Genomic DNA, 72,089 nt, shown 5'->3' with positions numbered 1-72,089 from the left:
CATGTTTTATTTTACACTTTTAGGACTAATAATACACTTTTGTTCGATGAAAGTTAAACATTTTAGAAGAGCATGAAAAAAGAATTTGGTACTAAAACGCATTCCGTTCATACGTCAATCTTCATTAAAGTCCTGAACAAGAATAATGACGGAGTCAGCTGTTTACAAACATATTTCGGCATGTTATGTCCTATTTTTTTTTTAAGTGCTGCATGTTTTATTTTACACTTTTAGGACTAATAATAAATAAAATAAAACTCTCTAGGACATTGAAGGTGTTCTGATGTCGGTGTTACATTGAAAAATAATGAGGTTATATTCAACAAACTTATGCAGGTTATAATGCTTAGTTAGCTAACACAATCCATATTAAAGTACTTTTGAACTGGATTGTGATTATCTGGTAAACAAATTTTCATGTATTCTGAGCGGTAATATCTAATAGTTATTATCCTTTTATCGCCTACACTGTTAAAAAATACTGTGTAAAATATGAAATTTAATTTTTCTTTTAAACGAAACAAAAGCATACATGTTTAACATACCGGCATTAAGGTATGTGAACACACATGGCTTTATAAAAGGTATTATTACCTTTGATTAGATAGGAAAAATATAAGATTAGACTAGTTGACTGTTTATAAACAATTTTAATATTGTTAAATTGTGTAAGATACATATTTGAAAAGTATAATCCATTTTTTTCACTTAAGTACATCTTAAAAACACAAGAAATTACTTAACATTTATTTTTTATGTATTAAAAAAAAATATTTATTCTAGTGCCAATCCCAAATAATGTACTCTTGAAATTTTGTTGCTTATAACCTACTACAATACAAATATTTTGTGTGAAATACATATAGCACAAAATAAAATAAAACCTCTAAATGAACTCATGCATCATAATAAATTAATAATAATACATTTTCAGAACAAATTTGTGAAACAGACCTCTTCAAAAGTTTTTACTACGAGTATAAAAATGTTTAACAAATTATAAAGCTACTAATGTCATGGATAGTGCACATACATACATACATGTGTTTATGTGTGTGTGTGTGTGTGTGTGTGTGTGTGTGTGTGTGTGTGTGTGTGTGTGTGTGTGTGTGTGTGTGTGTGTGTGTGTGTGTGTGTGTGTGTGTGTATACCTTTATACACTAACGTATTAATATGAATTTAACAGTGCTCAACACTCAAATAATAAATAACAAAATTAAAGTTTTGTTAACATGTTACAATATTTAATATAGACAATTGCTTCCTTGTGATTTCATATTATAAATTGAAATAGTAAAAATTGAATCTTATAATTCAAAAAGCCATTTTAAGTTGCTTTAAAATCAATTTCATTCTATGTAGCTTTTTAAATTTTAGGTGCCATATAGAAACGGCTATAGTCTCGCATTGTATTTACTTAAAGATTAATAATTCTTACTTCTTATAAAGAATATGTTTATGAGTTATATAAGTACATACATACTCCTTAAAATTTAAAATTTATAACGCAATATTAATGAAAACGTTGGTTCAGTCTTACTTTTTCTCTTAATGTTTCTTACTAAATGTTTAAAAGTAGTAATTAATGTCTTCAAATGTGTTTATATACGTATCCCCAATATAGTATCACGTTTTTTAATTGCTTTTGATTAAAAAAACATGTAGAATTCTTGTGAGGTCGATATATGACACATATTTAAAAAAAAAAAAAGATTCTAACTACAGTATTAAACTTTGCCCAATGTAACTCCGTGTATAACAATAACCCCAAGTATACTAGTGATTCCCCCTTTTCTTCTAACTCTCAATTCTCGTTACATTCTCTATTAGTACTTATAGAGTCGTAAAGTTAGTACATAATTTCATTTTTGACATGCATATTTCCACTCAAGGACAGAAGTATGCATTTAGTTTTTTCAGGATTTAATAGAATTTTGTTTTTTGTAAACCACCACCTAGAGGCCTTTAGGTCATGATTTATATTATCATAAATAGTTTCTTCTGTACATTCGACAAAGCATAAACAAGTATCATCACCAAACGATGTACCTATGTACACTACCATAAAACTTCCACCATATAAAATTGTATCAGATTTGCACCCAATATAGTCCCCTGAAGTACTCCATATTTTATTATTGCAAATTCACCTACGAACCCATTATCTTTAATACATTGGTTCCTTACTACTACATAAATGTTATATTATTAAAATAAATTATATTCCTCTTATTCCATAATCATATAACTTTTTCAAAGTTATTTGTGATCAACAGCATCGAAAGCTTTTGTAACGTCTAAAAGTAGTCCTAATACTTTATACATTATTCAATCTATTAGCTACTCTCTCCATGAAACTCCTCCACCAACGCCGGTTCGGTGCCAATTCTCTTCCTAAACCGATATTGATTTACACTAAAAAAGCTTGTACTGTCTAGTAACTACAAAACGTTTAGTTAAATAGTTCTCTCATATATATTAGTAAAAGAATATAGCAGTGATATTGGTCTTTAGTTACTACAAAACATCTTGTAACTTTTTTATGTATCGGTGTAACCATAGATTCTTTTAAATTTTCTGGAAATTCTCCTATTTCAAAATTTAAATTCATAAAAAAGTAAAGCACTATGTATTTGTACTATATATTTCTTTCAGCAATAAAGTGTCAAATCCATCGAGACCCGGCGAAGTACGCTCTTTAAGGAATTAATTGCTGTTTTGAGATCATCAAGTGTTGCAGGGGTCAAAAACATTTACCGACTAACACACTTTCGTTTAAAACATTTTAAAAATTTATTATCATCTACATTCCTTTTTCTTTTTATTTTTGCACTCATTTCTTCTGCAACACATAAAAATATTTATTAAATTCGTACGCCAATCTTTCAGTGTCACTTATTATATTACCGTATAGATCTACAGCTATTACATGATACAACATTCCAAGTATTTTTGGATTATAGTTGTGATTTTTATACTTTAGTAAAGAATTATATTTAAGATTTCATTCAACTTAACTTAACTTCAGAATTGTTACACAAGTAACAATTGTTCAATGGACTGACGACGTAGGGTACACAAACTTCCCTTTGTTCTAGAGAATATTACGGCGTCACTTGAATGCAGAAGTAAGTATCGCCTGAACTATCTCAAAGCCTTTAAGTGGATGCTAGCGCCGACGCTCACCCTTAAAGGGGTTAAATACTCGATAAAACACATTCAAGGAAACTGAACCATAGTTAACGTTCAAGTGCCTCTTATTTTACTCTTACTCGGTTAAAGTTTCAAACAACAAAGTCTACCCAAAAATTTAAACTTTTAGCGTTTTCTTTATTCCTCTTCATTTCCCTGATGTACAATATGATTAGTACTGTGTACAAGTCAGTATATGATGATCGTTCATAAATAATTACACGTTTATTTAATTTTTTTAGATATCCTTATATACTCATTTGGAGTTTTAACAGATATGAATTTAACAATTAGACCTATCGTTTTCTTAGAAAAATGTATCAAGACTAGTTTTTACTAATTTACAAAAACTGCGTTTCATACTTTTTTAATAAATGATAAGATTCCGTCTTCTAACAGATGTATCAAAGTACTTTTATCTTTTAGAGGTGTGTACATATAATTAATAAATACTCGAATTTCGTGTACTACATTTCTAATTTATGTATAAAAGAAATTAGTTGTATATCTAAAATATTTTTATATTTAACTTATACTGCACTAAAACATTCCATATTTTTTTTTTAGCTATCTTCGTGAAAAATTTTCGCAATAGACTTTGTAAATAAGTAAAGGTCATGAGTATCTTGACTATATTTAAATATTGTTTAAAATAATTTATTCATTTTGTTCTTAAAACGTTTTGTAACAAGTAATCTGATTGTGTTTTAGTCTATCGAAGAGCTTACTAATTTTGAGATAACATACATTTTACCCCTCAATGATACATTCCCATAGGTAAACTCTCTTCTCTTTATATATTAAATAAAAATGTAATATTTCTAATGCATTTAACTTATAAGCAACTTACCTTGACGAAGTTAACAGTTTTCATTAATATAATTGCAATTCCAAAAACTGAACACAATTTCATACTCATATAAACTGGCGGTTAAACTTTGTCAATTACAAGATCTAATGTCCTTTAAGGAAGTTAAAGTATAATTATATCAGAGTACTGTTATATTTTCTCCTCGCCAAACGCAATAAGTCTAGGTAACTGAATACTCCCAATATGCTATGATAGATTATAATAATTGTAACATGCAATTTTTTCACATCATAGAATATTCTTGATATATTATTTTGATTTATTAGCTAATGAAAAATAACTATAGAGTGTTTGATGACCTTATTACGAATCATTACACTACTGCACTTTGTCTTTAAATATCCAACATTGGGTTTAGTTTGCCAAAATTACGTTTAATTGTGATATATTTGTTACTGCCAAAGTAATTAATGCAGCTTTAAATATAATATGGGTCAATATACGTATATTAGCATGTGATTTTTCATGATGCGATTAGTAATTCTATGTTTTCCCTTTATCCAGCCATTATACATATTATCTGACTGAAGTTGGCTAAAGTGCATACAATTTCTTATTATTACTTTATCTCACCATTACGCATACTAATACCAACTATATGTTATCTAATCTATAAACCTAACCTAGCCTTTCTACCTAGTAGTATTACGTATAATAAGTGGTTACAGTCATTAATGTGCCTCCCTGACTTGTAATTTTACACGCCAAATGACCAGGTATTGTGAGTAATGATTGATTAATCACAATTACTGTAATATTAAGTTTTACTAAAGTTAATTGTTATTATTTCCTGGAGACTATGTTAAATTGAGCCAAGTTAGTTGTTCAAATATTGTTTCTTTACAAAAATATTAAGTAGCCTTATGTAATGATTAACTTATATGGAAATAATTGTTGTTATCTCGACGACATCTTGATGGGATATACATTTTCAATTATCAAAAATTACCATTGCTTGTCCTAAGTATCGATAAAAAGTACTTACTACGCGTTACTTGTAATTCTCCTAGTTTTTAGACTGCTGCCACTCTGGACCTTCGTTGTCTCAAACCAATGGGCGTATCTAGACGTTATTCTGGCCAGACGAACAACAGCCTAGAAGAACTTCATAAAACTCAATCTTGGATATATATTTCATAGCTCTATTCGTTCTCGAGGTATCTCCCTCAGTGGTATACTTTTCCAAAACTATGCCAAATCCCATAAATGTGCATGCTCTATCATCAAAATCAATTGTTGTCTGTAGAAAAAAGTTTCATCTATAACTAGCGCAAATAAATATCAAGAAAATCTCCCAAACTGTCACAGAACTTCACTAACGCTCATCCTAATACCATAGATGGATATTCACTATCACTGAATTTGATTTTTTCTACGTAAAAGTGAAGGTCCATGCAAAATGTCAAAACTCAACTCGTTCTCAAAATATCCTGGGGACAGTTAGGGATAGCTAATTTTCAGGAATTTTGCACGGAATGATATGTGGCATTATTTATTTCATTATCGTCTATGTAGACATGAAATGTTATGCAAAATTTCAAGTCTAAAGCTCCATTTATCACACAAACTGTTTAACTGAATCCCATGGAATGACATGTACCATACTCGAAGTCGGTGGTGTCTATAAATAGTCTAAATTCTTGTGGTTTTCTGCGGTAGATATGCAGACTGACAGGCAGCCAGAAAACAGACAGATGATAGATTTGCGAGCGACCGTGAATGAAGAGTACATTCACAAATTTAAGTCTGTAATTCCAACAGTTTTTAGAGAAATAGCCTGTAAACAGTTAAACTGGCACAGTTTAGCTAATTTCTGCCAAGCCTCCTAGAAAATCATGCAAAATCGTCGATCTTAATTTTACCTAAAAGTTAATGAAACTCAAAATTCAAGTCTTAGTTTCAATTAGATCTCAAGATATTCTGTGGACTGACGAATAAATAGAAGATATATTTTGCCATGTCCCCGAGTGATAGACCTGGCTAACGCACAGCCAATGACTAAGGGGGTATCTCGGTACCAACCTTTATTGAATATCTGTTATATAACGTATTTAACACTTACAGTAGTCTTCATTCCATGAAGCAAGTAACACACTGGTTTTATGTCCAAAATTAGTAAATGTTAGTCATAAATAATCAATGTAAGCTAAGTAAAACTAAGTAGTTTTCATATTCTAGGACTCTTTATCTCTTACAAAAGAAGCTTCATTTAAATTAAATGTAGGGTGAAAGCCTTTTAGAAAGACAAAATGTACGCTTATGACTAATGTTCCAGCTGCCATGTTCTGACAAAAATATCTTCTTTAAGTGTTCTAAAAATGTCCACAGCACTGCGAGAAAATGTAAAGACTAAATTGTATTGTAACTAACACTACTGTTATTTCATAATTTGGAAAAGTTTCGGAAATGCTATATTAATCTATGATTTCAGTTATGAATGTGTTGATGTTGCTGCAGTTTTTCAGCTGCATATGTGTTTGCTTTTATTTCATGCTGAGCCACTAATGCTGTAAAACCAGAGAGAAATACAGACTAGACAATGCAGTAACAGTAGTTACCAGGAGTTACGCTGTCGCGCGTGTTGCAGAGGCTTGCAGTGGGTTTTGTGTGATTTATAATATTTATGCTTATTTAGAACACTGTAACTACAACCGCCACAATTTGCAACTTATAGCCCTTTCCCGCGCATTTAGAAAATTTACTTTGAAAATATGTAATCATACATTTCTGTATAAAAACTTTCACAAAAATGATAAATTACAAATTAAGTAACGGTTTTTGTTCTTCTCTACATTTTTTGGCAGATAATAGTAAAATGTATACACCATTATATATATATATATATATATATATATATATATATATATATATATATATATATATATATAAATAATCCTTGATAAAAATACTCCAACGTTTCATAGTTATTAATACGTACGAAACTATTAATTTTTAAAGTATTACTGCAGTGATCACAAATCCATTAATAAAGCAGTGAACCTTTCACTAAACGGTGTAATCAATTATTCACAATTTTGTAGTCAGCAGTGACTGTACCACCCTCTGTTATCCTTCTTTATTAACCCCTGAATCAAAGTGAGATTAACGTCTGGGTTAAACACTGGTTCGTATTACAATACATTTGGAATATTCGTAGAAGTTTAATAAGCTTATAATCGGTGTACGAGTACATCTGAAATATTTCGAATCAGTGTTATCAAAATGCTTCTCAATGATTTCTTCATTGCCTAAAGTAAAATTACTTTAATATACGGAAAGCTATGGCAACTTTATTGTAACCACTGTATTACATATGTTCTGCTTATTCTTTACATTATGTTATGTATTACAATATAGAATTGTAAAATATTGAATTTGAAAAATTTCAGCTACCTCGGTTCTAGATAAATTCCTGCACGAATGACATAAACGTCAACCATTACTTTGCAATCAACTAGCGATTGATGAAATACTCCAGATTAAAATTTGTATACGGTTTTGAATACATGAAACACAGTGGTTGGAAATGTAAGAGATCGTATTTATACATGAAATTTCAAATTGTACATGCACGTTTAATGGTGAAAATAAAACTGATACGTATATAAAATATAATAAAAAATAATAAAATGTTATTATATTTTACGTACGTATATAATAAAATAAAAACGAACATGAATAGTATCAAGGGGTAGGCCTAATCATTCTAGTGTTTTTTAGAATGTTTTCTAAGAAAGTGAATTTTATTAAAAAAACATTAAATCTAATTCGGTAATGCATGGCAAACGTAACTCCACATTAAATTTAGACATCGGAGCTCAAAGATCTGTATTCCAAACTCGAAGTAAAGTGAAGAATGTAATAGAATTGGAGCGAAGAACAAAACTGAGCTAGAAAAAAATCTCGACAGATTAGCTGTTAATCGAGACAACTTACATTTACGACAACGTGGTCTTGTTCACCGTGGTCAGCACCACAAAACTTTGAAATTTGCGAAAAAGTCATAGCAGGTATTTGTTTTACTATGTACATATTTACTTTACAATACAAATAGCATTCTCGAATGAAAGCGTGAGTTTATGATACGAAAACTATTTATTTCCTTACGAACAAGGCTCGTGAGGTTCTTCCCGGTAGGCGGAGTCAGCTATGAAATAAGAAACAATTTCGATGTCAACTATAGGTAAGTTTGTTTTCCAGATATCCAGTGGACAGTCAGACGTAGAGAAAGATAGAAATTAACTTTTTCAGCTTCATGATTGACAGGCTTTGATATAGCTCATCTGTTATCATGACATGTGTTATAACGAAGAAAGTCTTGTCGAAATACATATACAGATTTTGTGAAGGAAACAGGATTTTTCAGGACATTTGCCATCGTTCAGTAAAACAAGAAATCAGTAACACTACGTTTCGAGATCTGCAATCTCTTCAGGTAAAAAACTAACATAATACGCATAATATTTTTTATGTTTACGCATGTTCCTGATTATTTATCTTTTCTTGCATGTCGCTAGTTATTTATTGTTACTTTTGCATGTGTCAAATTCTGTTATCACTTAGTTGTTATTTAATTCTTATCATACACTACACATTTATTATTGTTGCTTCGATTTTATATTTACCTATTTATTATTGTTTTTGTTTTTTTACCTTTTCATTGATTATTTGTTAACTTATATTTATTACTAATTCGCTGTTTTTTTATTACTTATTTTAACACTGTTTGTTATTTAATTATATATACATTATATTAGTGCTATTAATAATTTATACTCTTTTTAACTTATTTCATGTACAAGTGGTGTAATTCCGTTGGAAGGATAAATAAATAATTACAAACTAGGCTAAAATAAACAAATCATACCAAAGCGTTGTAGCACGCCGAAGTCAGGAATCACAACCACCATCTTGTTTGTAAACTTCACTAAATATAAAAACGTGCACTTAATAAAAAACTATACACAACACTAATCATTAAAACTGAACTATAGAATACATTTCACCATACGTCTGCATTCGTCTACTAACCTACGACTGACCAGAGGGCACTAGCCAATGGAAATCGTCACAGCAGACAAAAAAGATGGCAGAAATAAAAAGGAAGGGGGACAGGAATGAGCCCTTTTGTTATTATTGGTTCATGCTAGATGAACTTCTTAAAACCATATTGTGACTCCGCATTGGTTTATTACAAATATATGATCCGTTTGATACTTTTGGTTTACTTCTTAGTTCATTTTTTAGAACTGGTAACCAAAGCGGCCTAATCTCGACTGTTGGTTGACTGATTGGTTGGTCTGCCAATTTAATGTATGTTGCCTCAATTAATTTCTTTTTGAAGAAATGTGGTACCCGATGTATTATGTTGGCTTCATCCCAATTCATATGATGGTCTTTGGACCAACAATGGTGTACAATTTTTGACTTTTCTGTGAGACCCTTTCTTGTGTTTTCTGTTTGAACTGGTTTCTTGTTTCACTGAACAATGGCAAATGTCCGGAAAAAATCCTGTTTCCTTCACAATCCTTCTATCGTAAAAAATAACCTTCAAGCATACAGATTTTGATAAATTTAATTTTAAAAATAAATACAAAATATTCTACATTAGTAACTAAGACATAAAGATTAGAGAGAGAATAAAGGTGCTGTGGTGTAATAGTGAATGCAGCATTGAATGATAACACAATTTGTTGCTAATTTTGTGATTGATTATTAAGTAACAAGTAAATTAAATGGAATTACTCTAACATGGAGTAACAATGTGTACTTCAATGTCAGGTCGTCAATTCCAGGACACCTATTTCTCATTTTAAAATTAAGATAAGAATACTTATTAAATAGTATTTAGTAAGGAATGCCAATGTTTCCAGATAAAAATTAATTATTAAATCTTTGTAACTTAAAAGCACTCTTTAAACAAAAGTGTCATAACTATGATAAAATTAATATTTTGGGTTTAAATAATTGCTGTTATTGTGTAACGTTAATTAGTTAATTAGATTTTATATAATGTAAATTTCACAACTTAGTCAGCCAGTATAATTTAAGATTATTTTTTTTTATCCAATGTTCCGGAACTAAATTATTGGCGGAGTAACTACCTAATTGGCACTCGTATGAATATTTTATTCTAACCCTTGGTAGCAGCCCAGCTACGTGACCGATTAGACCTCGCGCGCCTTGTCCGCGAGCTCACGGATCTCACGTGTCTCACGTATCTCACGTATTATTTGAGTAGATGGCTACCAGTTTCGTAACTTCTACTCCTCTTCTAGTAACTACCGACTAGAAATAACCATACCCTTCTTAGACTACAGCTTCAATATCTCGTGCCAAGACGCCGACACCCGGGTTGTGAGTCTACACATTGCGAAGGGAAGTAAAATCTTAATGTTTTATAAAGTAAAACATCGTAGGCATAATTCCATAGAACATTGGATATTTTAGGCCCACCTATCAGATATATGTTTTTAGTTCTTGTACTCTAATTGGCAGCAACGTGGCAAGGCATACATTTAATTTACCATCTAGTGGTGCTTGTAAGTTTCACGGATGAAATTGAACTTATAAGTAAACTTTGCTATTCGAGTATTTATTACTACGACCTCAGAAGTCACCACCCCCATGTGTTATCTTCATTCGGTGCAATTGAGAAATATTGGTGTTTAAAAATTAATTTGAGTTAGACGCTATTCCAGTGTGTTATTTAAAATATTTACGTCACATTAGTGTACATGTACTTTACTGTGTAAATTGATATTTTTAATTGATTAGACATTGCTAATCTACTAATTAGTTGTATATCATATATATGGATTACTATCACTAACATCGATCGATCATGATTGATTGATTAGATTGGTATTGATTGGGTATTGATAGATTATCGATTATTGATTGGTTATTGGAAAATTTATTTTTATAGAAAAACTTTTGGGATTTTGAAGAACAAATATTATTATGCTATCATAAGTGATAAATTAAGTCGTATAGTCGAAATTGAACTTCGTAGAATTTTGTAGAGTTTCCTGAATTAAATCTTAGGTTATTAAGATTAGTATAATAGATGTCACATTAGCAGCACGTTCCAAAATTAACAATCATGAGTTCTACAGTAACATTCGAAGGAAAAACCGTTGAGTTCCAAGAAGCTTTTGATGCCATTTCAACTAAAGTCAGGTCTCTTCAGGACTGCCTAGATGAAACCATCGCGGGCAATTCTGTGCTAAACAGGACAGAGATGTCACCATCCGCTATGGATATGACAATTGGAGCAGCAAGTAGACCATCATTTGAGCTAGTGTCTAGCATTACTCCCTACGACGGAGAGAGAGCCGATCTACTCATGCCATTCTTCGACAGCATTCAAGGCATAGGAGAACTGAGCAACTGGAACAAAACACAAACATTACAAGTATTGAGATTAAAGTTAATTGGTAGTGCTCTACAATTTTCAAAATCAGGTGAAAAATGCAAAAACGCTACAACACTTAAAGAAATTAAGTCTGCCCTAGGAAAGTTTTGGAGATAGCCTACCAGATCACTATTATTTTGAACAGTTAGCTAACACCAGACAAAATAAAGGAGAGACTATTGAACAATTCTCTGACATAGTCAACACTGAGAACCACCAATAACGAAGAAGTAAATAGAGTATTAAAAGAAGAAGCTGACCGAAGAACAATGGAAGCCTTTGTCAGAGGACTTTACGGAGAAATTGGCAGACAAACAAGGATCAAGTTTCCAAAGAATTTTAGAGAAGCAGTGACTACCGCGATAGCTATAAATAACTTAAAAAAGACCAAATCCACTTAAAGGAAAACCAAGGCAAGTGTTTGGAAACAATTTAACAGGTAAATGCTACAACTGTGGAAAGATAGGACACGTAGCAAAAGACTGTAGATGTAGGAACTCTGTAGACAGGCAGATGAAGGAATGTGGATATTGCCGTAGAAAACGGCACAGGGAATCAGGATGTAAATCGAAAGCAAACTCCACACGTCCTCACTGCAGCTTCTGCAAGAAGCAAGGTCATACAGCTGATCATTGCTAGGCCAGAACAAAGAACACGGGTAACGAAAGAGGTCAACCTTCAGGAAGCGGTTATAGTACAAGAAACGCTTTAACGTTAAACTACAGCGAAGGATGAAGAGGGAGTTGATGTGAGTGATCCAAAGCTGGTCACAAATATTATTAATAATTTCTTTATAAATGTTTCCCATAATGGTATCACTTCTGCTGGAAGTGTTTTTTCAGGTTATCTTCCTTGCTATAACACCTATTCTTTATTTGTTACTCCTGTTTGTAGGAAGGAGATGTCAGACATTATAAAATCTTTAAAAGCAAAGACATCCTCAGGCTATGACAACATGTCATCTAAACTGCTTAAGTCATGTTGGGAATCCCTTGCTGAACTACTCGTGCATCTCGTTAACTGTTCTTTTGAAAGTGGAACCTTTCCAGATGTGTTAAAACTAGCTATCGTAAAGCCTTTGCACAAAAGAGGAAAAGTTTATGATCTCGATAACTTTAGACCGATCTCCATTGTTTCAACGTTCTCTAAGGTTTTTGAAAAGGCAGCTTTAAGTAGATTATGGTCTTTTCTGATTCAAAATAATATTTTGTTCAGCAACCAGTTTGGATTTGTCAAAGGAGGGTCAACTGTCAATGCTATGTTTACTTTCATTGATAAAGTCATCAAGATAGAGGCAAATCTGCTTCTGGTGTCTTTTTCGATTTGCGAAAGGCATTCGACATGGTTCCTCATGAGCATCTACTAAAAAAGCTTGAGAGCATTGGTATACGTGGTGTCGCAAAGCAGTGGTTTTCTTCTTACTTGAAAGAACGTCGACAAGTTGTAGAATTGCCTTTTATGGATGGAAACACTTTAAAGCATTGGCATTCTGATGTACAAACTGTTAAGGCGGGTGTACTCCAGGGTTCCATTCTGGGTCCTTTTTTTGTTTATTTGATATATTAATGATCTTAGAAGATGTATCTCAGATGCCCACTTGTGCTTGTTTGCGGACGACACATCAATTGTGATAGAGAGCCAATGTCGTGAAATCATGGAGGTCAAAACCTTTGTAGAATCTAACCGGATAGTCCAATGGTTCCATGAAAATGGATTAGTTATCAACACTAATAAAATCAGTGTTTGGGTTGATGATGTAGAAGTCTTTTCTGAACAAAGCGCTAAGTTTTTGGGCTTATCTATTGACAGAAATTCAAGTTTTTCCTGTCATATAAGCGACGTGGCGCAGATGATAAGTTCTGGAATATTTGTACTGCGTAGGCTTTCTCATTTTGTAAACACTGATGTTCTACTTACAACATATTATGCACTTATTTTTCCTTTCCTTTCTTATGCGGTAACCATCTGGGGTTCCGAGAGATGCAATACGCATTGTATCTTTGTCTTGCAGAAGAGGGCAATGCGAATTGTTTCTGGCATTCGTCAAAGAGAGTCTTGTAAATCTGTTTTTAGGAAGCTTGAAGTTCTGAAACTTCCTTGTGTTTACATTTTTTACACTTTGATGTTTTTTAAGCAGAACCATGGTATTTTTCAATCTCTTGTCCCTCAATCTGGATATAACCTGCGAAACAAACAAAAACTGAATATTCCTTACCATACCACTTCCTTATTTAATCATCACACCTATTACAGTGCCGTGTTCAACGCTCTCCCTGATCACCTTAAATCTAACTTGGATGTAAACTATTTTAAAAGAAAGCTAAGTCATTTCTAATTGAAAATTGCTTTTATTCTATAGAAGAGTATATTAAAGGTAGATAGAGTACCATACTTAGATTGCTGGTAGTTTTTAGTTATATTTATTTTGACGCAAGCCAATGCACGTACTTATGTTATTATGTCGATTAAAGACATTTTGTCTTTGACTTGAACCCAGAAGCGCCGCTGGCAACCCCGTGACGAAGTAAATCTGAACTTATATAAGATAAGGTTTGGACAGGCGAAGAAAAAACCTAAAATTGCACACATCACTGAGCAAGAAAACAACTATGAACTACTAGCTCATGGAACCATTGGGAGTGTCAATGGGCCAGTCATAATTATTGATACTGGGGCACAAATCTCGATGATAGAGAAAAGGGTCACCCAATGACCTATCTCACCGACTGATGTTCGTGTACATGCCAGCACAGGAGCCGTAATGCACACCTACGGTCAAGTAAAGCAAACTATAAAGCTAGGAGACACAGAACTGATGTGTACATTCATAGTAGCAGACTTGCCTGACGATTATATTGCAGTTATAGGATATGATGTGCTTAGGTAGAAAAGAGCTGTCATTGATTTAGAACGATATGTCTTAAGTATTGAAGGTCGTGACATAGTCAACCTATATGAACGAGACAAAGAAACTACGAATGATTACGTGAGTGGACTTGGGATAGCCACCAAGCGAACTCAAACCTTCCAAGTAGAACCCGATCGCTCAATCAACACGCAAGTGAAGCCTAACAAAAACGAAAACTTGCCTGAAAATCTTCCAGCTTAGTGCAGAATTAACCTCAACATACCTGCCCGTTCAGAAATGTTAGTACAACTAAAATTGGGGAAAAATGGAAAACAACAAAAGCAAGAAATTGAGAACAAAGTTGTAATTACAGATCCAGCACTCGTAAAAATTCATGGAAATTATATAGCCCGAAGTCTAACTAAAGTAAGAAATGGAACTTGTTGGACGAAAGTAGTTAATACAAGTCCAGAAGATTTAGTAATGTACAAGAACTCACAGAATGTGCATCGACTACAGAGATATAAACTCATGCACAGTACCAGAAGTTTATCCTTTGCCAGATATTCATGAAACACTTGATATGCTTGGTGGAAGTAAATTCTTTACTGCGCTAGACTTAAATTCGGGATTTTTCCAAATTAAAATGCATCCTGACAGCCAAGAGAAAACAGCTTTCAGTACTCCAACAGGACATTATGAATATACCAGAATGCCTATGGATTTTATAAACTCCCCCGCAGTTTTCTGGAGGTTAATTGATACCACTTTATCAGGACTGAAAGGAAAGTCTTGTTTACCATACATGGATGACATCTTAGTCTACAGCCCGACAATAGAACAGCATGCACAAGATTTGAGTGACGTGCTAGAGAGGTTTAAGGAGGTAAACTTAAGTGTGCAGCTAAAGAAATGCCAAATTGCAAAACCCGAAATTAATTTCTTAGGGAATATAATCACGAATCAAGTAGTAAAGCCTTGCCCAATAAAGATTGAAGCTGTAAAGGAGTTTCCTCAGCTAAAGAATGAGAAAGTAATCAGAGGATTCATTGGATTATGCAGTTACTACAGAAGGCATGTTCCAAACTTTGCGGACATAGCCAAACCACTAACTAAATTGATCAAAAAGAATGAAAAGTTTAATTGGACACCAGATTGTGAGACAGCTTTCAAAAAACTAAAAGAATAACTAACCACTGAACCCTTGTTGATCTACCCAGACTTTTCAAAATCTTTCATTCTTAGCACAGATGCCAGCAACGTAGCGATTGGTGCAGTGCTAGGACAGGAAATAAATGGTGTACAACATCCCATAGCATACGCATCAAGACAGTTGAACTCCGCAGAACAGAACTACAGTGTAACCGAAAGAGAGTTATTAGCTGTAGTTTGGGCAGTTAAATACTTTGATGTTATCTTTATGGAAGATCTTTTTCTCTTTACATGGATCACAGTGCAATCAAATGACTACTATCATTAAAAGATCCTTCAAGTAGATTAAAAAGATAGGCTTTGAAATTAGCTGAGTATGATTACAAAGTTTTACCACAAACCCGGTGTGAAAAACAAAAATGCAGATTGTCTAAGTAGAGTAGTATACAAAAAGGAGTGTGAAAAGTTACCTTTATTAGATATAGACGCGATAAAAAGCAGCTCAAAAGAAAGGTAAAGAATTTCAAAGACTGAAAAATGCACGAACATTTCAAAACGAGTCCCCAAGGAGTGGTTGTACTTCAAGAAAGAAGATGAAAAATTAATTGTAATACCAAAAGAACTGAGAGTAATACAACTGCATCATGATTTACCAACGAGTGGACATGGAGGAATAAAGAAGACCATATTAAGAATTCAAGACAATTTTCTACTGGCCAAAAATGAGAGCAGATGTAACGGCATTCTTACGATCATGTAACTCATGCAACAGACGAACAGATTATGGAAAATCAAAAGCACCATTAGGGAAGTTTTCAAGAAGTGAGTGAATTTGGGTATAGATTAGCATGCGACATAGTAGGTCCCTTACCGTTAACTAGATCAAATAACAAGTACATATTAACTGTTATTGACCATTTCACAAGATTCGGAATATTTATAGCTTTACCAGATCAAACAGCTGAAACCATAGCGCGAGCATTTGTTTCAGAAAGTCATAACGTCAATTGGGAGTACCAAAAGAACTAATTACAGACCAAGGAAAAAAATTTCACATCAGAACTGATTCAGAATGTATGCAACTACTGAAAATAAAAAAAATACAGACAACAGCTTACCACCCTATGAGTAACGGACGGACAGAGAGAGTACACCGAACCATCCCTAAAATGCTGAGCCACTTTATCAACAAAAACCAGTCAGACTGTGACGAACTGTTACCCATAATCAACACATGGCATACAACAGCCAAGAACACGAGTGTACAGGGTACACCCCTTTTGAAATGGTGTACGGAAAGAAGATGGAAACACCCTTAGAAGCAGATCTCACAATAACTGAGGACACAGATGTCTACTCAGATTACGTGGAAGATCTACGAACCAGATTAAAGGATATTCAAGAAATATAGAAAATACTGCCAGGAAAAGGCAAGGAAAGCTCAAAAGAAGCATTACGACAAGAATTCGAAATAAAGTGAGTATTATGTCGGACAGTTAGTGTACCTGCATGTACCACACATAAAAAAGGGCAGAGTTAAAAAACTCTCACAGTTATGGAAAGGTCCATACAAAATAGTAGAAATCGTATCTGAGTTAAATGTAGTTTTAAGGATAAGAGGGAAAAACGTCAAAGTGCACGTGAATAGAATCAAGCCAGTAGTTGAACTGGAAAAACAAAGAAGAAGAAAGCGAAGACAGCGTAGAAGAATTCCATGGGAATGAAAATGAAGAAGCACTAGAAGTTCCTAGCAAGGAAGCAAGAAGAGGAGTAAAGCCTCGAAGAAGAAGCAAGTGATGCAGAAGATGAGGTTGAAGATCCAACAGTTACCAAGCCAAGCAGCAGAGCAAGCTGGACCGAGTGGATTACAACCTGCCCAAGAAAGAAACAATGAAAGACCAGTCAGGGGAAAAGAGGAAGCCATCCAGACTGGAAGACTATGAAGTTGAGTTGTAAATAGAAGCATACAAGTTGTACTATAATAATGTAGAAGTAAAGTGTTATATCATGAGGGAAGTAAGAAAAAAGCCGAAGTTGTTGAGTATTCTTGAAATTTCATCTTGTAGGATAACAACTCATTAGCGAATGAAGTGAAAATGATCAGTTTGACAGAAGTGAAAATGTGAAACGAATGTTGCTGAATGAGTTTGAATGTTGTGTGAGAGAAAACGAAAAAAGGGTACCCTGAAGACTAAAAATTGTCTGAGTATATCCACCCAAGCACATGAGATGACTGAGAGTACTAACACAGAGGGCCAGAAGAAAAAAAGTGTGAATGAATAAATTGAGTTACTTTAAGAAGATTAAGGTTAATCAAATACTCCCACTCAATTGTGTTGTATTATAATAAGGGAGAAGTTAGTTAAGCAACATTGAATACGCATAAAATAAAAGATAGGTTAGATTATAGATGACAAGTATAACCTCTGGTACAGGACTAATGATTATTACGTTGGTCAAAGCAGCTGAAATGAGCAAAGGAGTTGTGTTTAGTAAGCTAGAAGACTCTGTGATATCCGGAGATGAATGGAGAATCGTTTTAGACTTTGATCTAGTGGAGATCCTTGATGAACTGATACCATTGAAAGAAAAATGTGTAGAATATAGAAACAGTTTAAAAATATCAGTGTAAACGTCTGGGATGAAGACTTCGAGTTTGAATATATAAGAGAGAAGGAAGGAATCGAACAGTATGAGAGTGATATAACCGATTTGCTAAAACTTTTGCCACCTGCTGGAAATTCTAGAAATAAGCGTGGACTTATAAATGCAGGAGGTTTACGCATTAAAGTGGTTACTTGGTGTACCGACTAGTGAAGATTTAGAAGATGTAAATACCAAAAGTACATGAATTACAGTTAATCGGTGGTACAGTTGTTAGCTCGAGTCATACACAGATAACTTTGATGAAAGATATTAATTCTAGAATTATAACTAACACTAAAGCTATTCATGAAATAATGATTAAGTTATCCACAGCCAACGATAGGTTAAAGACGTCATTAACTAATTTCAATGAACAGAATATAATGATGCATCAGTCCTTAGCAAAACATATAGCAATTACAACAATGTTAAAACATTTAGGCCAAACTATTGATGAAACTAAGCTAAGAGTAGTAGAGTTTAGACAAGCATTAGAACTTATATACTCTGGTTAAGATAAGCAGTAAATTACTAAAACCCTCATGATTTCACAAAGGTTTTGAATAAAATTGAAAAGAGTATACCATCTCATTAGAAACTAATTGTTCCTGTAAATCATGAAGATATATTTTTATATTACGATCTTTGTACAGCACAAGCATTAGCCAATCCAGCTAGCATAAGATTGATTGTTACAGTACCATTAAGCTCAATTGATAGACAATTTGAAACCTTTAAAATCGAAGTGATACCACTTTATCAACCTAGGTTAAGACATTGGTTAGTTTGGAAAATTAATCACGATTACTTGTTGATATCTAAAGATAGGCAGTACTATGTACCTCTCGCCTCAGATGAATATGTTCAATGTAGGCACAGTTATGTAAAAATTTTTTTTAAATTCAAAAAGTGTGTTACACCATACAGTCGATGGTTGCATTTATTCACTGTTTATGGGATAAATTCTGTAACTCAAAAGTGTAACAGAGTTTCTAACTGAGAATGTAAAACTCACCGTTCTGGTTAAAAAAAATGGCAATGACTGGATTTATAGTGTTGCAGAACCTTACAAAGTAATATTTAATTGTTTTAGAAATATTGAAGATGATACATCTGTAATTAAAACAGACATTGTAAAAGATTATTTAGAAGTCGTTGTTTAATACCTCAGTTATCATAAAACAAATATCAAGGTGTGATATTTTTGGGAAAAGTAGTAAAAAATTTTCGAGGATCAGAGGGAATATAGTTTATAAAAGAAATATTACGCACCTTCATATACCAAAAGTAAACATATTGCAGCCAAATGAAACTGCTCTTATCTTATTAAACAATAACTTAACTTTTGAAACGCTAAAAGATATAAAACAGAATCTAATTGATGATCATGTAGAAATAGGCCTAAATTCATTATTGCAAGGATCTAATGTAAACGAACCAGTCGTCATTAATGTAAATAAGAATTATAATTTTTATTATCATGTATGTAAGTTTTACGTTTAAATTGTATACTGCTCGTAGTTTTTATATGTCATAGGAGAGTTAAACGCCTTTGCACGACCAGTCGGCAGCAAAGACAAACTCAGAGCACAAGCGGCCCAGACCAGAGCCAACTGACGGTGAGGGTGGAGGAAGGAACTCCATTAGCAGAGATTATCCAAGAAGCCTCTTTTGTTCGGATGACTCACCCACCATGATTAAGTAGTGAAAAAAGTGTGAACATTTTTAAAGTGACAAATCAAAAGACTCTGACCGCTTTGTGACTCTGAAAAAAAAATTGTATATTAGTAATAATCCTAAATCTTAATAGTATCACGATTATGTAAACTTAGATTAGTAACATGTATTTAAATAATGTGGGGAACACTTCAAAGAAAAAAACATTTTTAAAGTTACAATGATGTAACTTTTCCAGAGAAGAGGGTGATGCAACGACCCGAACCCAATATGAACAATAATTCAAGAAATTATGCTTTATTTGGTTATATAAAAATATCATCCATTTAGTAAAATTTAACTGAAGACATAATAATTGTAAAGTGCACAGCAATGTAAGACAATAAGACTGCTGACAATGCAGACTTAGCACCTGCGTGTGTTTGGAAAGCAGTCGAGATCAAGCCTCAGACTCGTAGACATGTAATTCTCTGTTCGCTCTATTTTAAATTTTCTAAATTATATCAAGGAATGTAATCCTACACTTAAATATCATTCAGAAGTGCTCTCCCCCTTTTTAATCAATCGAAATTGTTTAATTTTTATAAACTACTCAATAATAAACAGTGTTTTAAAATTCAAACGTTGTTGCACAAAATTTATTTCTTTTTCCGGAATCATCCAGTGGTGGTAGCGGATACCAATAAGATCCCCAAATCGGTCGCGGTACATTGTAAACATGGTACAACATAAATATTAGATAAGAAAGTATAGATAGCTTAAAAATTAATGTTTGAAATTTGTTTTTTTCAGAAGCATCCCGTTTTTAATTTTTAATTTAATAATTATACCTTTTTGTTCACTTTAAAAAAGATGCTGAGAAACTGCAATTAGACCTTTGCAACGTAAAACGACCTTTGAGACCCAGAATAGATTCAACTGGAAGGTATATAAAGTCAGAAGTGTACTCTGCTCGGTGTATTTTCGATGTAAGGTTTTTCATAAAATGTTATAATTTAAAGTATGCTATTTCATACATTTCAATAAGCGGTTAATACTATGTAGATTTATTGGATATAAATAGTAGAGAACAATGAGAGCATTATAAAAAAAATTTAATACTTTTGATACTAGTTATTCTGTATATAGATAAGCAACAAAAAGATAAAAACTGCTATAGTATATCTAATGTTATTTAACAATTTCCTGAGCGAGATGAAAGTAGATTAAAAATACAAATAATGTTTTGTAGGTTCTTTTGTGTTTGCCTCACATTACTTTCAATAAAGTTGTACTTTCTTTCAGCCAGAATACCCAAATTTACTTTTTTGACAATATCCATAATCTAAAAGCAAAATCTTATTCAAATGTCTAGAGTTGAAGAATGATTCACCTGTGAGAATAGATTGGATTACTCAACTGGAAAAACATACACTCTTAATAGAGGAAATATAATACACCAAATGTCTTAAAACAATAAAATAATACCTATATCATAAGTTTTAGGAAGAAAACACCTTAATATAAGATAGACTTGTATTAACTTGTTTTCTTTAGGGCAATGCAAAATAAATCATAAAAACCAAACTGTTAATTAATTAACACTGTAGTGTGTTTTCATTATAAGAGAATAGGACTCCGAGGCTTGGGAGAGAGGTTCTCCTGTGAGACGAACTTAAATTACACGATTTTAAATGCATCATCATAATTAAATCAATTACACAATGAAATTAATTTTAATATTCCTAATGAGGTGGGATTTCAACTCGCCATCATTGTATTTTTAAATCACACAATTCAAATCCTGGAATTCCCATATTAATTTTGGTATATTAATGAATTGTTTTATATTAAACTTATTGTTGCTGTTTATCACGAAAGTAATTGCTTTCTTTATCTCTCTAGGGTAAAACCTTTTTGAATTCACTGCATCATAATCCATTTAGATTCAATTAATTTGTTGCTGATTCAGATCTGATGCTGCTTTAAATGAATGTGAAGTTTCAGAAGTCAGAGTCCTTATTTTCTCCGCATTTATACTGTGCTAGAAAAATTAGTTTATCCGTTATGCATTTAAGATGGTTCAAAAAGTTTAACGTCGAGAAATGGAGTTGATATACAAATTATGTAAAAACATCATTCCGTATTTCTAAATAATATTGGCTAATATATATATATATATATATATATATATATATATATATATATATATATATTGTGATTTCCTTCCATACAACACTTAGCTTAACTGTTCAGTAACTTTTGAACCGATGCTAATGAAAGACATCGTTAATGAACTTGTCATTGGGGTGCAGAAAAAAATTAATATATGTCTCATTAATAATGTCTGATAAATATATGTGTATCCACACGACGTCTGTAACGAACTCCCACATTATTTATGGAGCTTCATTTCTATAAGCAATAGTGAGTTCGATATTGGGTCGTGTCACTGCATGGGATATCTCTGAGCGTTAGTAGACTTTTTAAATTTGTCTTATAAGTAACCATTATGGCAATGTTAAATTGCAGAATACATAAATATATAAACACACTGAGTCATATACAGTTTTAACTCTTAACATAGGAAAACCGTTTTAAATTAATGCCAATGGCGCAGTGTAGCGGGTACGGCGGTTATCGCAAGATAACCAGATCAAGCAACGTCGAGCGTGGCCGCTGCTTGGATAGTTGACCGCTGAGCGATCCTGTCCTTGCAAGCGCCCCGCTTGCCCGGCCATTGGTGGTGGTTCGGAAGTCACCTTTAAGCCGTTGGTCCCCAGGTTAAGTGTTAGAGAGGGCTTCTTAGCCTTAACTTCACCTGGTAAAATAAGACATTCTTTACTTTACTTTTTTTAATGAGTTTTGGATTTAGAAAATGTACCCTAAAAACATTTGGTAAGTAAAAAACAATTTTTATCAAAATCCTTAAACATCTCCTCCTTAGTACTGAAATATTAAACGTCAAACGAAATATTAAACAACACTTAAAAACGTTTAATAAAGTGTTGTTTGTGTTATTAATCTCTGATAAATAAATCCTTCAAAAAATGTACATCTATACCTATGCTTACCTTTAAACTTGGTTGAACTCCTAGAGACAATCCTCCTTTGGATGTGAAGAGTTACTAACAAATTGTTTGTAAGGTCCAGTATTCATTTACACAGATTAACGTTATTAAATTGAGAAATGAAAAGTAAGCCGTCTTGAACATGATCTGAATGTTACTTTTTAAACTTTAAGGACGATTTACCATTTATAACTGCCAGGGCAATTTTACGGGTGAGTTTTTCGACACCGCTTTTGGGGCACTGTGTTCTCATAATAGAGTCATTCAATTTGATGTCTTAATATACCTATTTTAAGATTTTCTTTTGGCTCCTTATGGATCGAGATATCCCCACACCCGAAAATACGACAGAAAAGTTAGTTCCTTCCAAAAGTAGTTTTTTGAGTGTATTCATTACGTAACAAGTATTCTTACCTATATTTGTAGTCTTTGAAAGAATATTAAGCCTGTGTGGGACTCTCTGAACTTTGATATAATGAAAAACAAAATTATTGCGTGCATAAGTTTACGATGTGTTATAATTTTTTTTTGTATATACGATTCATTTTCTTACATTACTTATCAGGTAATGACATTTGCTCTATTTTTTATTGATATATCGAGGTGTTTCTACGTATACATATCTGTCAAATTTACATAGCCAGAACATGAGTCCAAATAATATAAATTATACATATATATAAATTAATGAATGAGATTACGCCTTTTCAAAGAAAACACGTTTTTATTATTTTATATTTATATTATTTTGAATATTTTTAATAGCTTCCCTTCTAAATCCGACTTTACTCGGTCAGTTATTTCTTTAAATATTGAATAAATCAAATGTTATATGAACTTAGACGCACGTCTACATTGTGAAAGTCTGACTGCGGCAAATACATAAAATTTGGAAAAATATTTTTTACTTATAAAAGGGACAGAAGGCTCTTTACTTCAATCCCAGAATTAGAGTTTTTATTGAATGGATAGATTTACAATTTTAATTCTCTCATTCATCTCCGAAATTATTTACTTTCACTCTAAGTGCTTATAAATCATAAGATATTAGATAGGAATCGTTATGTACATTGTGATTTATTTTCTAGTTTTGGTCACAAAATAAAAATTTATAATGGATTTTGTTGTATAATTTATTATTGCATTGGGTGTCCAGTATTTGCTTTTTGACAGGTGTACTTAATTTTGAATCTGATATTATTTTCTATGTTGTATAATCAAACCCAAATTGTCAAAATCGGGGGAAATAATTCTTTTAAATAATATAATTAACATCATAGTACAGCATTAATCTTTAAGAATGCAGAATGACTAATTTTACCCTTTTTATTTAATTAAAAATGGTTTTATCCTGCAATGAAGAAGGAAGATCTTCTTGTGCAGAGGAACTTGTTCGCCGAAACTTCCATGTACAACTGTGTAAATCCCTCGCAGAGGAACCGGATACGGAACTTCCTGACAACCACCTTCTGAGTGGATTTATTACATACGGTCTATTGTCTAACAGTAATATTGTTAGAGCATGCTAAAAGTAGTTCACTTAATAAAAACTAACTTATTATAATTAAAAATTAGCCTAGACTCTAGAATGACCGGAGGAATAGAAGTAGTTTCCCATTGTTATTCTGGAATAATTGTAAAATAGAGCTTGAAGTTCCGTAGTAGTAGTAGCATTATTTGACGGATAGTATTATAATACTTAATACAATATTAGTACTGACGATAACGTCATGTACGTAGTATTTACATATTAATGTGCGTAACTAAGTATTTAATTTAATCACACATTAAACAACACATGTTTATATGTGTCAATTTTTAAAAGAATAATATTCTGTTTTTTTCTAAGCAATGAATTTACTAAATGATCTATTTTAGGATGGTAAATCACGCAAAGTGATGTACATACAAGTATAAAAATTTTATTTTTTTTATTCTCACAATAAAAGCTGGTCAGTTTTGTTCTATGAAGATTAAATATTTTAGAAGAGAAAGGAAAGATAATTCTACACTCAAATGAAATGCCATTCAAAAGGCATTCTTCTTTTAGTTATAAATAGGAGTAATGAAAAAATATTCTCGAAGCATATTTCGGCAAATTATTTGTCATTTTTAAGTGTTGTATGCGATTATTTTAAAACTTTTGGGATACTTTTATTAGCTAACGGATATTAAATAATAATAGTAAAAACATTATATGATCTTACAGGCCTACTGAAATATACGTTCAACATAGAACCAATTGGGATTTATAATTATATAGGTTATAATGGTTAGTTTCCTGAACTTTAATGCGGTTATCCGCTAAAACGTTCACGATTTCAGAAACAAATTGTATTTCAGAGATAAATCCAATTCAACAGAGATCAACAAGTAGGGTTTGAAGAAATGTCCTCGCTCTCTAATAGACAATTCTCCAACTATAAATTGTGAAAACACTTACTTATATCTTTCTTCATTGTAAGAGCTAAAGGGATTACATGAGTGGCTTTGCATGGTTGATCAGTCTCTGTAGTGGTTAGCTCTTGGCAGATCTGAGTGCTCTCGCTCTGCACTAGACGATTCTCCAACTACAATTCGTGAAAACTCTCATGTATACTGCACATCTATTTGTCCTTTTTCATATGTTATTCTTTGAAAGGTTAAAGAATTTTAGCTTCAAATTAGGATGTTTTTTTTTGCTACACGTAGCTCTAAATAATCGGTTATGTCAAACTATTTTGGCACCTCAAAGAAATCCACACATGCCAAATGTTTGGACGTTGGGTTCCCATATTCACTAAATAAAACGCAGTAATTGTCCATAATATTGGTATATTTTTAACAATAAAATACATAGTTATATTTTCAATTTTCCATACTTTGCACAAAATAATAATTATAAAATGGGAATGTCTTGTTGTTAATATCATTAAATTTGTTGATACATTAAGCACCCATTAATTTTTGTTTGAATACTATTTTTTTTAGTTCTTTTATTATAATCATTTAAATGTGATAGGTAATTATTGTACGAACATTAACCTATTGTATATAATGTGTATTGTTTCTTCAACATATGTGCTTAAAATACTCATTTAACTATTGAGATAATATATTAAAATTATCTTAACATCCTATTTATATATAAAACAATTGAAAAGCTTTATTCCTTAGGTGCATTATTCCTATGATCTCGTTTATATCTACCGACCAGAGAACAGGGCTTACCGCGGCGCGGCTTGTGAATGCATAATTAATGCTCAGTAACTGGGTCGGTGATTGCAGCAGCATAAGCCTTTCCTTCGGCGATTATTACCATCAAGGCAAAATAATATGTCTTTGCTTTGGAGTATAGTCGAATATTATACATTTCTTTCGGTATGGTAAAACAGAATTGAATCTTAGAACTTGGATTATATTACTCAGATTTTTAGGCCAAGGCTAAAGATAACCCACTAAATAAAATTTCTTCAGGGAAACTAATTTAATAATGTCAAATGAGTTCGGTAAAATCCGTGTTATAGTGCATATTCAACTGAACACGTACTTTACCACTTGAATTGTTTTAAATGCCATTAATAACTTGGGGTTTCAAACAATTTAAGCAATATTAATCTGGGGCAGGGTCTGAAATGTTTTAAAGAAAACGATTTAATGGTAAACGCGTAAGAGGAAAGCTGTGTGTCAAAGAATTTTGTTGAACCAGATAAGAGGCGAGTTAAAAATATGGCTTAGCGATTAGCGAGTTTCTTATTATATTTACAATAGACTGTCTAATAGGCGCTGTTAATAACATAAAAACATCATACTTATCTGAATGCTTAATTGAATCCTGATTATTATTAACTATATTTCAACATTAAACTTTATATTAAAATGTCTTTTCAAATTGAGCGCAAACACAAAATCAGGCAAACACAATACTTCCTAAAACATCCACAAATATAGAGTAAGTTGCACTCTTAAAAATGGAGATTTTGCTTGGAGATGTATGGTGGGGGGACTGCGGAGCCATCATTAAGACCAATACTGAGATGACTGCAATTAAATCTGCAAACGAAAAGCACCAGGCTCCTCACCCAGTGATTAACGAACAGTAAATAGAACATTGAATCGCTCCTCAACACCAGGTAGTGCAGTTTCGGCTTAAAGCGATTCAATATATCCCGTTGCAAGTACCCCTTAGGTTGCCGCATTATCCTTTGCCTCCTCGCTGGTGCCTTCCGAGTCTCCTGGTGTCTTCTGAGTCTCCTGGTGTCTTCTGAGTCTCCTGGTGTCTTCTGAGTCTTTTGGTGTCTTCTAAGTCTCCTACTGTCTTCTGAGTCTTCTGGTGTCTTCTGAGCTTCTGGTGTCATCTGAGTCTTCTGGTGTTTTCTGGTGTCTTTCTTCGTTGTCCGGCTTGCTGAAACCTCCAATTGAGCCGTTGACTCCTGATACCATCGGCGGTGTTGATTTTGTCTACTACTCTACGACTGTACCCAAAAATGCATATGGTGACATCTTGGCAGAAAATTTATCACTCAAAGCATAGAAAACAAGATGAACAATTATTCTAGATCATTCCATAGAATCCGATGTAAGACTTATGTATTATAAAAAGGACATTTTTGTGGTAACACCTTCTAAATAAAGTAGACTTTCTTAAGTAAAATAAATGTCAGATCAAACTTCACAAACTGACCAATTTGACTGCAGGTCATAAGTTGGAATTGTATTGCAGACCTGGAAAAAAAACGTTTTGAGGAGCTAGCAGTCTGCATGGGACAGGCTAATGCACTCAATAGACAAAATGCTGACGGGGCTCAAGATATTGATGGATGTAAAAAGATAAAGAAAAGGAAAAATAGAAAACGAAGGAAAAGCTATCATGCAGAGCAACAAAGACAAATTAGGAACATAGTGAAAGGCAATACATTTAAACAATTTGTACCGTATATATATATATATATATATATATATATATATATATATATATATATATATATATATATATATATTCGCAGCGCTGTTACTCGTTAATACTATTGAGTAAGATTCATTCGATGTTCTTGAAACTAAATTCTTCCTAAATAACCTAATTGGCACGCGTATTAATGTTTTCTCTCGTGAACTTTGTAGCTGCCGAGCAACATCTCGCGCCCTGTCCGTAAGTAAAATTCATATTTTCGTATTATAAACTTTCTCTTTCATGCGAGACATCTAATTTTGAATGTAATATAAAGTTAAGTTCGTAATGGTAAAGTAACTTACATTTATTGATGTTTAATTTGACAGATTAATATCGATAATAGTGTAGTGGTTCTGATGAGACCAGGTTGTCATGGATCTTAAGTTGTCTGGATAAATGGCTAATACCGTCGTGATTTTGTATTAGGCGAGTTCAACCGAGTCTCTGATTTCAACTTCGAGTCTCGTATTTCAACCTCGAGTGCTTTTTAGACTTTTATTTTACTATCTTCACTTTTTCCAAGTACAGCTGCAATGTCGAGCCAAGATACCGACGCCCGCACTTGTGAGTCTACATCAATGTGAATTTTAAGTAACTTAATAATAATTTTAAAGTTTTATAATTATTAAGTTCATATACAAAATCCCCATAAAACATTGGAACCAATAGGCCTATCCCTATGACATCGTTCAGTTCATTATCACTCAATTTGGCGATACATAATTTTATTTTTACATCTAGAAGTGGTGCTTTTATGTTTATTTGCCACAATTAAACATATAAGTAAAATTAGCAAATCGAGTATTGATTACTACAACCTCAGCGGTATCCAACCCCGTGTGTTTCGTCTATTGGTTACAAATTGACTGATGAAGATATAAAAACCCATTTGGAAATTATATAACCGCTCCACCTAACATCCTTCTTCTTTATCCTTCACAAAGCCATATATGAAAATTAATTAGTGAATCAGTGGCTCTGCATGAGGTTTTGAAGATGTCGGAATATGCGTGGATTATTGCACCGGTGAATAATAGAAATGTTGAGAGGTAAGGTGTGCACTAAAGCCTATTAGCGTACCAGTGACATCTGCTTCCACTGAGATTCCATATCCGGCCTCAACGCTGCACACGCTACTGCTAAGCCTTAACTGAGCTCTGCACCGTCTTTGGACATCAGGGCGGTCACCTGTCTACAGCAGCACTTCAAAATACTCGGCTGCTCCGCACTCTCATCGGGGTGAACCGTCCCATGACTGGTAAAGCCCTTAGTAACGCTTTCTCCGTTGATAGTGTTTACAGTGATATACAGTTGGCACTTACGACTCCGCTAAATACAATCATTTCTGTAAATATAGATACTAATCACTGTGTTGAATAGAAGAAAACAAAAGAGCCATTTTTCACTTCTATATTTCGGGGGATTTAATACCCCCGTCTTCAGGAAGTTTTAAATAAAAATTAATACAAAAATATAACACGTAAACAAGAATTAAGAAAACATAAATGTAAACACAGTGCATAACATTTGATAAAGTCCAGCTGATGTGAAATTTTTCTAATTTAATCTTGTTGGAACAGTTGATTTTTATAAAGGATGGAATACAACTTGTAATTTATGACAAATTTGAATCTATTAAAATTATTAAAAAAGTTATCTTATATTTAATTTAGATCAAATGGATTTTTTGTCGTCAACATAATTTGATGAGCTTGCTCCATGTGCTTTAATTAATTTGCTGTAGTTTTCATCAGGATATAAAATCTCAGTGGTAGCAGATGTCACTGGTACGCTATTAAGCTCTAGTGCATACCTTCTCTCTCAAAATTTCTATCCTATAATTGGCAACATTGACTGTAATTCAAAAAATGTAATATACCAAATTAGGTACTTTGGGATTATACCGACCACACCAGTATGAAGAACACAAAAATATAAATTTATAGAAACAAACATGATAGAACGAAAAAACAACTCTTTAATTACAAAATTACAAACTTACAAGCATTTCCAGGCATTGTGATCGGTATTGTTGTCGCTGTTATCTTATCTTTCTCTAGAATCCCGATTACGACAGGCCACGCGGCATCACATGATTTGCACGGTACATAATTGCCTTTCCATTACAATTCAATTTATATTTCTGATCAGATCCTCTAGAATTTGATATTTTACTGATAGGTACTATCTCGAGGGATGTTTTTCTTTCGTTGACATCAGCGCGAAGGCATGGCACTCGCACTTTGGGTGGCGGAGTGTGATCAAGAATAAAAACAAGTTTTGAGTGTTTTTTTCAATAAGGAGTTTAGTTTTAGTTTGATCATGTTTGTTTTTATTGAATTTTTGTGTTTGGAAAAATGTAGAGGTAAAACACGGAAGTACAACAAAGCGACGCACCACGGCGAGACTCTGCAATCACGTTATCTACTAGACAGCTCGACTTTGACCTCTGTCCGAGGATGGGGAGGGGTTTGCGATAAGACAATTCCTGTTTTATACTGACGAAATATTGTTCTACGCTAATCTAGTAATCAGTAGAACAAAATGTCAAATAACGATTCATGTCTGGGTGTGGTCGGTATAATCCCAAAGTACCCCAAATTAATTGTAAGTTTTGCTCCAAACAACATATTGGCCAAACATCGAACCATTTAAGAATCCGTATGACAGGGCATAGGTTTGAAATTTTCCATAAAGATGAAGATAAACCATTGGCAAGACATTGTCTAGAACATAAACAAGACAAAATTGAGGAGTGTTTTAAATTTGTGTTTACATTTATGTTTTCTTAATTATTGTGTATCTAATTTGGAATTTGGATGAGCGTCATTTAAACATATTTCTCATTAGGTTGACACAATGTTTTTGGTCCCCCGGGGGATTTTGCTGTCTGTCTATCTGTCCGAATGACATCTCGGGAATAAAATGAGCTATAGACTTGAAATTTTTAATTAAACTTGTGTGAAAATTGAGGAGTGTTTTAAATTAAAATGAATACACCAACTACCACCATGTAATGGAAAGGCAATTATGTACCGTGCAAATCATGTGATGTGGCCTGTCGTAATCGGGATTCTCGAGAAAGATAAGATAACAGCGACAACAATACCGATCACAATGTCTGGAAATGCTTGTAAGTTTGTAATTTTGTAATTAAAGAGTTGTTTTTTCGTTGTATCATGTTTGTTTCTATAAATTTATATTTTTGTGTTCTTCATACTGGTGTGGTCGGTATAATCCCAAAATACCTAATTTGGTATATTACATTTTTTGAATTACAGTCAATGTTGCCAATTATAGGATAGAAATTTTGAGAGAGAAGGTATGCACTAGAGCTTAATAGCGTACCAGTAACATCTGCTACCACTGAGATTTTATATCCTGATGAAAACTACAACAGACTAATTAAAGCACATGGAGCAAGCTCATCAAATTATGTTGACGACAAAAATCCATTTGATCTAAATTAAATATAAGATAACTTTTTTTAATAATTTTAATATATTCAAAATTTGTTATAAATTACAAGTTGTATCCCATCCTTTATAAAAATCAACTGTTCCGACAAGATTAAATTAGAAAAATTTCACGTCACCTGGACTTTATGTAATGTTATGCACTGAGTTTACATTTATGTTTTCTTAATTATTGTTTATGTGTTATATTTTTGTATTAGTTTTTATTTAAAACTTCCTGAAGACGGGGGTATTAAGTCCCCCAAAATATAGAAGTGAAAAATTGTTCTTTTGTTTTCTTCAACACAGTGATTAGTAAGTAAGCAATTTGGCAGATACGAAAAAATACTGTCAATATAGATAGTAACAGTTGTAGACTTAGTAACAATCGTCGTAGCGTTAATGAGTATTGTGTGGAGTTCTCGATAACTCAATCGATCTGATTGAGAATATTTTTATGTTTATATTCATACATATACCTAAGAGGTATGACTTTCATATGCGGAGATTATTCAGTCTCCCTTCTATTAATATTACTTCTTACAAAATGTTCCTCAGTAATAATGTTTTTCAAATTTGACATATATGTAATATCGTATATTTTATATGGATTTTAACTTACGAAAATATAGCTTTCGAGGTCGTTATCACAGAATTTTCGTAATAAGTGAAAGATATAATACATTATTCAATATTGCTTTTATTTAGGATATATGTGTTTTATACTTTAACTCCTTGTTCATCCCAACCTGTAATTCAGTAGAGATAGACAGATATAATCAGTTAAAGTTTTTAATAGGCTTTTTTTCATTGTAGCAGCAAATGAAATCAAATGCTCAATTATAATATGAATTTAATTTTTATTCGCAAATGCCAGTGCAAGTAAGCTTTATCGAAGGTCTTAGAATGAAAAAATTCTATTTTAATATGAGAAATGTCTCGGTACTTTCATAATTTGATGGAAATATTCCCGTAACTTCTTTAACGTAGAATCTATTAACGATATGTTTACCATAGAATATGTGACTGAACTTAAGTGTCTTAAGTCCTGGTGTAGGCAATTGAGCAGAGCCAACGAGTCTGGAGGGAATTGAGGGCAACAAGCAAGAAGCTGAGTTTTTGTGTCAATAAGAGCCAAGAGAGCGATACTGCCTTTACTCGGCTGAGTTTGTGATACAGACTGTAAATACTCGCAGAGACATTTCTTGATATACAAGTACTTAATTAATGATAAGAAAAACTGTACTACATAGATACCAATATGCCTTGATATCAATATCTTATTTCATAAGTGTGAACGTTTGTTGTATGATGTAGTCTCAACATTAGTCAGTATTTGCAAGAAATCAAGTGTCAACGCACACTTTAGATCAGTTCAAGAACCAAGCAGATATCAAAGCTGTAAGTTCCAATTTGTGGTTGATAAAGGTTTTGTGAATGTTCTAACAGACAGGAGAAGGTGCTTTACATACATCAATATTGATTATCACTGAGCTAATTTTAATCATCATCATTTATGTGGCTGTCATTCAATATCAATGAACACAATTTTGATAGAATTTTTGAATAATGCAAAAATTTTGTACATCTAAGCGAATGCTGAGATTAAGAATATCTATTTAATAATATTATTAATAATTTAAAACTTTTATCTCAACGTAGTTCCGAAACACGGCTATATAAAACTTCAAAAATTCACCAAAAAATATGTTTACAAAATTGCTCTAAGAGCTCTCCGAATTAACTGTGACAGCTGGCTCAGATATAATTTTGCAGTATCTTTTCCAATCATATACAAGGTGAAAAATTCAATAAAGTATTTCTAGTATATTGCTCATTTTATTATTGAAACATAAAAAAAAATTAAAAATCGGTCAGACTTAAAATATGTAAATCTTAAATTAACAAAAGAAACATTCTGTCTGCCTACTGAAAGGCTTTAACGACACTCATCCAATGTACGTGGTTGTACATAGGCATTCATGATCATTTAAACTCATTTTTGCCCATGTAGAAGTGAAGTTTAATGCAATATTTCAACTCTAGAGACGAATTCTTTCTGGAGATATCTTTCTATAAGATAATTTTATATTCACATTTATATTTATTAAATTAGTGTTTAACTAATAAAACTCTGCACAAAAAGTTAACATCAAATATGTTACGTGTTGTGATGGTTAGGTTTAAATGTCTCATTTTCTAATCTCTTGTTAAGTGTACAAATTTACTTATTCTGCTATTTTATTGTTACCGTCATGCTTACCCTTAAGATCAATGTAAAAAACATCATCAAGGCCCAGTCAAGTCCCATTGATCATACATAACCTGGTGAGTAACCTGCATCATCATAGAACTCACTGTTTCTAACGCATAAATTAATCTTCATGCACAATAATTGCAATTCTGTAGGTAATTTCGTGTTCGAAATGTGTTCAGTCAGACGTATAAAGAGACAGAAATTAACTTTTTCAGCCTTTTGAGTGATAGCCTTTCGATAACGCTCAGGTATTACCACGGACTGGGTTATAGCGCAAAAAGGTTTGGCGAAATTAAGTCAGTTGCCAGAAATGAAAATACAAAGTTACCAGAAAATTACAAATACTTTATTTGTACAAAGTAGTATTATTAATGTAATTATTATTATTTATTTTTAATTATTATTTTAAAGAGTATCTAACCTACAATAGGTGCTCAAAGTGGCTTCCACGTTGTTCTATACAAACATTGCACCTTTTCAACACTGAATTACAAATCCGTTCGCAAATGTTCAGTGACTTTAGGTTTTCAAATTTTGATTCTATAAGTTCCTTCAAATGATCAACGTCACGAATCTTAACGGAATAAACCTCATTTTTGAGAATACCCCAGACTGAAAAATCCATGGGTGTAATATCTGGGGATCTTGGAGGCCATTCAATAGTGCCCCGACTGCCAATCCATTCATTGAAGTTTTCATTGAGAAAGTCTCTGACAATAACTCTATAATGAGGGGGAGCGCCATCTTGTTGCCATATCAACTTTTCCTTAACCGGCTGGACATTTTCAAATAGTGAATTGTTTTCTAGTTCAATAAGCACTTCATAAAGCATTTCTCGTTCATTTTCAGCATTGACAGTCCCATGAAAAAAATACGGCCCGATTAGCCCACCGCTGAATATCCCTGCCCAAACACTCACGCCAGGATTTCAGTTTTGTCTCTATCACCACATGTGGATTAGTAGACTCCTAATAAACACAGTTATGTCGATTCACTCTGCCATTTACTTTAAAAGTCGCTTCATCGCTCCAAAGAATGCATTTTGAAAACATTGGATGAGCTTCAGCTCGAATTGTGTACCATTCGCTGAATTCTAAACCCCTGTCGGGATCATCTTCATTTAGGCCTTGAAGTAAAGTAGGCCTAAGCTTTCAATTTCAAAGTTTTCTGCATCCTTTGTAGACTTGTTCTCGGTAATCCATATTCCTTGGACGCTTTCCTTTGAGATTTAGTAGGCGATTGCACAAAACATTGCGCAACAACATTAAGATTCTCTTCTGTAGTTACAGACACTGGCCTACCTGAACGAGAAAGCTCCGCTACTGACCCAGTTTCTTCGAACATTGCATTTAATTTCCGAATACCTTGTCGAGATGGAGGTCTAATGTTTGGAAAACGTTCCACAATCGAATCACGCACATCAATGTAATTACGATCATATTTCCACCATGATTTTAACACAAATGCTGTTCTGTAATTAACTTCCTATTCATCGTTGACTAAATAACATACAGCAACATAACCTCAAACAGCTATTGTAAAGTAACTTAGCGTAACTGCTGCCGGGTCAAGCTACTGTAGCCAAGTTCATAACAGACTGCAATTGCGCTAGTCAAAACATTGTCTAAAAAAATTGCAAGTGACAACTGACTTATGGGCCAACCTGTATTTATGACAGTTATTTTTCAGAAGTTGCCACTTTTGATTCAATAATAATACTTTGTTCACTTAGGAGAAGAAACTGAGAAATTACATTTAGTCCAAAAACGATCTTTGAGACCCAATGTATAATCTTCTGAAAGGTATAAACAGACAGAATTAAATCCTCTGGGGGGTAATAAATAATGCTTATTTATCTTTAAAAATTGGGGTACCTATTTTAAATTTTGAAGTTTTTCCTAAAAGTGTGTTATTTAATGTAAATTATTTAAAATGTTTAAACTAACGGTTATTATTATGTAAATTCAATGGATAAATATAAATTGTAAATAACAATTAGTCAATAAAAAAATAAAATGTATTTATTAAAAGTTATTCTATATATAGATAAAAATCTTCAAAAAGATAAAACTAGCTGTTATATATCTAATATTATTTGAGAATACACTGAGAAAGCTGAAAGGAGATTTGATATAAAGGTAATGTTGCCAGGTTCTAATTAAAAAATGTCTTTGTGTGTGGCTTACATTCCTTCCAGCACACCAAAAATATACATAGAATCACTTTTTGATAATACCTACAATATACAACCACAGACTAATCTTCATACCTAGGGTAAAGAATGACTTACCTGTGAGAGTAGATTGGAAGATATAGTAAAAAATGAAAATCTCGTTACTGGAAGTGGAAAACATACACCCTTGATGGAAGTGATATAATACAACACCGAATGAAATGAAAAACATATAATATGTAAAAAAAGTTTAAAGAAAATAAAAACTTTTCAGATTAATGCCAATTTATGTGTATTAAATACATTACAGTTATTTAACTGTCAGCACATATTGTATAATTGCTTTTAGCTATATACAAAGTAAGCGTTATTATAAAACAGGCTTGCTTCAACTTATTTTACTTAGGGCAAAATAAGTCATGAAAACTAAACAGTAATTTAATTAGCAATTATAATGTGATTTCATTATAAGGGAATATGAATCCGAGGTTTGGGAGAGATTGTCTCCTGTGAGACGAACTTAAATTATAGGATTTCACATGCATAATCATAATTGAATCAAGTACGCAATGAAATAATTTTAATATTCCTAATGAGGTGGGATTTCAACTTGTCTTCATTGTGTTTTTAAATCTCGCAATTCCTGGAATTCCCACATTAATTAGGTAAATTAATGAATTGTACCATATAAAACGTATTGTTACTGTTTATCACGCAAATAATTAATTTTTATGTTTCTCTAGCGTAAAAACTGTTAGAGTTCACTGAATTATAATCAATTTAATTTCAATTAATATGTGTTTATTTCGAATCAAACATTGTATTTTAAAATGAAACAAAATGAATGTTGAGGTAGTTATTTATTATAGCTTTAGGGATCTTGGTGCCTACTCATATGAGACTATTCACGTATAATAAATTAGTTATATATAAATAATTATAGAGAACCAGCAGCTCGCTTCGCTTTGTGGAATTCACCCTCAAACCTAATTATTTTCGTCTGAAGCCGATCAATATCTGACTACAAGTCAGCTAAATCAAGATTTTATATTGGAAAAAAGACCAGTGGAGTGAGGTTGCTTTTACTAGAGAGTAAGGTTGGTAAAATAAACGAGAAAGACCGTAAAACAGATTATTACAAGCCTGACAGGCTTGTATATATGCGAGCTAATTTGCTCGACACAAAACCTAAGTATTAGCACACGAACAAAAATAAAAACCTATAATTAAAAACATTGCAGGTATTATTAATTTTAGATTGAAAAGTATGATATTTTATTATAAATAATGGTATATGAAAGTGCTATTTTGTTTATTATAGTATTCACGTAACACACTTTATCGTATTATATTGTAATGTAGAATTCTATTAACCCATGTAGAATGGTTCTCATGTAATGGAGTGGAAAGTTTAAGATTTTTTTTTTTTTATTGATTGATTTATTTATTTCCAAAATTTATGTACAGCGTGAAATAGAATACATAACAAATATCTAAAAAGGAAATTATCCCCACATGGCCATCAGCGTGTGTGGTGGGGAAACGAGGTTCCTGAGTCTGCACTACCAATAAGACACAAAAAACTTAAAATTCAAATAAGGAAATGGATTGTCATTAATAAAAACATTTTCATTCACAAATGAAAAATGAAGATTATCCTCTAAAATAAAACCATACAAGGCCAGAGCATGGAATACATGAGTAAATTCAGTTAATAAAATAATCTAACATTTGAAAGGAATATACTTATTTAGAAAATATAATTTGAAGACTTAAAAATGTAATTTATAAAAAACTTGTAACTTACATAAAAAAGAGCAATCAGAAAGACTTCATTACAAATTAGCCGATATAAGTAGAGAGAGACTTGGACCACACCTGCTACACCCACGCGCACACACTAAAACACACACACACACACACACACACACACACACACACACACACACACACACACCAACCACGCACACATGCACGCACCACACGTCCTCGTTGGCCTGCAGTCAAAACGATTGTACAAACTCACCAAACACTCAGACTAATATTGATTGTAATACAAAAATATAACAGAAATTTTAATACATAAAAACAAACATATATAGGTGTAGATTGAGGAAAAATACTGACGAAATCCGTCTCGCCCAGCATCTACTAACCATTTAATTGACTAATTTTTTGTACGTACCGTACTAATAGTGCAAGGTCTTGGGTTTTTTTATAAAGTATGGTAATTTTGAGAAAATTATATGAGCAATTATAGTGAGATGATGTTGAATTAAAGGCTTTAACGAGTCTAGGAACAAAAATTCTGTTATGAAGTGAAGAACGCGTAAAATGGCTGTGGTTACTGTGAATGAAAATTGAATCTCGATGTTGAAAAATGTACAAAATTAATGTTCGGTTATATAATTTGCGAGACGTTTTAAAACTTTAAATTTCTTCAAATAATAAATTGTTTGATAAGTACGATTTCGCTTCAGAGCTACTTTTATAATAGATTTTTAAACGACTTCTAAGGGAGCAAGGTTATTTTGAAAACAGCCACCCCATGCTAAATTACCATACTGAAGAATTGATTGGCACATAAGCATAGTTATACAGTTTTTAAAAGATCTATTGTAAGTATATTTCGCAGATTACAGAATATAAAGATAAATTTACGAAGTTTATCCCGCATGTAAGCTACGTGATTACACCACTTCAAACGATTATCAAAAACTACACCCAAGTATTTATACTCACTCACCCCTATCAATACATTCACACAAAACTCATCCATCCTGGCCACCACAAGTATTGCAGCCGTAGCTTAAAAACAAAAGGATCGCCGTCAGCTCGTATAGAGATTGGCATAACATTTAGTTTTTGGCTATATTAACTGTGAGCCGACATTGATCAAAAACCAGCGCTTGACAGTGAGTAGACCGCGCTCAGCCACATCCATCACTTCCTCCCCAGCTTTTCACCCTCAAAATAACCAAAGCGGTGGTTCGTCCGCATAAGGAAATATCTGTCCTTTACACAAAGTCAACCTTCCTAGATTGTTAATAAAAATTAAGAAAAGCAAGGGTCAAGAGTACTGCCTTGCAAAACCCCATACTCAATTTTTGTTGAGGAACGCTTTGTATGGCCTAAAACAGAAACAACTTGATACCGATCGGACAAATAACTTTTGAACTATCTCCAAGAGTTCCCTTGTATTCCAATATATTTTAATTTTTATAGTAATAATTGTCTATCAACTGTATTAAAGCTTTAGCTACATCTATAAAAAATCAATAATGGTTTTTTTTTTATTACGGCTAATCGTGTCATGAACACTTTTAGTTAGCAAATATAAATCGTCATTCAAATTCTTATCTTTTCTGAAACCGAATTGATTTTGTACAAGAATATTATTGATGTTTAAATATTTTTCGAATTGAATTCTGACAACCATTTTTCCAATAATTTAGATAAAACACTAGTTAAAGTTATTGGCCTAAGCTAACACATCGAATTTTTTGGGCCTCTCTTATAGATTGGGATTACTTTACCCATTTTAAAAGATGCTGGGAAAAATTCCATGTGACATTACTATTGTTTATAATATGTAGAAGTGGAAGCTTTAATAAATTAAAAAACATTTTGAAAAGAGTAGCGGGAAGAGTAGCTTTTCCCGGAGCAGACCCGCCTCTAAGGGTTTTGTACAACATGAGCAAGGGACGTCCTCGGATATTGGCTCCAGCTGGAAGTAAGAATTCGCCCCGTAATCCTCGTTATTCATAACGACTTCAGTCAAGGGAGTGCACAAGCACTGGCTAAGTTGGCACCCACCCTAACATAGTACTCATTTAATGTGTTTAGCTACATTATTTATATCATTTGTCCTCAATATTAATTTTGCCATCCAGAAACTGTTCAATAGGAAAGGAATCTTTTTTATTCATGCAATATTTTTCCACTAGAGTTATTATTATTTTTTGATTCATTAATTTTATTTCTAAAATAATTTCTTTAGCCAATTTAATAGTTTTTATTTAAGAGATTTCTGTAGTGCTTGAAACAGGTTTTTAACATTGTATTAAAAGGCTGGCCTTTGAGCTGCTTACTCATTCTATCTCTAACTCGAATTGATTTAATCAGTCCAGCGGTAACCCACGGCTTAGCTTGACGTGCTTAGAAGAAATTGGGTTCTTATTAATTGAGGATTGTAATAGAATATCTTGCAAATATTCAACAAACTTAGATGCAGACAGACTAAACATCCTTGATCTCTAAAATCGGTGTCCAATTTCTTTCAGAGACAAGTAACGGCCAGCAATATCAAAGTCAATATATGTGTTTTTAACGAAAGATGATTGTTTTCTTTTAATTTTAATTAAACTGTGTTGACTTTTGGGAGACAGTAAAAATAGTGATCCGTAATTTTCCCGCTTTGATGACCGCCGACTTAACACCCGTCCGTAGTTTTAATATCCGTAAATATATGATCAATACAACTTTTGGAAAATTCCAGTAAAAACTCTGGTTTGGCACATTAATGCAACTAATGAAACCAGCTCCATACATTACATCAAGATATCGTTGTGGATCGTTGGTTTCAGGTTAAAATACAACAATTTATATCACCTATCAGCCAGTGGAGCCCCGATCCCTGGGCTGGTTTTCAAGATATACCTCGAGATCACTAATGAAAGAGTCAAGGTCACCGACGGACTACAGTAAATGGCGAGCAACGACATCCGCTCCCTGCCAAACGTTATACTCGTATCTAGTTTCAAACATGTGGGCACCGCTCAGATTCACTTCCGCATGACATACTGAAAACATTTATTAACGAAAACAATCACGCCATCATTCTGATTCATACTTTCCTTATTTACGAATCTATCAAGATTCACTTAATAAGTAAATGAAAGAGCAATGTACATCATTATTTATAAAATATTATATTTTACATTTTGAATGCAGGTCATTGAGGATTAAGGAACCACACATTTGTATTTTTGTCTTAAATACATCTTAATAACGTGCACGCTCTTTCCTGCTGAAATACTCTTGTTTCAAGTGAGTCATTTTCGGAAAATTGGCAGCACTGATACAGATTCTGAGACTCAAGATTCAACATACGATGTACCCACTATCATTCCTTATGTAGGTTTAGTCAGTTAATTTGGAACAATGATAACCACTTATTTAAAATTTTTGAACAGCCTTTTTTTAAATTTAGTTATTTTTTTAGAAACCTGTAAATAGAAATATTAATACAAAAACAAATACTTTCAGTAAAACACCCTTTTAAAGTAAAATAAAGGATTTGATATAATTGTATTGTTGTCAATTAAAAAAGTTAAAAATATAGTTATAAGCGATATCAATCAAACTCTAACAGATACTTTGTGATATTTAATCGATAAATATTCCACACAATATTTCATTTTAAAATTACAAGCGCACGTGTTACCAGTTCTAACGATTTAAATTATTTCCATATCTTGACAGAAAATGGTCTGTTGTACCAAAAACTGTAATCAACTTTCTTTTTTTAGTTCTGCATGTTCTTAGTTAAGTCGTAAGAGTGTATTATAAACAAGAAACAGGAATCCATCTCTTTCATTAGAGATCTGATGTTGCTTTAGATGGATGTGAAGTTACAGAAATCAGAGTTCGTATTCCAGGATTTATACTGTGTTTTACGAATGATCTTATCCCTCATACATTTAAGGTGGTTCGAAGCAGCTCGTATTCAATTAATTGTAGTTTACATACAAATGATGAAAAAAAAAGCTAATCCGTATTTCTAAATAATATAGGCTAATACATATTGTGATTTCCTTCAACATTTACAACACTTAGCTAGACTTTTCAGTAATTTTTGAACCGATGCTAATAAAAAAGTTATAAATATTTAACAGACTTAGTGATAATGAACTTATTATTTGAGAGGCAGGACAAAACTAACATATTTCTGACTGTCTATCTAAACGACGTCTGTAGGAAGAACTGATACATGGACTTAAAACTTTGAATGAATCTTCATTTCTATATAAGCAATAGTGAGACGATAATGTTTCATGTCACTCCATGGTATATCTAGAAGACTTTTTACATCTGTCTTATAAGTAACCATTATGGCAACAATAAAATTGCAAAAAATAAGTACTTAAACAGACTGAGTACAATCATATAACATTTTAACACTTAACATAGTAAACCCATAATAAAATGAGTGTTGGTTTTAAAAGTTTATTAAAAAGATATGTAGTAAGTAAACTACCATTTATTAGTGAAACTTTTGAACATCTGCCACTTTGTACTGGCATTAACGTTCTTACATGCCGTTTTGTGTTCTTCATCTCTGATATATAAACCCTTTAAATAATGTACATATGTACCTATGCTTACATTTAAACTTTTTTAACTCCTAGACGACAGTTCTCCAATGGATGTGAAGTGTCACTAACTACCCTAAAAACTTGTTAGGGTCCTGTATGCGTTTACAAATATTAAATTTTCCAACTTGGGAGAATAACAGTATGCCAACACACCACAGCTAAGCCACAATTAAATACATGATGTCATTTTTTTTAACCGTGAACCAGCGCCATTTCCAAAGATAAATTTTTGGAGGTAGATTTTTTGGTATTGTGTATTGTATTCAATGAATTACTTTACTTAGTGTTACTTAAGATTTTCTTTTAACTTCTTATGAGTCTAATATCCCCCACCCAAGTATGAATAAAAACCAATGGTAACTTAAATAAAGTATATTTTTACGTATATCTATTATGTAACAAGTATTGTTCCCTTTATCTTTAGTTATTCAGGCAATATTAGGCCTTTGTGAGACTTTATGAACATCTTTGAGTAGGTAAAAAATAAAATATTGCATGCATAAATTTACGAAGTGTTGGTATTTTCTTTTAGTAGTTACCATACAATGACATCTGTTCTATATTTTATTGGTATGTACCAAATGTGTAGTAATATACATATAAGTTAAATTTAAATACACATAACACGAGTTTATTTAATATTACATTATACTTATGAAAATTTACGAATGAAATAACTCTTAAAAAACCAACGTTCTTATTGTTTTATATTTTTTTATTTTGTAATATTTTAAATAGCTTACATTCTAAGTACAACCTTAGGTGGTCAGTTATTTCTTTAAGTATTGACTGATTGTGGTCGCTGTGTGAGACCGATCCCTAAAAACTGGGAAAAAAAATGCTCCTAAGGTGGATTGTGCTGAATGTAAATTGTCATTTCATGGAAAAATGTGTCGATCTTACACCTGACGACATTTCAGTATTACGTCGAGAACAATACCGTATGGAGGTGTGAAGCTTGCGCCAAGTAACGACGTAAGAGCATGGCCCTTGAGTCATCTATGACCTCTACATTACCAATGAGGATGTTTTTAATCTAGTATCGGAATTGAGAAAGGACCTGAGAGGAGTTGAAGCTGGACTGGGCAAATCGATCAACACTGCCTTTGAAGAGTTAAAGGAGACTAAAGGCCTGGTTAGTAAACAAGGAGAGGGAAATGTCAGCACTGTGGTGAAAACAGTGGGGGCGAGCCTTGGACCTGACGATAGATGAAAATATGATCAGTGCTTGCCATAGACTGCGAAACAGGGAAGGATCTGGGCAAGCCCCCTGGAATTATAGTGAAGATGACCCGACGCATGGATGCTGAGGCTGTCCTCCAAAAAAGGCGAGTGAAGCGTAATTTAAATACGCACGATATAGGCCTAACTGCAAGTCCTGCGATGCCTATATATATTAATGAAAGCCTGAGCCCTGGACGACGCCGACTTCTGAACGCAGCCCGGGAAAAGAAAAGTGAAAAAACATTACACGTATCTATGGATCAGAGGAGGCAAGATATTAATGAGGGAAGGCGGAGGGCGAACCTGTGAAAGTTTGTAACTTCGTTGGCGGACCTGGATTAATTGTGAACTACAGTTTGTGGAAATGAGGTTAGAAAAATTGTATATTTAGGCTAGTATTAGTTATCAATCCGACACGTTTTTTTTTTGTTGTGAAATATTAATAACACTAATAGTATAGTAGTTTTAAATCAAAATATTAGAAGCGTAAGGCAGAATTTCACTTTATTTTTAAGTGAATTAGAATCTGCTCGATTATTTCCTGATATAATAGTTTTAACTGAGACATGGATTAGTAAAGCTGAATTAAAATTATTATACAATTTCTGGCTACAATGCTTTTGCTAATTGTAATGAGGAGTACAGGGCGGGAGGTACCATAGTGTACGTCCGCGACTGTTATCAGTGTAGCGGTGTGAGTGAGAGAGATGATATTAGATCAGCTGATGTTCTGCAGCTAGACGTCAGAGTCAGTGACCTTGAGCGCTTTACACTGATCGCAGTCTACCGTCTCCACTCTGCCTTGCGCTCCGCATTCATTGATGATATTGAGGATGTATTAACGGGTCTAGGAAATCGTAATATTGTTTTTGGTAGGTGATATGAATTTAGATATATTGAGTCAGTCAGCTGAGAGCGATAATTATTTGAGCCTTTTGAGCAGCAAGGGAATGTTAAATTTAGTTAATGAAAACCACTAGAATTAAAGGAAATTCGTCTACATGTTTAGATCATGTTTTTGTACGGTTCTTTAAAAAGGGCAATCTTCAATTTGACTTCAAAGCTAATGTTTTCCATTATAATGTAACTGATCATTCTACTGTTCTGTTTTCAATTCACTTTTGCAATCCAATAATTAAAGATACTGAAGAGTACTATAGCCAGATTGATTTGGAAAAACTTACTGCTGAACTTATTAATGTAGATTGGGCTTGTGTATATGAAAAAAATACTGTGTCTGATGCTTTCCAATGCTTTATTGATGTATTAGAACTAAGTATAGGTAAATTGCAAGTTTGATGTACGTTCAAATAAAAGTAAACAGGTGCATAAATTAAAACCTTGGGACTACTGATAGGCTATCATTTAAGCTTCAAAAGAGAAAAAAAATTACAAGTTATTGATGAAAAAATCCAAATAATGTAAAACTTAAACAGTATTATACTAATTTTCGAAATCAATTAAATTTAGAATTAAAAAAGTTCAAAGGAGTCATTTTTTAGAGATAGGTTTGAGGGTTCGATCAATGATGTTAAGCCACAATGGAAAATAGTTAACGAACTAATTGGTGAAAATACAAAAAATACTGTAATAAGGGAGGTCGTTGGGGAATCTTGTATTATACACGAACCTAAACTTATCGCCAATGAATTCAATTCACATCTTTTAAATGCCCCTCGGAAATTGAGAGGTCAAATAGATCAATCGAATCTAGCGCAGCACACGGTTTTTCGACAACGTATTCAATCAACGCATCAATCTTAAATCTTTTTTTATGCAACCTATTTTTAATTGAGGATGTTTCTTCATTTATTCTAGTTTGAAAAACAACAAATCACCAGGATTTGACAAGGTCAGTCCAACGATGATAAAAAAAAATAGCTCCCAGTATTATTCCGATATTAACATATCTCTATAACTTCAGTCTTATGACAGGGGAATTTCCTAGATGCTTAAAAAGTTGCAATAGTAGTTCCAATCTTCAAACGTGGGGGACCCTACACAGCCAAACTGTTACCGACCAATTTCTTTGCTCTCAGTTTTTTCAAAAATATTGGAAAAGGTTGTTAAAAAGCAGTTACTTTCATTTCTTAATAAAAACAAATTCTTTAGTAATAATCAGTTTGAGTTTCGAGAGGGTATGTCTACTGAGGATGCCTTACTTTCATTCATGGAATCAGTTTACGAGCCAATTATTAATATAGTAAAAAGGTATCTGCATTGTTCATTGATATTACAAAAGCTTTCGACACGATTGATCATGAAATTTTACCTCATAAGTTATGGCTGGCTGGTATTAGAGGTTTACCACTTGACTGGTTTTCTAGTTATCTCACGGGGAGAGAACAAAGGGTAAACATTGGTGGCGTCATGGGAGATCCAGGGAAAATTGAATTTGGTGTTCCGCAGGGTTCTGTTTTGGGTCCAATACTTTTTTAAATTTATGTCAATGATCTTTGTAATGGTTGTTTTAATGGTAAATTGGTTGCGTTTGCCGATGGACACTGCTTTTGTTTATACAAACCATGACTTAAATTCGCTTTACCAATCAATGTCAAAAGATTTATTTTTCCTAAGGTTATGGTTTGACAAAAACTTTATGATATTAAGCGAAAAAAAACTAAAGTTCATGTTATTCAGTCTGAGATTCGACTCCAAAATTTAATTTCCCACTTAAATTTCATGAAACTAAATGCCTTGTTCCGCTTGTTCCTGATTGTGACTGTTTGGAATTACAGCAAGTCAATAATATGAAATATTTAGGTTTAATCATTGATTATCAATTGACCTGGAAAAACCATATTTCAAAATTAAAAAAAGAGCTTTATTTCAGTTTGAGAAAGTTTTACCTATTAAATCAGTTGTGTGGGTCTAACAAAATTTTAGTCAATGTATATCACGCTCTTGTAGGATCCAGGATAAGCTATGGTATCACATGCTGGGGTGGGACATACAGTACTACCTTATATCCGATAGTAATTTTTCAAAAAGATTCATCAGACTTATTTCGAAAAGGACAAGGTTTGAACATACTTGGCCACTGTTTGTTGAGATGAAAATTCTTCCTCTACGGTATTTATACATTTTTAAAGTCCTAAAAATGTTTTACATTAGAAGCTCTGCTTTTCAATAACAAGACAGCCTAGTTACAATATTAGGCGGTACCAAGTCGTTAGTGTGCCTAAATCAAATTTAAATATACATCAAATATTTTACAGTAGTTTTGCACCACGATTATTTAACATAATTAGTTTATAAAATTGGCGACTTCACAACACAGAGAGAGTTTTTGAAAAAATTGAAAAAATGGCTTTTTGAACAAGAAGCTGTCGATAAAAATATTAAAAATATAGTAAAGTAGGTTGAGTCTTGAACATTTTGAATCGCTTGCACTTACTTCTTGCCTGAATTTCCTATGTGTTTTTGGTACATCTATTTGTTTGCTTACTGGTATTTGTCACTATCTCTTTAGTGTCTTTTTATTTCTTTGAATTGTAAATATAATTACTTGGTATGTTGGTGAAGGAGATTTTTTACCATTGAAGTTACAAAGAAATAATTTCCATTCAGTGGCACAGTATGTTTTTTAAATCAATCACTTTTTCATACATAATTTTTAAACTATTTGTTACGTTTCGCTGCTAGCCGTTTCATTCTTTTTGTTTAAAACAAGTGATGGAGATCCCAGCTCAGGCTTTGCCTAGGGGATTCCTATTTATTTTGCCTTATATTTATTTATATTGTTATTGTGTTAATTTATTCTACCTTTTTATTGTTATATTTTGAACTCATGGTATTGTAAAAACTGTGTTGTGTACTTGTATATGAAAATGTACTGTTTTGTACTTGTTTTTTGGCAAAATAAAGATTATTTATGTATTTATTATTTTATTATTTAAATCAATGCTGTAGAAATTAAGACACATGATTACATTGTGAATACCTTCGGCGAATGTATATATCCTATTATAATAGAAGTCAAGTCTTAGAAAGGAAGTAAAATTATGTAAAATTAAGTGGAAAAGTGTTTCTCGCTTGTTAAAGGAACAAATGGCTCTTTACTTTAATCCCAGAGACAGAGTTTTATTGAATGCCTAGATTTACATTTTTACTTCCCCCATTCATCTAGATAATTATTTTCATTCACTGTAAATGCTTATGAATTACAAGATAGTAGATATAAATATTTAAGTATGAATTATTTTCTAGTTTTGGCCTCAAAATACAAATTTATAATATTATTGTATATTATATTGTTCCATAGGCTATGCAGTATTTGGTCTTCTTTAATACTCGTATTTAATTCTGAAGCCAACATTACGTTCAATGTTTAATACAAAACCCAAACGTTAAGATTGGGGAAATAAATTTTTATGATAGTAATATAAATAATACCTCTATACAACATTGATCTGTATGAAATAATTTTACTGTTTTTAATTAATAAATAAATTGGTTTATCGTATAATGAAGTAAGAACATTTTTTGATGCATAATTTTCTTTCTTTTCATTTGCGGAGGCTACTATGCACAACTTTGTAAAACCTCTTTAATTTGTGAGACCTGACGGGACTACACGAGTGACATTGCATGGATGATCTGTGTCTGTAGTGGTTGGCTCTTGGCAGACCTGAGTCTATCTCTCTCCACTAGTTGATTCTTCAACTACAAGTTGTGAAATCACTCACGTCTCTTCCTTAAGAGAGTTGACGGGACTACACGAGTGACATTGCATGGGTGATCAGTGTCTGTAGTGGTTTGGTCTTGGCAGACCTGAGACTCTCGCACTCCACTAGTTGATTCTTCAACTACAAGTTGTGAAATCACTTACATATGTCTTTTCCTTAAGTGAGTTGACGGGACTACACGAGTGACATGACCTGGATGATCTGTGTCTGTAGTGGTTGGCTCTTGGCAGACCTGAGACTCCTGCTCTCCACTAGTTGATTCTTCAACTACAAGTTGTGAAATCACTCACTTACGTCTTTTCCTTAAGAGAGCTGACGGGACTACACGAGTGACATTGCATGGATGATCTGTGTCTGTAGTGGTTTGGTCTTGGCAAACTTGAGACTCTCGCTCTCCACTAGTTTATTCTCCAACTACAAGTTGTGAAATCACTCACTTACGTCTTTTCCTTAAGAGAGCTGACGGGACTACACGAGTGACATTGCATGGGTGATCAGTGTCTGTAGTGGTTTGGTCTTGGCAGACCTGAGACTCTCGCACTCCACTAGTTGATTCTTCAACTACAAGTTGTGAAATCACTTACATATGTCTTTTCCTTAAGTGAGTTGACGGGACTACACGAGTGACATGGCCTGGATGATCTGTGTCTGTAGTGGTTGGCTCTTGACAGACCTGAGACTCTTGCTCTCCACTAGTTGATTCTTCAACTACAAGTTGTGAAATCACTCACTTACGTCTTTTCATTAAGAGAGCTGACGGGACTACACGAGTGACATTGCATGGATGATCTGTGTCTGTAGTGGTTGGCTCTTGGCAAACCTGAGACTCTCGCTCTCCACTAGTTTATTCTCCAACTACAAGTTGTGAAATCACTCACTTACGTCTTTTCCTTAAGAGAGCTGACGGGACTACACGAGTGACTTGCATGGATGATCTGTGTCTGTAGTGGTTGGCTCTTGGAAAACCCGAGACTCTCGCTCTCCACTAGTTTATTCTCCAACTACAAGTTGTAAAATCACTCACTTACGTCTTTTCCTTAAGAGAGCTGAGGGGACTACACGAGTGACATTGCATGGATGATCTGTGTCTGTAGTGGTTGGCTCTTGGCAAACCTGAGACTCTCGCTCTCCACTAGTTTATTCTCCAACTAAAAGTTGTGAAATCACTCACTCACGTCTTTTCCTTAAGAGATCAGACGGGACTACACGAGTGACTGCATGGCTGATCAGTGTCTGTAATGGTTTGCCCTTTGTAGAATATTTATGAATATTTTCCAATTCTTGTCTACGTACGTTCAAATAATTATGTCCATATACATTTTAAGGGTTATGTAATTGTTGGTAAATAAAAATTCATAGGACTAAAGAATAGATCACCGTAGGAATGGAAGTTTTGTATTACAAAGCGAAACACACATCCGCCGGAAGTAAGTGGGGACACGTCCGCTCAAACATCGCTGCTAAACAACAGGAAGAGAGAAACAAACAATTGCACAATCAAGCAGGCTGATACCATCAGAGACGTTGGTGAACCTCAAATCACACTTTTGTAGCAAAGCGTAACCACAACCTTACATGTTCCAACTCCAGACTCTCATAGCAGAGCCCAACCTTACAATTTTGACAATGAGTATGCGCTTAATCTACTATACTATAGTAGGTAATTTGTTTGGTTGTCTATAGAGAGTAGTCGATACATTTTTTAAATTCGTCTTCTACTTAGTTCAGTCGTAAGAGATAATTCAAAACGGAGAAGAGGAATCCAGAATCATTAATCCCTTTTTCCAAGGATACGGTGCTGCTGTAAATGAAAATACATTTAGTGAAATAAAAGTTTCCTTATTTTTATTTCATGTGGTGAAAGACACCTATGTGAATTTTTCCTAATAATTGGATTGTATACACTTTTCTTAATGAGTTTAATTTCCATACTGTAGTAAGTAATTTGTTTGGCCCCCTTTAGAGAGTTGTTGACTTTCTTTTACACCACATATTCTACTTAGTTCAGTCGTAAAAGATGATTCAAATCGGAGAAGAGGAATTCAGAATCGTTCATCCCCCTTATATTGCAAATTATGATGCTGGAAATAAAAATAAATTAGTGTAATAAAAGTTTCCGTATTTTTTCTGTATTTTTACTAAATTTTGCTAAAGACAGCTGTGTAAAGTGTCCCTAAATCTAATCATTTGATGGTGTACACTTTCCTAACAATATTCTATTTTACTATTTGCTCCATCTGAGGTTTATGAAGTTCTTTCCTAAATGTTACGTTGAGAGTAGTAGTGGTGAAATTTATATTCAGTATTAAAAATTAATAACATTTTATAATCGTGTTTACAAAACTATATCCTACGAAATATGTTTGTAGGAAAGACATCCTTTTTCTTTGTTTCTGAAAGTTCTATGATTTCCAACAGCTTAGTTTTACCCTCTCGCTAAGGACCCTGTCTATAATCGGTTACATATCACAAGCCAGAACTAGCACAATCTTTTGATAATGTCAGTACAGAGAGCGAGAGGTAACGTACTTTCCTTAATAAAATCTTTAAAAATTCGTAAGCAAGTTATTGCAACATTGTTTTTATCAGGCGAAAGAAATCATGGTAAAACATTGTATTGCTGTTGATAAACAAAGTGTACAGGGATATTCCCTTGCACTTAATAATAGCTAGTCTGGATTAGGTTTAAAATTATGCAATTACACAAAATATTCAACAAATTTAAGTAACCAATAGAAAAATAACTTTCTATTCTTTTGGTTTTTAATTTTGTTCCTTTAAAGGTAGATTCAACAAACTAATCGATTACTTCAATTTTTGTTTTCTTATATTTATGGTGCTAAAAAAATTTTTCTTTGCATAAATTTACGATATATGGTTTTTATAGCACCTATAAAATATAACAACTAGTCCATTTTATTGGTAAATACCAAGTATGTTATTTTATATTTTAATTTGCGCAGACTGATAGTTAACTCATATAATATTACATTATTCAAATATTAACTAAAATTGAGATTGGGTTCGACAGAGATAATTTATTTTATAAAAAAAATACTTTCCTTTACAAACAAGCTTAGTTAGTTGTGTTTTTACATATTCAATCAAAAACACAATGTTACACAATGATATAGCAAAATAGACACGTGTCTAAATTATGGAACCCATATTTTAATGCTACGGTAAAATGTTATTATAACAGCAAAGAAGTCTTGAAAGGAAGTGAAACTGTTTGGAATAAAGTGTACAAATGTTCCTCAGTTGTAAAAGGGACAAAAGGCTCCTTACTGTAATCCCAGAAGTGGAGTCTTTATTGAATGGGTGGATTTAATGTTTTTCTTCTCTCATTCATCTCCATATTCTCTTTCAATATCAGTGCTTATAAATTATAAGTCAGATATTCCACAAACACATTTTAAATTAATTAAGACAAGTACGTAATGGGTTATGTAATAAATGTATAAAATAGTGATTTTTGGTACTGTTACTGATTATATTTGGTCCCAGGTTATAAATGTAATACAAATCTTTTGTGAATTACATTATGGCATTGGATGTCCAGCATTTAGCTGGAGGCTATCGTTTTTATACTAAAAAGACCTTTTTTAATGGCAGTAGGTACTTTATGAATGGATTGAAGATGAAATGACAATAATTACGTCATAAGCAATAATCCCAATTATTTGTTTATAAAATATGCATATCCATTTTAGATGAAAATACTTGCATGAAAATTTATATACAGTTCTCTTCAACTATAAAAGACTACAAACTAGATTAATTCGAAAAATTTTCCATATTAATATTGATTAAGATCCAAATCAAGGAATTAAGGATTTCGATCAATTAAGGATTAAGCTCTATGGTAATCCAGGAATGTAAAAGCACGGAGTTGAAACCAGAGGCTAATTCCATTTCGATTTCTATGGAATATATGGAGTTGGCCTTTACTAACATTTGTGTCTGAGAACGTGAATTTCAAATTTTTATAACTACATAGTAATTTAGGAATTATCAGTCATTTGGCAATTTACATAGACGACTATAGGAAATTTGTGGATAAAAATGTTGGTTCTGGATCTGAGTTGGATAGTTGACTAAAAATTAACCTTACCTCTTTCTTAAGGACATTGTCCAGAATTGTCGTATAGTCAATGGTTTTGATGCTAGTACTTCGCTCCACTGGCTCCAATACCTTTGTTATAATTAATGTTATTTTTAAAATATAATGCTGGAGGCTATCTTTTGATATCTAAAGAAGACATTTCTTAATTTTCGATTTAGTGGCAGTAGTTTAGGAATGGTTTCAAGATGCAATGACCAAAATTAAGTCAAAATATTGTGGAACATATCATAAACTATCTAGTAATTTAGTAATTATTAGTCATTATGTAGTTTACATAGACGACTATAATAATTTTATTGACAACAATGTGGAAAACAATAACAAAAGTTTGACCTTACCTTTTCCTTAAGTAGCATCCATGTAAACTGTCATTTACCCTGTAACCACTGGTAATTTTTGTTAACATGCTAGGTACATATGGTTTAAATGGTTTTCAAACTGTTAAAATTTACTATTATTTGTATGATTTAAAAATAAATTTCTTGAAAGAATAAAATTGCACAAAGTCGGGTTTTTTTTATACTAATACCATTAATGTAAAATACAATAATACACTGATTCCAATCACACTACGAAAACTTAAGATGCCCCCCCCTGTCAGCTTTACCAGAGACCAGCGATTCTTATAAAAGCACGCCAGACCGCGAAAACCCCTAATACCATGCGCGGGAATCGAATGATCGACTCAAGGCAAACTCCCGCGTCCATTAGTGGCAAACTAGTGCCTTAGACCTCACAGCCATCCCGACTTTATTGTTCGTGCAGATAGCTCACTCACGATTATCGTTTTGGTAACCTCACAGAAATCCCGACTTGATGGTTCGTGCAGATAACTCACTCACGATTTCGCTCCAACATTAGCTCCCTCACGATTATCGTTTTGGTAACCGCATAGAAATCCCGACTTGATGGTTCGTGCAGATAGCTCACTCACGATTATCGTTTTGGTAATCTCATAGCGATCCCGACTTGATGGTTCGTGCAGATAGCTCACTCACGATTAACGTTTTGGTAACCTCATAGCAATCCCGACTTGATGGTTCGTGCAGATAGCTCACTCGCGATTTCGCTCCAGCATTAGCTCACTCACGATTATCGTTTTGGTAATCTCATAGCCATCCCAACTTGATGGTTCGTGCAGATAGCTCACTCGCGATTATCGTTTTGGTAACCTCATAGCCATCCTGACTTGATAGTTCGTGCCGATAGCTCTCACGATTATCGTTTTGGTAACCTCATAGCCATCCCAACTAGATGGTTCGTGCACATAGCTCACTCACGATTATCGTTTTGGTAACCACATAGCCATCCCGACTTGATGGTTCGTGCAGATAGCTCACTCGCGATTATCGTTTTGGTAACCTCATAGCCATCCCGACTTGATGGTTCGTGCAGATAGCTAACTCGCGATTATCGTTTTGGTAACCTCATAGTTATCCCGACTTGATGGTTCGTGCAGATAGCTCACTCACGATTATCGTTTTGGTAACCTCACAGCCATCCCGACTTGATGGTTCGTGCAGATAGCTCACTCGCGATTATCGTTTTGGTAATCTCATAGCCATCCCTACTAGATGGTTCGTGCAGATAGCTCACTCACGATTATCGTTTTGGTAACCTCACAGCCAACCCGACTTGATGGTTCGTGCAGATAGCTCACTCACGATTTCGCTCCAGCATTAGCTCACTCACGATTATTGTTTATGTAGCGTTCGCAATCGTGACTCGTAGCACTTATAGAGTTAAGATCCTTCAATAATAATTGCGGCCTTCGCGGAGATTCATAGATAGAGATTTTTTAAAGCAAACACACTCCAGAGTTGTTTTTGGAAATCAAAAGTAGACAGTATTTCACAATACGATTTTGCAAGATGTATTGCGTGCATAAATAACTTCGACTCTACACCTAGCAGAAACAGTTGTAATATTTGTGATTTATTAAAATAAAATTGCAATAATCACAGATACCTATCATAGAAGAATTGATTTACGTCGAGAAAGATCATCTTCACAAATAAGTTAGTATCGGAAATACTCTATGCCACTGTATCAGGTCTGGAAATCCAATGTCTGTAAGGAATTCCTATCTACGCTATAGTTGATTCTATAGTACGTTTACAGTCTATGTTTATAGCAATTAGTTTATATCTCCATGACCCACCCAAGTTCATCCTACAGTAGTTATGTTATGTTTAGAAATGTCCCGTAGTCTTTCGATACAAGGTCGGCAGAAGACTACTGCGCCACGGCAGCATTTACGATTTACCGCTACTTAATTTAAACCATATTGATTTTCATGCCTCTCTGACGTTAGTGATAGTGTAAAAATTCCCATCATCAACACTGTTCCATTGCCAAACTTTTAATTCTGTAGTGTAAACTTTTCCTGAAATAATATTATAGAATAGTGTTCAGAACGAAGTATCCCATTCAAGGATCCTTAAAATCAACGAAAGTGATAGGCTAAGGTGAGATCCTTATTATTTTTATATGGTTTTAAAGTACAGTATAAGGATTTATTAATAAAATGAAGAACATAAATTTTTATAAGGAAGAGCGTTTATACCCACCTCACATTAGTTTAGTTAGTTAGATATGTTCGAATATTGATAAAGATTGTTTAATCTTACTGTACAAACTCTGTATTAGTTAAAGTTCAGACTGAAGGACAAAGCGAAAGTTTAAACAAATAAATATATTGTAAGTTACTTTTGTTTTTTAGTGCTAAGTCTAATATTATAGTGTTTTAAGCTTGATTCCAAAATGTACTATAAATTGATGTATGTGAAATTAATATTTTAACATTTATGTCACCTAACAACCACAGTTTTTTTACGTAGTATTTAATTTGCTTCTTACAGAATATCCAATACTTAAAAGAAATGTTGGATAAGAAATGATATTATACCACTTTTTATTGGTTAATAGTACGAACTGTTCAGAATAAAATTTTCTATATGTTATACCGAACATTCTGACCTGTTTCTTGGGGAAATGTTATTGTTGCTGAAAGATAAAAGGAGTTTTATTTACTCTATTTTTTGCATTTTCCAAGGGATTTCTCAAAAACAACGGAACTTGAAATTTTTGGATCTGTTTTAAACACCCCGATTTACATGGTGAGCTGAAATCCGGGTGAAACCTTTACGTTAGCCGAAATTCGCTAACGAAGCATTCTCGGACCTATGTTTCTTTAACTTTATTCATTATGTTTATATGCAGAATGAGCTCTTATAGTTTCTGCTTATATGCTTATAGCATCACCCTGTAAATATATATATATATATATATATATATATATATATATATATATATATATATATACCTTACCAGTGTCAGATAGCTTTGTTAAAATAAAAATCTCTAAATTAAATACTGTATTCAGTTAAGAGTATAGTAATTTATTGAATTGACCGTATTGGTTTTTTTAATTTTACATGAAAATTGCAGTTAGAATAGCAACAATTAGACAAACCCTTTATAGACCTCGCCAAATCTTCGATGATGATGATGTCTGTGAATGATGTTTACGAACTGGTAAATGATAGAATTTATTGTGCCGGCTTGTTTGTCCATTAAAGACTTTTATTTAAAAAAAAGATCCGTTACACATTTGAGGCAGGAGACTACAGTTGACAGTATGAATTTACAACGTAGAGTTTGAACAATATTATAGAATATAATTTTGTTACATTATAAATATAACCTTAAAATAAAATAAATATTTATAATAGTCATTTGTAAATAAAAAAGAATATTGAGGATTAATTTTTAAGACACAACTATATTACAACCAACGCAATGGTTTGCTTGAAATGAATAATATATTTTAGAACAGAAAGTTTGCTTTAATGTTGTCGATGTTCCCAGAGGCTGCGTCAATATTGACACTTTCGATCACAGTCGTCTTTTACCTAGCGGATTCTAAATTGACCTGTCAGTTGTGAATTGCTCCGTAATATATTGTGGAAGCCAACCAATATTGCCGAGTTACTATACAATTTAGAAATAACCGAACACCAGGAATGTTAATCAAATAATATCGTCCCTATTTACATACATATGTAAATCATAAATTAATTTCGTTATTTAACTTTCTAAAGAAAATAATTTAATTTTTCTAGCTATACCTTTTGATTTAAAAAAAATTACATTTATTTTAATAACATAATTTGTAATATAAATAAATGTTATTTTTTTCCAATTGGGCCAGTAAAAATGATTTGGCGTATTTTTGTATATAACAATAATTACAAGCAACTGGAATATTCCACCACAAAAAACAATCAGATACTTAATAAACGACATCATATATCAAAGGCAAAGTGTAGGAAGTGGTCATCGTGATCGACAAAATTAAGGAATAATTTACTACTATTTTTGAAAAGAAGACAATCACACTACTCTTGTAAACCTAACACAATATATTTTCACTAGTAGTAGGTATCCCGGCTTCGAACGCAATTTTAAAAATCGTAGTCCTTATACTACTTAGCAGTTCTTATACTACTTAGTAGTCCTTATATGTTGAGATCTTTTTATCTATGAGGAAATAAATAAATATTCATTTATTCGTTTTGTATAGTGTCAAGAACAGAAAAAGAAAACGAACGTACGATAGACTTCTCTGCCTCTTTTGTTATGTTTATGTATGTGCCGTACTTCGTTGAAGGCATATTTAGAAAAACAAAATAACGTTTTTTCTAAGAAGTAGAAACATGGAAAATTCAACAGTTTCCAGGTTTTGAAAACTGTCCTGTAAAACTATGATGTTTAAGCTAGCGATGATACAAATTGCTTTTTTGTAATTTTTACACTTACAATGAAATTATTAAATGCTCCAAAGATGAATTCGCTCCGGAAGAGTTTTCGAGACAGCCCTAAGTCTCGTTTAAATGTGTTAAAATCTTATTATTTTAAATATCTAACAAAGGACATGTTGAGAATATACAGGTAGTAAAAATATTTTAACCGTACTAGTATTGTTAACAATAAAAATATCTAAATTAACTAGAATTTTAAAAGTTTAATTACGTTTTTTAATTACGTAAAAGTACAAATTGTCACAGTAAAATTTTCAGTTTTAGTTGCTGGAGTGGCTATTTTATTTTCACCTATTGATAAAGTACGACATTATGGCACATAGATAGAGATGCAAACATATCTTCACTTAACTAATTTGCATCTGTATTTAATTTAATGAAAAAGTCTTGAAATATAGTTCACTGTTCATCTTCAGTATATTTTTATTATATTATTAATATTATTTAAACATCACTTCTCGAATACATAAACTCTTATTGCTCGAGTTGTATGAACAGCTGATTTGATTAAATAGGGTTTATTACGGATTATATTATTGAAAACATAAATTAGGATTTATCTCAAAAAGTTATTTGTTAATTCGTAGTGGTAAATCAATTTTGTACTAAGAAAAATTTAATTAGGAGTATAACAAATATGAAACATGATTTAAAACAACTATTATGTTAATCTTAATCTCTATTGGGCTATTTTACTACAATTTAATTAACTTCCCAGACAATTTTCATATACAGTACAATTTTAATATAAAAGTAAAAACCCGTTAAAGTAATGCTAACAAAATACATTTTGTATGCAAATCATTGGTGCTAGAATATTTTAGAACAACATTTTCTGTGCCATACAATGCATTTGTATTTCTTATACATAGTATAATGAGTAAAGCGGACGTTTTACGTCTATAAACTGGAGACTCGAACCCTAAGCCCTTGAAACGTAATCATGACGTTTTAAACTATTCCTAAGGAATAATTTTAAGAAAAGCCTATTCAGTTTAATATTCTAAGATTATCCGCTCTCTATTAAACAATGTAAGCCACCTTTAATGATTACAACCCTCTATCAATTCCAAATTTATTTCGTATAAATTAGTTAAGTTATACATGTAACGCTATGTAATTTATTTTTCAGCTTTTAAAATAGGTATTCATTTATAAGAATAATGTTTTAGGAAACCTAGCTACTTTTCTTAATTAACAATAAACATTTATATAAGAATGAGGACGGTGGTTATTTAATCCTGTTTGTTGGGTTTCAGGTACATACGTGGTTATGGCTGTGCTTACTGACTCTGTTCTGCTAGATGTGCTCTTAGCTATCATTCCTGCTCTTTACTTTCTGTACTGGTACATCACAAACAACGATGACTACTGGGACAAAAAAGGCGTGACCAACGTGAAGAAAGGGTTCTTTTGGGGTGCATTTTTTGGAAAGCAATCACAAACCGACAGAATTAAGGAAATATACGATCAATTTCCTGATGAAAAGTATGTAGGACTGTGCAAATCCAAAACGCCTTTTCTAATTTTGCGAGATCCAGTCTTAATAAACAAGGTTTTGGTGAAAGATTTCACTTACTTCCAAAACAGGGGATACCCAATACGTAAGAAAGATATAATCTCTAAAAATTTGTTTGGATTAAGAGGAAGTGAATGGCGATCATTACGTCAGAAGTTAACGCCCACTTTTACAACTGGAAAATTGAGAGGAATGTTCGAGCAGATCGCCAAAAGTGGTGACAATCTGATTAAAAAGATAGAAGAGGTTTCAACTGTGAATAAAGAAGTTAATTCTGTTAACCTTCTGTTTGAATTCACGTTAGATGTGATCGCAAGCTGTGCTTTCGGAGTCCAGTTCCCACCAGGTAGTCCTGACTTCAAAAAGTTCAAGATGATTGCAGAAAAAATGTTTTCCGGTTCCCGTTTGCGACTTTTGAAATTGGTTGTTATAAGAATGGCGCCAAAAATATCTGATTTTTTAAATATAACAGTATCTTCAAAAGAAGCTTCAGAATATTTTATGAATATGATCAAAGCCAATATAAAATGTCGTAAGGAAAATAATATCTACAGGAACGACTACTTTCAACTACTATTATCACTGAAGGAGGATGAAGAGAATGGAAAGTTCAATCCCCCTGTAGCTTCTCACGTTAATGAGGAAGACGCTCTTATTGACCAGATGAGTTACACAGAGCAGGATGACAAATCATTGAATACATCTGAAATATGTAAGTTGTACATAAGATATTTTATTCTAGTCCAATGTAATTCATTATAACTGCTATATAATTTCAAAAAGCACAAGTAAGAATGTGGTATGAAAATAAATTGTAAGTATGAAATGGTAGCATAGTCAAAATAAGAAGAGAACTTTTTAAAAATTGTTTATGAGGGTTTGATTCAGATCTCTATCCGCTTTGTACTTTCGTTTCGTGTACAAAAGTTCGCTGTGCACTTGGTTCCCTGCCCTTTTTACTGCTAATTCCGCTACACACTAAGAGATAGTTAAAAACTGTTTAGCTAAACCCTACACAGTATCTGAGGCAATGATATTTAAGTTCCATGTATTCCATTACCACTTCCCACTGTAATGGTAAATTACATGGATTTGAAGTGGTACAGAAAACAATTTTTGATTAACAATTAAAGACTCGAACTGAGAAACGACGGAAGATTCTATAACTTACACCAAACGTAGGTTCACGATTTAACATTGTGTCACTTTATCCATATTATTTATCCTACACTGAGTGAGTGGAAACTATTCATTTGAAGTCAACTTTTAACACAAAATTCAATAGCAAATCTGCGAATAATATGGTGCCCCTTGCTTGATAACACGGAAAACACTACATAGATCTATTACTATCTAATGGTAGAGTCGCCGATGTGTCCTGCATGCTTCATAGCAAAGTAATATCAAAATAGTTCCGGAGAGTTTGTATGAAATGATCACTTACATAGCATTGGATACAGATGTTTCTTTAAAACAGTTTATTTCTTCGTTACGTGTTACATATTGGTGACAACACATTAATATTACGCTTGCAACAGTTTTTACAGATGAAATAATTGCTTCAAACACTGTCATCTTCATGACTGGTGGTTCTGAATCAGTGGCTCGCACAATAGTCTTTGTTCTGTTTGAGCTATCAAGGCATCCTGAATTCCAACAAAAACTTCAGCTGGAGGTGGATTCTGTGTTGTCTAAACACGGAGGTTGGTCCTATGAGGCTCTCAGGGCCATGACATATCTGGATCAGATCGTTCAAGGTAAATAATCGTCTTGCAACCAATCAGGTTTAGCCCTAACTAAAAGTTTTACCTCGACTGATAAGAATCCTTTTGAACAGAGTCACAGAGGATGTATCCTATCCTACCCATTCTGAGGAGAGAATGTGTCCGCTCGTACAAGGTACCTGACTCGGACCTCATCATAGAGAAGGGAACATTGATTCTTATTCCCGTTGATGCCCTACAAAAAGACCCCCAGCACTACCCTGAACCTTCACAGTTCAACCCAGAAAGATTCGAGGGCAACAATTTCAAACCTAGTACTACGTTCTTACCCTTTGGCGATGGACCAAGGATTTGTATTGGTAAGTCCTATTTAAAACTCATAATAATTTGTACAGTCTATATACTCCGGTTGTCATATTAGTAAGTTCCGGCTAAACTATGAAGTTAATAAAATAATTGTGCTTTTCCAACTGTGAACATGAATCTCTGTATCACTGTTATATCACTTGTATCATATAACGAAGTTTGTAGTGTAAGTCGTTATCTTTACCACATTAAGAAACTCAATGACATTAATTCTCTGTTACAGCCATGAGGTTTGCAGTGATGGAGATCAAGGCTTGTGTGGCGAGGATTATGACTCAATACTCAGTGAAACTTAGCAACAAAACTCAACTACCTCTCCAGTTTGACGTTCATTCGTATTTCCCAATAATCAAAGGTGGACTTTTTCTTGTGTTTGAAAAGAGATCTCCTAAACCAGTGCTGCTATAAATAAGCAATAAGCTTATAAATCCTATTGCTACTTTAAGGAACTTATTATTACTATTGCTATTGTTAATAACTTTTGTTGAATTTTATATTATTACACATTTAATTTGTTTTTTTTCCTTAATGACATTTATTAATATATAAAATGCTAACTTGGCAAAAGTAATAAAATTTAAGAAATATAAACAATTTGTTGACATTAAATTATATTGTAATATAAATATTTTTAAATTTAGATGTGGGTAAAAAATATTACCTTTAATTAGAAGAGTTTGAAATATTTTACCCTCGATGTTGGCCTATAATACTCAATTTATCGAAGGTGATAACAACACTCTTTAGAAGACGTAACATTTTTAATTTTGCAAATCCTTTATGGTGGGTGGCGCTGATAATAAGGAAAGGAATTGGAAAGTTTATGTATTGTGTTTTAGAAGACTAGGAAATTTGAGTGTGTGGAGTACAGCTTATTTACTACAACACACCCTAAATAAATTAGTGGACATCGCTGTAAAAATGTTAGAATTATATAATCATCTTTGTGCTCCTGGTTAAACTGTGTATCGTTGTCATAGTTAACCTTTTATACAAGTGCAATAGTACTTATATAATGCACCCAATATAACTACAGTCGGGCCTGATTATATTTTGCCTCAGTTTGAGCATTCTGTTTTATATAAGTTGGTGATTTTAACAGTCACTGCACTCCTTATGATTCCTTCTCGGTTGATGAGAAAGGCACAAATATTGTTGATAAGGCTTTAACGAACAACCTTTCGTGTATTTCTTGACTTATCAAAAGTATTCGGCTATGTTTACCACTGTATATTGCTAGTAAATCTGGAATTTAGTTATTGTTTATTAAAAACTAAATTGTTTATCTATCTCAACGGAGATCACAAATTTTATACAAGTATATACATAAATGATAACAACTGTAAACAAAAACTTGCCTAGTTAAATATATAAATTTGGATCAGCAGCAGATTATCAACATACAATAGCAATATAATGCTTACATTTTTGAAGCTCTTTTCTAATTGCAAATTATATATTAATTTAAACAAACTCTCCAATAATATAAGTTTTTCTTTTTGTGAGGCCTTTCGTACTCAATGAGAACATCTTCGGACCCACACAACTGAATAAAAGTTTGATTCATTTGTGTCGATCCGAAGATATTCTCATTGAGTACGAAAGGCCTCACAAAAATAAAAACTTATATTATTGAAGAGTTTGTTTGAATAAAAATATAATGCTTACATTACCAAAAATATATCCTTTACACCAGATTTGACAATTATACCAAAATAAAAATCAAATCAAATACATAACAATGCTTTTGGTAATAAAAATACCATCAGCTAATCCACACCTACATCGCAATAAATATATAAATTAGCAATAGTATTAACATCTTATAAGATGAAAATCAAAAGCTTACCAACAAAAGTAATACCATAAGTACAATGCAATGAACATTTAAACTAGCAACAGGCCTAACATGCAGAAAAGTAACTATACTTAAGTAACATAAACAAAAACAGGAATCCAATGAGCACAACGCAAATAGAGTATATAATTGATAACAGGAATAAATAAATATTTCAACAACAATAACAATAGCGCTCCTCTATCTCTCTCTCTCTCTCTCACTCTCTCCACACAAACACACACACACACACACTTTCAAGGCCACAAGCTATCACGTGGCCAAGGAACCTCGTGGCATTTGAGGAGTCCACTCACTTTCACTCGTAGACCGTACAAAAATGCACTATTTTGCTCAGCTCAAGACTATACATCGTGAAACTTGTGTACTAAAGTACTAACATCGTATAAGTAAACAGAGTAGTGTTGATATAAATAACACAGAAAATAATTTTGAATATAATTATTTACTATCATTTAAATATTTTGTTTATTTAAAAGCATTGAAATCATTTACTGACTTACCGTAGTTTCTTTAAAGTACTGCAAGTTAACATTTGATCTGTGTTTAATAGTGGGAGAGACAGAATAAATGAAAATAGGATTAAAACATTATTATTCTTTACGAAGGGACCCATCTCTTGTTCACCCTTATTCTGTCCGTCCTAATGGGCCACTGGTTTGTGCTTTGTAATCTTATAAAACAAAATAAGGGGAAGAGGTGATACAGTAATAGGTCGATGGTACTTACAAACGGTCACATACATGATTTATAACCGTGCTATCTCTAACTAAATTCCTAGAAAAACAAATTTTCGGCTCAAAACAAAAAAATAGCATCAGAATTTTCTTAAATATTATTGTTCTCTAAATTGTCAGCCTAGTGGGACAGGCCAATTTGTAATAACGTTTATTAATAACGTAAATTCCTAGAAAAACAAATTTTCGGCTCAAAACAAAAAAATAGCATCAGAATTTTCTTAAATATTATTGTTCTCTAAATTGTCAGCCTAGTGGGACAGGCCAATTTGTAATAACGTTTATTTTAGCCTATAGTTAATTTTTCGTGAGTATACTTATAGTAATCTTGGCGTATTACTAATATTGAAAATTAGGGTAAATGCTTTTGCTTCATTCAAAAATTTAAATGTTCCAGAAAACCATTACTATTACAAACAAGAATTGGGTAAGTGTTCATAAAAAGGTTAAAGCACGTAGACAATTGAAAATAATTAAACTTTCTTAGCTGTTGTGCAAACAGCTTTCCTTTTTACAACCATAATGTTTCAAGCGATAAGGGGTTTGGCATACACGGCATATCTTTTTGAAGACCGATATATTGTAGCGATAAGGCTCAAATAAATACTGCCCATTTAACCGGCAATCTTTTGGCCACTGATGTCTTTTGGCGGTGATTAGATTACTGGAGCTAGTGATGCGCTTTATTTAACGTATCAGAATAAACATCTGTTGCGGCGCGGTAACAGTTATCATTGTAACATGTTGCGAGAAACCCCCTATTATTTCTCAACGGCAAGATAAGGAACAATAAATTAATTTTTTTCGTCACTGGCAACGGTAATAAAAAGATAGAAACAGTCAAAATCCGCAGACCAGAAACTCTTCAAGTGTTATTTCAGCAATGAACTATAGAGTTATAGTTTAATTGTTATTTATTGTTTAATTGCTGGAAATCTTTCTATAGCTTAATAATAACAGTTGGTTTATAAGTTTTTATAGTGTAATTTATATTTATTAAAAAATAAATTGTTCAATAATATTTAACACACTAGATAAATGTTCAATTATTTTTCATACCTAAAATGAACTGTTCAGTTTGAATAATAGCCTGTGTGTTCTGTATTTGTGTAAAGCTACTATTTGTTTATAATTATACTTAAAAAACTGAAATTATCTTTTTATTTCTTACTAATACATTATTCTAATACGTACTGCAAATGCATATTAAATCATGAGATAAATTTATATGACTGATTAATTTGTCATATATTAAAACCATAATTAAGTTTCATTAAATTTTAGAAATGCTTTATTGATCGAATAATATTGCGTGTTAAAAATGGTAATTTATCATAATTGCGCATTGGATAGATGGACGAACATTTCGCAATGGTCATGCGGCAACATATGCTGAAATATCATGATGTCGCAACCTGTTGTTAGCTACCAGAATAACGTTGCAACGCGTTGCTACTAAACAACAATTATTTACATCTCTATTGTAACCGGTTTAGTGGTAGATTATTTAAAACAGAATAGAAATCAGATCCATTATTCTATTTCATCTGAGATACAATGCTGCTGCAAATGAAGATGATTTTGGGAAATCAAAGCGGGAGTGCTCTATTATTTATTTTTAATGATCAGTAACAATTTGTATGTCTGTTGTATGTGCCAAGTTTTTGAGAGATGATAAGATCTTAAGGAATGCAAAATGACATATAGAAAAAGGTGCACCCATTATTTTTAATGAAGTTATGTTTTTACAGGCCATTTAGTAATATTACTTTTAAAAACATTTTATACGTATAATTTTTGACCTAATGTTTAATATATTTGTATGTACTACAAACTATTGCATTTTTTAACTTTGAAATAATTTGGTTTTACTTACTCTAAAATTAACAATGTATACCCACATAATTATCATGTACAATAAAATTTTATTTTCATATTTAAGAATTTTCAACAGAAGTTTATTTTAATTCTTTTCAATTTCCTTATAATTTATTTTGAAGTATAATACAACTATTGAGTACATTATAAAACCTTACAAATTATAGTTACTCGATTATAACTTATGGTAAAGTTGAGAAATTAGTAATAGAATTGCAGGCCAGTTATATTATTTTTCATTTTAAAGACAAAAGTTCTATTAGCTTTTCCAAGGAATATTTTTTAGCCACAACAATAAATCATTTCATAAACATGATTAATTCATATTAAAAGGATAAAAAATACTACGAGTACAATTTTCAACATATCAACAACTTCACACCGCGCCTCACACATGATCATATCTGCTATAAGCCTTACTAATAAATAGCAAGTAATCGTTATAATATAGGATTGATATTGAAATCACAAAAACCAGAAGATAAACTCAAATAATATTTAATTAGTCCGTTTTTAATTTAACAGGTTGCATTTTTACACATAAAAACTATTTATTACAAGGTACAAATAAGCAACACAATGTCATGAAACATGGCTTCGCTGGTGGTGCATGCAAGTTTCAAGTCTGTAGCTCATTTCTATCACAAGACGTCCTGTGGACAGATGAACAATCTGATAATCGTAGGGAAAAGAACATTTTAATTCAAATCTGTTCAGACAGACAAATTAACATTTTATCAGCATACATCGAATAACGGTTTTCCAAACTACATTGTTGCACATGCACTATCAAAGAACTTTATTCTTGCAAATGTAAAAATGAAGTTTCGTGGGAAAGCTACCGTTTACATAATATGACATATTTAAATATCTTAGCATAAAATATGATCACTTTTTTGTTCATTAAGGTGGGTTTGATGGTAGTTTTTAAATAGTAAAACTAAACACGATACCTCGAAAATATTATTTTGTATGTTTTGAGGTAATTGTGCTACAGGTCAAATGTTAAAATCGAATATGCGTATGCGTGGTTTGTTTAATATTTTATGTGTTTCTGGTATTTTGTTGTTGCGATCTTTTTTAACCTTTAAAACCAATATAAAAATGTTGGATAACACCCAGCAAAGTCCTATGGAGTGACATACACCTACACCATCATCGAAATCAGCATGCTTCAGTAATGCAGCTTCATGCAAACTTTACAATGTACAGGTATAGGTTAGTTTGTTAAAGGCTGTGATGGGGGAAGGAAATATCGTGCGTAAAGACAGACATTTATAAAATTATTCCAGCCATTCGAGTGTTGGGTCTCTCTTATGCTGAACAAATTTTAATAAAATTAATTTCAGTTTAAACCCAACATGTTAGCTAGTTAGAATGTGTTTAAATATTCTATAAATATACATAATGTAATAATGTGGTCACATTTATAAGTGATGAAATCATTAATATAAAAAAAAACCTGAGGTAAGTTGTTACCTTGATGCCTAAGACACATTTTAAAAGTAAAGTGAAATTATGTGGAATAAAGTGAAAATATGTCTCCGTTGTAAAAAGGACAAAAGGCTCTTCACTTTAATCCCAGCGGCGCAGTCTTTATTGAATGGACAGATTTACATTTATGTTTTCTTCACCTCATCATTTTATCTCCGCAATTGTTGGAAGTATTTATAATTGGTCAGGAAGCGAGTGATTGGCATTTAAGAGTGATTAAAGTAGTAAGTTAGAATTAAGGGATGTAAACTTGCAAGCAAATTATTTTTTATCATCGCCTGTTTGCCTGTTAAGCTTTTACAGAAGTCTGGAAAACATTTTTTCTCTTATAAATATTATACAAATTATATTTTCCCTTATTTATAAGGGAATTAAAGTATCAGTTATAATTTAAAAGAAATTTCAAGAGCAATAAATATTACTTTTAAAATGAAATAAATAAAATAATTTGAAATATCGATTGGATTTTTTTTATAAAAAGGGGATCGGCCTCCCCTTTTTATAAAAAAAGGATAAAGCAGGGTCAAAATAAAAATGCGGCTTGAAAAATTGCATTTCTATATCTTTGTCTGTTTTTCCATGCTATATCTCTAAAACTGAATGACGTACAGAATTTAATTTATATAAATCAAGCTTCATAAAAATGAAGCTTTAACTTCATCATTGGATTCAATGTTCCACATATATAAATATCGAGTTCAATTAAGATGCATGTCACTGGAAAGGATACGACCGAACATTAATATTTTAACATTGGTCTGATGAGTAACCTTAATATCAAGCTTTAATAATATATTAACATGTGAGTTTTAGTATATTAGCTGAAAAGTCTTTCATAAAATTCTGTAATCTTTCTATACTGGTTTCCGTGCTTATAAATACACACAAAATATATCTTATGATTGTCCATGTCTCTTCATTCAATTCAGCTGAGCATTAGAAAGGCTATTATTCAGATTTATAACTCAGGAATGAATTGATATGTAAACTTGAATGTTTATATATTCTATTTAGTTACCACTAATTGCTTCTTTTCCCAGAGTATGTGTGAATATAGACACTTTCGATTAACGTCTTCCTTCCGTCCCGTATACTAAATTGACGCGTAAGTTGTGAATTGGCCTGTGATTTATTGCGGAAGAAAACCAAATATTACCAGTATTCTCAAAGTCTGTATCGATTTTGACACTCTCGATTACCGTCTTTACTTACCTCCTGGATTCTAAATTGACGAGGCAGTTGTGAATTGACCTGTGATTTATTACGGAAAAAAACCAAATATTATCAGTATTCTCAGACTCTGTGTCAATGTTAACACTCTCGATTACCGTCTTCACCTACCTCCTGGATTCTAAATTGACATGGCAGTTGTGAATTGGCCTGTGATTTATTGCGGAAAAACCCAAATATTATCAGTTTTCGCAGAGTCTGTGTCAATGTTGACTTCAATAAATATATGAATAAAACACTCGTAAATATACAAACATTCAATGACAACTGATAACACACATTACATAAAATAGCTCCAACGGAACTTGCTAGATCGCAGTGGTGTACGGTATGTTAAATACTGACTCTAATGAACCGCAACACAGGTGCAAACCCTCCGACTATGACTCACTTGACACCACGTGGTCCAGACAAAGGACTTCAGCAGCATGGCATGTTGTTAGACCTATTCAAGAGACAAACGAATTTGGACTTCTCATTTTAACTAAGAAATCAAATGGATTATAATTTATTCAATTTAACAATGTAATAAAAATTCCTTCCTTATGTAATTATAGTTTAAAGCAACAGCTTTTAATTCTATAGTGGACAACAATTTTAAATAGGTTTTTTTCTTCAACCACATGAGTTTGAACAGACCAAGAATATTGTGTGAGTGTTGCAATGAATTTCATACAAGTGATCCAATTATCTTTATAGTTATCTATCACGAAATATCACACTTTTCAAATTAAAACTGGTATTATTTGTAATCTGTTTGTTATTTTTCAGTCTAGATGTTTTGTGTAGAATGAATTAGCTCTTATTTGAATTGTGAACTTGGCTAGTAAAGATCTGGTTTATTTTTTATTGCTTTTCGATATTAACAATCTTACCTGAAAGAATAAGCAGCCATATGATCAACATAATACTCAAGACAGTTTTCAATTTAATATCTCAAATTGGCTACCTTGTATTCAGATATCAACCGACCAGTTGAATAGAGTTTCAATAGAGTCTGAAGGTGAATGTCCCGAAGCGAATGTACCTGTTATCCCATAGCTATACCTATGACCGTCTTATCACGCTAGTATGAGATGAGGTGAGGTAACGTACTTTCCTTGATCAAATGTTATAAAATGCATAAGCAAGTCGTATTTGAACAAGCAAACGAACAAAACCAACATTTTTTATGTTGCTAAAGAAATCAGGGATAACATTTAAGACAATGTGTTGTCGTTAATGAATAAAGCGTACAAGAATATTCTCTTGTGCGTAATAAAAGCTAAACGACACGAAGTTTAAAATTATTAACATAATTAGCAGCAAATTTAGGTAACAAATATAAAAGTAACTTTCTATTCTCTTTTTAAAGTATTTGCTCCTTCAAAGATAGAATAAACTAATCGATTACTTCCATCTTTGTGTTCGTATATTTATAGTGATAAAAATAACTCATTGTTGTGTGAATTTACGACATATAGTTATTCTATTACACCATCTTTAAAATAATAATAGCTACTCAATTTTATTGGTTAATACTAAGTATGTTATTTAAAGTACGTAGACTGATCATTAACTCATATAACATTACATTATTTAAATATTAATTAAAATACGAGATTGCGTTTACAGAGATAATTCGCTTTATTACAAAACTACTTTCCTCTATAAACCAAAACTAACTTATTTATATGTCTACACGTCATGTCTACATTCTGGAACCCATTTTTATAACTATTGTAAATACTTTTATCATAACAGCAAGTAAGTATTGAAGGGAAGTGAAATGGTTTGGAATTAAGTGCAAAAATGCTTCTCAGTTGTAAAAGGGACAAAAGGTTCCTTACTCTAATCCCAGAAGAGAAGTCTTTATTGGATGGGTGGATTTACATTTTTCTTCCCTCATTCATCCCCATATTTTTCACTATCAGTGCTTATAAATCATGTTAGTAAAAATAAATTAATTTTAAAATAATTAAGACAACTACGTTATGGATTATGTAATAAATGTATAAACTAGTGATTTCGATGCTGTAACCAATTAGTTTTAGTCTGAGCTAAAGTTAAAGCTAATATATGTTATAGTTGCATCAAAAGTTTCAAAAAAATTGTCCATGATCATAACTAATTCATATGACTAGACACGTTGCAATTGTGTGTTTAAACATAAAAGGTTTTGTTAGGAAAAGATCATTACCAGTCGAAATATTTATAACGGACATATTCATATAATGCTATACTCAAAATTTGGTATAATATAAATGAACATATTTATTGATTGTCTGGAAAAGATTAAGAACCTAGATTTAAGATTTATTCGATTAAAGATCACTGAACAGTTGTATAGTTTAGCATATATTACAGTAAAAGAATATGATTAAAATCCATAAATCCATGGAAAATTCAGGTTATTATAGAGACATGGTATTTGCAACAGGAGCTACGCTTCTTTAGTTCAAGGGCCAGCCGTTAATGCAATATCCATGTAGATTTACGGTAATACGGATGGATATCTAGATTGTCCGAATTGTTGCACAGTAAATGGTTTTGATCCTGGTACTCCGCTCCATTGGCTCCAATACCTGTGTTAAAAATGTGTACAATATAAATCTGGAGCCTATCGTTTTGATACATAAAAAAGACATTTCTTAATGATCGATTTAGTGGCAATAGTTGATAATGGGTATAATGGGGAAGATGAAATGAAAAAAATTACGTCAAAAGCAATAATCATTATGATTTGTTTATAAAGTATGCAGTTTTTGTATATTAAGTACGTGCATGAAAACTTAGATACAATTCTCTTTAATTATAAAATTTTATAAACTAGATTAATCAGAAGAATTTCCGTGTTTTAATATTAAAATTCAGATATATATATATATATATATATATATATATATATATATATATATATATATATATATATATATAATAATAATCCAGTAATCTTGTAAAGACGTAGAGTTTAAATTAGAGTTGGATCAAATGGTTTCATGATGATATTGTTTTATATCGCTCATATGGTTTTATAAGAAGTTCAGGATCTCTATGGAATAAATGGTGTTGGTCCCAGGATTCCTCATCGTTGACTTCAAATGCTTCTCACGAACAAGCTTCAAGTTACATTTGTTTCGTAGAACTTGAATTCAACTGTTTGTAGGAATATTTTGAATTAGGTAGTAATTTAGTAATGAAAAGTCATTTGGTAATTTAAATATACGACTATAGTACGTTTATGGATAAAAATGTGCAAAAGAGTAATACAAAAAATCATTTGACCTTACCTTTTTCGTGAGGAGCATCCATGTAAACTGTCATTAACCTTGTAACCACATGTCATGTTTCTTAACAAGCTAGGTATGGCTTAAAGGGTTTTGTAACTGTTAAAAGCTGCTATTATTGATATGATTTTATAATAAATGCCTTGCAAAACATCAAATGGCAAAAATCGATTTTTTTTGTAATTAATAAGATGTAAAATACAAAAATATATAAAATAAAACTACTAAAATTTAAAGTGGGTCCTCCTGCTAGCTCTACCACGGACCAGTGACTCATAAGAGCACGCCAGACCGCGAAAATCCCTAATATCAGGCGCGGGAATCGAATCCGCGACTCCAAGGCAAACTCCCGCGTCCAGAGTAGTGCCTTGCCTTAGACCACACAGCTATTCTGACTCGATGGTTTGTGCAGATAGCTCACTCACGATTTCGCTCCAGCATTAGCTCACTCACGATTATCGTTATGGCAGCGCTCGCGATCGTGACTCGTAGGGCTTACAGGGTTAAGATCCTTCAATAATTGCTGTCCTTGTGGAACTTCATAGATATAGATTTGTTTAAGCATACACTCCAAGAATAGTGAGTATTAATTTTTAACACAAAACCATAATACAACCAACACAGTGCTTTGCGTGAAATGTATAGCATATTTAAAAACAGAAAGTAGACTTTAATATTCCCAAATTTCCGAGAGCCTGCTTCAATATTGACACTTTCGATCACAGTCGTCTCTTACCTCGCGGATTCTAAATTGACCTGTCAGTTGTGAATTGCTCCGTGATATGTTGTGGAAGCCAACTAATATTGGTGAGGTGCTACCAAATTTAGAAATAAATAACCGAACAGTAAAAATGTGAACATATTGTCAATAAAATAATCACGGTCACATTCACATACATCTGCAAATCATAAATGCTCTTTTAAATTTAACTTACTAAAGAAAATAATTTAATTTATTTAGCTATATTTTATTTTATTTATTTTGCTTATTGTGGTGGAATCACCACAATAAGCAATGTTAAACAAAATGATAAATCAGGTATTTAACAAATGACACTATATATCACAGTAAATCTGTAAGGAGTGTTCACCGCACTCGATAAAATAAAGC

General features: G+C 32.5%; 1 protein-coding gene across 1 annotated transcript; it reads left to right on the top strand.

The window, feature by feature from the left end:
• The first annotated feature begins 32,543 nt into the window (after positions 1 to 32,543).
• LOC124366058 (cytochrome P450 6B1-like) lies at positions 32,544 to 61,001 on the top strand. The gene is made up of 5 exons (XM_046822268.1): positions 32,544 to 32,639; positions 58,166 to 59,137; positions 59,964 to 60,182; positions 60,263 to 60,508; positions 60,739 to 61,001. The coding sequence occupies exons 2-5, from the start codon at positions 58,180 to 58,182 to the stop codon at positions 60,921 to 60,923; spliced, it is 1,608 nt and encodes a 535-aa protein (XP_046678224.1). The 5' UTR covers positions 32,544 to 32,639; positions 58,166 to 58,179; the 3' UTR covers positions 60,924 to 61,001.
• Positions 61,002 to 72,089: the final 11,088 nt, after the last annotated feature.

The sequence above is a fragment of the Homalodisca vitripennis genome, chromosome 7 (genome assembly GCF_021130785.1).
Source record: "Homalodisca vitripennis isolate AUS2020 chromosome 7, UT_GWSS_2.1, whole genome shotgun sequence".
NCBI lineage: Eukaryota > Metazoa > Arthropoda > Insecta > Hemiptera > Cicadellidae > Homalodisca > Homalodisca vitripennis.
Note: the sequence above shows the minus strand (reverse complement) of the source record. Positions and strands in the feature narration are given on the sequence as shown.

Bases quoted from the DNA above. Each gene is read 5' to 3' on its own strand.
- LOC124366058 (XM_046822268.1), top strand. From the start codon at position 58,180: ATGGCTGTGCTTACTGACTCTGTTCTGCTAGATGTGCTCTTAGCTATC. The intron at 59,138-59,963 runs GTAAGTTGTACA...CGCTTGCAACAG, and splicing joins ATTGAATACATCTGAAATAT to TTTTTACAGATGAAATAATT. The intron at 60,509-60,738 runs GTAAGTCCTATT...TCTCTGTTACAG, and splicing joins TGGACCAAGGATTTGTATTG to CCATGAGGTTTGCAGTGATG.